The sequence below is a fragment of the Musa acuminata genome, chromosome BXJ3-5 (assembly GCF_036884655.1).
Source record: "Musa acuminata AAA Group cultivar baxijiao chromosome BXJ3-5, Cavendish_Baxijiao_AAA, whole genome shotgun sequence".
NCBI classification, from domain to species: Eukaryota; Viridiplantae; Streptophyta; class Magnoliopsida; order Zingiberales; family Musaceae; genus Musa; species Musa acuminata.
The window spans coordinates 24,937,581-25,009,669 of NC_088353.1; positions in this window are offsets into that span (position 1 = coordinate 24,937,581).

Below are 72,089 nucleotides of genomic sequence, written 5' to 3' on the forward strand. Positions count from 1 at the left end.
ATAATCTAGCTTCATGTACAAAATGTGATGAACTAGAATTACTTTAAAAAGAAAACTTGCTACTTAAGAAAACCTTAGAAAAGTTTGAGGTTGATAGCAAATCCTTGAACATGATCCTTGCCAATAAGGTTCACGTTCATAGAAACGGCGGAATCAGATTTGTGAGTTGCTCTCACCAAAATCCAACCACCTTTGTTAAAGGCCCTACTTTACATATTTCACCTCGAAAGAAATGTAACTTTTATTACAAATTTGGGCATGTAGCTTATCATTGTCCATTTAAGAAATGTAGTCCACACAAATTGATTTAGGTTCCTAAAAGAACCTCAAATGACTCAATGCAACATGATAAGTTATGTAGATCGATTTTTGAGGTACCCAAGGTCAAATGGGTACCTAAAAATCATCTATTTTTGTAGAAAAATATATCATCACAAGCTAGGAGCAAGATGGTACCTTGATAGTGGATACTCAAGGCATATGACCGGAGATCCATCTCATTTCTCTAAGCTCACTAGCCTAGACGAAGGATATATCAACTTCGGAGACAACAACAAGGGTAAAATCATTGATAAAGGAACCATAAGTAACAAATCCAACCTTCTTATTGAAGATGTATTGTTAGTTGATGGTTTAAAGTATAACCTTTTGAGTATTAGTTAATTATGTGATAAAGGATATATCGTTAGATTTGAATCTAATATTTGTATTATTGAAAAACCATACAAAAACATATCTATGATTGCTCTAAAACAAAATAATGTATACACTATCAAGATTAATGATCTTTATAATGAAATGTGTCTTTCAGTTTTGAATGATGATGCTTGGCTTTGGCATAGGAGATTAGGTCATGTTAGCATGAAACTAAGCTCTCAAATTTCATCTAAAGAACTTGTAAGAGGAATTCCTAATATCAAGTTCGTCAAAGATAATGTGTGTGATGCATGTCAACTAGAAAAACAAATAAAAGGTAGCTTCAAACCTAAGAACCAAATAAGCACCTCTAGACCTTTGCAATTGATCCATATGGACTTGTTCGGACCAATTGCTACAACAAGCTTAGGAGGTAGCAAATACACATTTGTTATCATGGATGATTATAGTAGATACACATGGACTTATTTTTTGGCACACAAAAGTGAATGTTTTAGGTATTTCTCTAGGTTCTGTAAACTTGTTTAAAATGAAAAGGGTTTTATGATTTCGTCAATTCGAAGTGATCATAATAGTGAATTTCAAAATCATGATTTTCAAGAATTTTGTGAATCTAATGGATACAACCATAACTTCTCTACTCCAAGAAATCCCCAACAAAATATAGTAGTAGAAAGAAAGAATAAAAACTTATAAGAAATGATAAACTATATTAAACGAACGAACATAGCCTACCCAAATATTTTTGGGCTGAAGCCGTAAATACGACATGCTATGTTATGAATAGGGTTCTAGTAAGACCACTACTTTCTAAGACTCCTTATGAGTTGTGGAACAACAAAAAACCCAATGTTTCATACTTTAAAGTTTTCGGATATAAATATTTTATTTTGAATAAAAAAGATGCCTTAGGTAAATTTGATGCAAAATCCGATGAAGGAATTTTTCTTGGCTATTCCTTTATTTCAAAAGTATTTCATATCTTTAACAAAAGAACTTTGATTATAGAAGAATATATTCATATTATTTTTAATAAAATTTCTAAAGTTAAGAAAATTGAACTTGATGATGATGTTGATTTTGGTGCCTTGAATTTAAATGAAACCCCTTCTCCAAATAGCAATTTGGATGCATATTCTTCCGAACCTTCTTTACCGAAGGAATGAAAGTATGTAGATGATCATCCTAAGGAGCTAATTATAGGAAAAACATCGAAAGGGGTTCAAACTCCCATCTTCTCTTAAATTATTTTGTGCAAACGTTGCTTTTCTCTCCCAAATTGAACCTAAATGTATTGACGAGGCCATGAAAGATGATTCATGGGTCATTGCAATGTAAGAAGAGTTAAATCAATTTGAGAGAAATAATGTGTGGAAGCTTGTTCCTAGACCAAATGACCATTTAGTTATTGGTACTAAATGGGTCTTTAGAAACAAGCAAGATGAATTTGGTATCATGGTTCAAAACAAGGCTAGATTAGTGGCCCACGGTTTCAACTAAGAAGAAGGTATCGATTATGAAGAGACATTCGCTCCTATGGCTCGATTAGAAGCCATAAGGATGCTCCTTGCCTATGCTAGTAGTAATAATTTTAAATTATTTCAAATGGATGTTAAAAGTGCTTTTCTTAATTACTTTATTTTCGAAGAAGTTTATGTTGAACAACCTCCTAGATTTGAGAATGATACTCTCCCTAATCATGTGTTTAAATTGACTAAAGCTCTCTATGGTTTAAAACAAGCCCCAAGAGCTTGGTATGAGAGACTTAGTTCATTTCTTATTGAAAATAATTTCTCTAAAGGCAAGGTCGATACTACATTGTTTATCAAAAATTTTGAAAATAATTTTCTTATTATTTAAATTTATGTTGATGATATTATTTTTGGTTCCACGAATGAATCTCTTTGTGAATCATTTACTAAAAGTATGAGTCTTGAATTTGAAATGAGTTTGATGGGGGAATTAACTTTTTTTTTGGACTTACAAATCAAACAACTAAGTAATGACATTTTTCTTCATCAAACAAAATATGATTTAGATTTTCTAAAAAGGTTTAATATGGATAGCTCAAAGGCTATCAATATTCCCATGAGTACCTCTACTAAGTTAGACATTGATGAAAGTGGAGAAAGCTTTGATAAAAAAACTTATATGGGTATGATAGGAAGTTTACTATACATCACCAACTAGACTGGATATCATATTTAGTGTAGGTCTTTGTGCTAGGTTTTAATCTAATCCTAAGATATCTTATCTTAAAGCAGTTAAGAGAATTCTTAGGTATCTTAACGGTACCACTAATCTAGGATTATGATATCCAAAATCCGAGAACTTTGAACTAATTGCATATGCTGATGCCGATTTTGTTGGATGTAGATTAGATAGAAAAAGCACATCCAGAACATGTCAATTTTTAGGACACACACTTGTTTCTTGGAAGAGCAAGAAACAAAACTCGATTACACTATCTACAATCGAAGCTGAGTATATTGCAGCTAGTGCATGTTGTGCACAAGTTATGTAGATGAAAAATATTTTAGAAGATTATAAGATTCATCTTAAAAACATCCCTATAAAATATGATAACACAAGTGTAATATGTTTAACAAAGAATCTCATTCAACACTCTAGAACAAAACATATTGATATTAGGCATCACTTTATATGAGATCATGTCATGATGTAATCTTAAAGTTATTGATATGAAACATCAATTAGCCGATATCTTTACAAAACTTTTAAGTGAAGAACAATATGATTTTTTTAGAAGAGAATTAGGAATGTTAATTTGTTCGAATGCATGAGTTGTTATATTTCATTTTCAAACTATCTTCTTGAATGGAGCTTTCATGAGCTTATGCCATATCAAGTTCACTTTATACCCTTGCTCCATCACTTAATGATTTTTTATACATGGAATTAATTGACAAATGCATCTCTCACGGGTTTATCTCTTATGATTTTTTAATGAGAAATGGATTTGATATGATGCTCCTCTCATTATGAAGGTTTATTCATGGAATTTCTTTTATCCTTCATACGATGATTCTTTCACATGAATTCTTTCTTAATCAAAGAAGAATTTTTATGAATTTTTTAGTATGAGATGAACACTTGCAAGAGTGAGGATTTGATTTTGTTGAATCTCATATTTTGATGATGAAACCACTTGATATATGTTTATGATTTAATCTACGTTTTAAGTGACACAGGATGCTTCGATCAGGATGAGACAATTAAAGCAGGAAAATCATGTTGGGCCGGAGGAACATGTTAGAAGATTGGACGTCGGGCCGGTGGATCGGTTGATGTGTCGACAGAAGGCTTCAAGCCATGGATTCGAGCATCGAGCAGACATTACGCCAAGGATATCGGAGTTGTGGAGTCAACTAGCCGATCGGGCAATAGGCCATAGGAGAGGGTGATGCGCCGAAGAATCGGACGAAGCGTCGAGAGACCAATGATATGTCGGACAACTTGATTAGATGCTTAGGATTAATTATCTAGATCGAAGTGTATTTTACATGTGCAGGATTAACTATGATAGCACGAAGACATAAAACAAGTTTACCGGAGTCAAGTTCGATGGGTGTTCGAGAGTCCGCCGAAAGTTCGAAGAATCGTCGGAAGTTCTGTCGGAACCAACCGAGAAAGAATCGGGGACTTGCCAAAGTATTCGGAAGTCCGTCGGAAAGATCATTGGAGGTTTGTGGAGATCACCGAGAAGGTTTGGATACTTGCAAAAGACTTGTTGAACTCACCACAAGACCGGGAGCCTGTTGGGAGTCCGCTGTAAGAAATCCGAGGGTGTATCGGAAGTCTACTGGAAATTCACCAGAAAGCTTGTCGGAAGGAAACTCGACATTGCCGGTTAAAATTTGCTTAGGGCTATGTATTAATTTTGTAGTTTGTATATAATTTAGGTTAGGATTAAGGGATAATCCTATAATCCGGTTAGGGGCTAATTGGGCCTGAGTTTTGACTGGTTTGGGCCAAGTTTGGAGCCCAACTAGTAAGTTGGAACAATCCAAGCGGTGGCTGTTGAATCTCATATTTTGATGATGAAACCACTTGATATATGTTTATGATTTAATCTGCATGTTGAGTGATGCAGGATGCTTCGATTAGGATGAGACAATTAAAGTAGGAAAAATCATGTTGGGCCGGAGGAATATGTCAGAAGATTGGACGTCGGGCCGATGGATCGATCGACATATCGACAGAAGGCTTCGGGCCATGGACTCGGGCATCGGGCTAAGAAGAGTGGGTATTGTGCCAAGGATATCGGAGTTGCGGAGTCAACTGGTCGATTGGGCAATAGGCCGCAGGAGAGGACAATGCGCCAAAGAATCGAACGAAGTATCGAGGGACCAATGACATGCCGGACAACTTGGTTAATTACCTAGGATTAATTATCTCGATCAAGGTTTTGTTTTACATATGCAGGATTAACTACGATGGAAGTAAGACATACAGCAGAAGTTGCACCGGAGTCAAGACTATGATCACGTTAGGGGTTCGAGAGTTCAACGGAAGTCCTGATGGTCGTCGGAGGTTATGTGGGAACAAATGTGAGAAGTCTAGGAGCTTGCCAAAGAAGCTCATCGGAACTCGCCAAGTAGATCGTCGCAAGTCCAGGAGTTTGCCGGAAGTCCGCAGGAGCATCACCGAGGGTTCATCGGATGATCGACGAAAGTTCGCCGGAAGCTCGTCGGAAGAAGCGATTGACGCACCGGAGCAAGTTGAAATAAATGTCTAAAGAAATATCGTAGTTAGCATGTAGATTAAAGTTAGGAATGGGAGTTGATCCCATTAACTTAATTTGGGTTCAATTGGGCCCTTGATAGACCCAAATTGGGCCGAATGGATCAATCCATTCGGACCAGAATTCCTGCCAAGAGATGGCACCGCCCAGGAGATGGTCTCCCAGGAAAGTTGGGCGGTGTAACCGCTCCAGTCAGGTGGTGGCACTGCTTGGGCTCAATCTCTGAGAGAGACTGGGCGGTGTAACTGGCCCTATTAGGCGGTGGCACCGCCAGAGCTTAGTCTCCGAGCTCTGTTAGGCGGTTGTACCGCCCCAGTCTAGCGGTAGTACCGCCAGGACCTCGGAATTCTGGGAGATGACAGTTTTGAGCTCCAAATTCAAACTGGTTTGGGGCCTATAAATACCGCTCTAATCCCTAGTTAATTCACATAAGCACGAAGAGCAAAAAAGGAAAGAAACATTGTAGAAATCAGTTGAGAAATCCCTCCTCTAGCTTAAGTGTTAGAATTCTGTTTTAGAGAGGAGAATGAGTGCTTGTAAGGGTTGTCTGCTAAACTCGGTAAAAAGAGAAGAGGGGGGTAAGAAGGAGGTTGATCTTCGCCTAGTAAAGAAAGATCGTTAGTGGATGCCGGTGGCCTCGACGGAAGAGGAATCAGAGGAGTGGATGTAGGTCATGATTGACCGAACCACTATAAACTCTCGTCTTCTCTGGTTTGCATTTTGTTTCCTACTATTACCTTACTGCAAACACCTTCGATAGCTTACTACCTTCAATACATTTACGTATGCTTTCAAGCTAAGTTTCCGAAATCGATTTTACATCGGAAACGGTTTTTATCATATGAGGACGAAGTTGACATTTTTATCCGCTGCACTAATTCACACCCCCCCCCCCCCTCTTAGTCCACCGTTGTTTAACGGATTGTATTACACTTATTGGAAAACATGAATGAGAGTTTTCTTGATTTCTATGAATTTGGATTTATAGAATATTGTTGAAAATGATTTTCAACTTCCCTTTAAACCGATGAATGAAAGGTCGGATTTATAGAAGAAGTATTTTTCTTTAAACGCAAAGGCTATGAATGCCTTATTTTGCGCTTTGGACAAAAATGAGTTCAATCGGATTTCTACGTGCGAAATGACTTTTGATACTTAGCGAACACTAGAAATCACGCACGAGGAACTAGTAGAGTCTAAGACTCGAAAGTTAACATTTTATTACATGATTTTGAGCTTTTTCGAATGCAACCAAGCAAGACTATAAGCGACATGTACACTCATTTCACGGATGTCGTCAATAATCTAAGAGTTCTTGGTAAATCTTTTTCGAATTTTGATCTCGTAAGCAAGATCTTAAGATCCCTTCCAAAAAGGTGGGATCCTAAAATAACCCCAAAACAAGAGATAAAAAATTTAAAAGATTTTCCATTAGAAGAATTAATCGGGTCATTAATGAACTATAAAATGACACTTTTGGAACATTTTGAACCCGATGAGCACCTGAACCACCTTCCAAAGAATAGGAAGGATTAGGAACTCCAGACAAATGAATACCACTTGAGCGATGACTCAAGTGATGAGGACAATGATTAACTTGAACTTCGAATACTAAATCTTAATAAGTTTATTAAACAATAATCTAAAATAAACAATAAACTTGAACGGAAGAAAATGCCACAAAAGAGGAAGAATACAACTTGGGATGAATCGAGCTCCTCCGAAGACAAGGAGAAAATCAAGAAATGTAAGGTGGTAAACTACGCCTTAAGGACATTCAACGATGAGATAATCAAAACCCCCTTACTTTATTTTGAAATTACTTGATATTTTTCATGATGAATTTTTCTTTTCGTTTAGAATTAATTTTCTTGAAAATTACATGTTTTATAATGGAAATGCAAATATTAGGAATCATGCTTATCATTCTAGTAATTTAAAAAATAATCATGAAAATTACAAGTTTATGATAAACAAAATGATTAAAAATGCCTTATGAAATCATGCTATATGTGGTTAAGAAGTAATAATGTGTATCATGTTTGATTAACATTGTTGAATGGTATATTAACTAATTTCTCGATTTTGATTAAATGAAATCATGTTTGATTTGAAGTAATGCATAGTGATGTAATGAAAATATTAAACATTTTGATACCATGATTGACAATTTTATACATGAGATTTTAAGTCATACATGATGATAAGCATGTGTTATTTTCACGAGTGTATTTGAAAAACATATGGCAAAACCATGTCCGAATGCATGAACGTGTTAAATTTTATTTTCGGATTTTTTTGACCATAACAATTCATTTTTGAGAATCTAATGATCTTGATGGTTTTATTATGAAATTCATTTTTCGATCCTAAACATTGATGCATGTTTTTATTTAACATAAATGAAAAAACATGCTAACATGAAATCAATCATTTAAAATAAAATACTTTTGAAAAAAGGAAAAATATATTATCAATGAAATCATGAATCTATCTATGTTATGAATTTTGTTAACCATAAAAGTGATTTTGATGATTTGAATTTGAAATGAGTTTTATCAAAATCATGATATTGATTTCTTGGAATAACATGAGATTACCTTTGATGATCATTTTGACTCATGGAATTTTGGATTCATGACTTGGTCTTATATCTATTTATGAGATGGTTGAAATCTTTGTACCTTTGAATTATTCCCTTCTCCTTTCAATTTTTGAATTTATGCATGTTATATGTCTAAGAAATATTGATTTGACAAATTGAATGAGTTGAAAATGAATGATGATTTTTCTAGAATATAACTTGTAATTATTTTTATATGAATCATCGTTTTGATTTCTCGACATTTGATACATGAGATTTTATTATGAATCAAAATTTCTCATTAATCGATCTCCTATGATTCTACTTGATATTTTCATAACAGGAGATTTTCTAAATGAATCATGATTTTTCCTTGTGAGTTCTTGGATTTATTACTTGATTTTATTTTAAAACAAGATCTCTTCTTTGTACTCCTATGATTTTTCTTGATATTTTATTTAAAGAAGATATTTACTATATGAATCATGTCTTTTGGTATTCAAATGATTTTATCCTTCATGATAAGACTTTTTGTATTTATGGCTTGCATGGCTTGAAATGTTTTGGAATGATGCATGCAACACTATGATTTTTCCCTTAGATAAAAATGCATGCAACACTATGATTTTTCCCTTAGATAAAAAGCCATGCAACACTTTGATTTTTTTTTGACATAATGTGAAAATCAATAATTATCATTTCCTGATTGAATGATGATTTGGAATCATGCATGTAATGATGATGTTATATTTTATATACATGATGATTTGGCATTATGTATGCAATACTTATGCCTTTTATTATGATGTATGTGATGTATTGCATATGATATGAATCATGATTAAAATTGCCTTAATTTGAATTTAAAGTTTATCTCAATTATGGAATTTTGAAATAAGAATGATTACTCACCTTTGTCATAATCTGAAAATTGATATATGGGTCTTCCCTTCTTTTTGACAATGACAAAGGGGGAGCAAGAATTTCTATCGTGGACATCATGGAAAAAGGCAAACTAGCTAGCTTGCACAATTTAAGATGAAACCAAAAATTGCACTTCTCAAAAGAGAATAAATTACTATCTTGAACATCACCGATAATTGCTAGTTTGAAATCTTTGTTGAATCTCGGATTTTGATGATGATGTCAATTATCATTTGTTATCTAATCCATATGTTAAGATAAGTGTGCAGAATTAACTACGATGAAAGTAAGACAAGCAGTAGGAGTTGCGCCGGAGTCAAGACTATGATCACGTTGGAGGTTCGAGAATTCGACGGAAGTTCGGACGGTCGTCGGAGGTTCTGCGGGAACAAATCCGAGAAGTCCAGGAGCTTGCAAAAGAAGCTCGTCGGAACTTTCCAAGTGGATTGTCGCAAGTCCAGGAGTTTGCTGAAAGTCCGCAGGAGCATCACCGAGGGTTCATCGGATGATCGACGGAAGCTCGCCGGAAGAAGTGATTGACGCACCAGAGCAAGTTACAGTAAATGTCTTAAGAAATTCGTAGTTAGCATGATGATTAAGTTAGAAATGGGAGTGATCCCATTAACTTAATCTTGGGGCAATTGGGCCCTTGACACACCCAAATTGGGCTGAATGGATCAGCCCATTCGGACTGAGATTACTTGGCCAGAGGTGGCGCTGCTTAGGGCTTAGTCTCCGAGCTCTAGCTGGGCGGTGCAACCGCCCTAGTCAGGCGATGGCACCACCTAAGCTCGGTCTCCAAGCTATGGCAAGAGGTGCAACCGCCCTTGATAGGAGATGGCACCGCCTAGAGGCTCAATCTTCGAGCTCTGCCAGGCGGTGCAACCGCTAGAGCCCGGAATTCCGGGAATTGACAATTTTGAGCTCGAAATTCAAACTAGGTTGGAGCCAATAATGTTAGGATCGAGAGCACTAAGAGGGGGGGGGTGAATTAGTGCAGCGGAAATCTTATATTAATTTAAAAACCAAAAGCTGCGTTCGTTCAAAAACTATTATGATGCAAAAGCAAATTCGCAGTTTGTATCTAGGTGCAGTTTGCGTCTAAGCGCAGATTGCGTTTAAGCGCAGTTTTGCGTCTAAGCTCAGTTTTGCGTCTAAGCGCAGTTTTGCGTCTAAACTCAGATTTACGTCTAAATGCAGATTTACGTCTAAACGCAGATTTACGTCTAAACGTAGATTTACGTCTAAACGTAGTTTTACGTCTAAACGCAGTTTTACGTCTAAACGCAGATTTACGTCTAAACGCAGTTTTACGTCTAAACGCAGATTTACGTCTAAACTTTGAAACTCGTTTGTATACTCGCAGAAGGCAGTATGCAGTTGAAATCAAGATGTAAACGTGAACTGAAATCTGACGATTGAGCGAGGAAAGCCGATTTACGTCTGAATGCAGTTTTGCGTCTAAATGTTGAAACTCGTTCGTAAAATCACAGAGGACAGATTGCAGTTATTAATAGGATTAAAATGTAAGCGTAAACTGCAAAAAAGGCTCGTTCGTAAAAGCACGAAAAACAGTTCTGCAGAATCAAACGTAAACGTAAACTGTACTGTATGAAAATACGAGTTTACGTCTGAGTGCAGATTTGGAAGAACAGCACTTAGAATTTGTTCGTGAAAGCGCAGAGAGCAGTAGTGATGAGGGAGGTTTGCAGTAATGATAAAGTGCTCGAAAATAAACGCAAACCAGAGATTTAGAGTGGTTCGGTCAGCCTTGACCTACTCCACTTTTGGCTTCCTCCACCGATGAGGTTGCCGACGTCAACTAGGTGCCTTCCTTCAATGGGCGAAGGCCAAACTTCCCTCTTACAATTTCTCTCCTTTTGACAGGCTTAGGAGACAACCTTTACAGACCTTTCTCTCCTCACTTTACAATTGAAAACTTGAAGAACAGAAGGAGGAGACTTAAAGGCTTTACAACACTTTTGAGCTCTTAGAATCACAGAAAAGATCAAGATTTCGGTATTGGTCTGTATCTTTTCAGTGCTGAATGGGTGGGGTATTTATAGGCCCCAACCCAATTCAAAATTCGAGCTCAAAACGATCAAATCGATCAAATCCCAGAATTCTGGGATCAGGCGGTTGCACCTCTCAACTGGAGAGGTGGCACCGCCTGGCAGAGCTCGAAGACTGAGCTCAGCCGATTGCTCTTCTCTGCCAGAGCTCGAAGACTGAGCTCGATGGTTGCATCACCTGGCAGAGCTCGAAGACTGAGCTTGGTGGTTGCATCACCTGGCAGAGCTCGAAATCTGAGCTCGGTGGTTGCATCACCTGGGAGAGCTCCAAACTGAGCTCAGGCTGATGCACCTCTCTGCCAGAGCTCGAAGACTGAGCTTGGTGAATGCATCACCTGGCAGAGCTCGAGACTTAGCTCAGGCTGATGCACCTCTCTGCCAGAGCTCGAAGACTGAGCTCGGTGGTTGCATCGCCTGGCAGAGCTCGAAACTTGAGCTCTGGCGGTGCAACCTCTTGGCTGGGGCGGTTGCACCTCCCAACCCCACAGCCCAGGCGGTTGCACCTCCTGGCTGGGGCGGTTGCACCTCTCAACCCCACAGCCCAAGCGGTTGCACCTCCTGGCTGGGGCGATTGCACCTCTCAACCCCACAGCCCAGGCGGTTGCACCTCCTGGCTGGGGCGGTTGCACCTCCTGGTGCAATCTGGGTCCGAATGGTTCACTCCATTCGGCCCACTTTGAATCTTTTCAGGGGCCCAATTGCCCCAAGATTAAGCTAATGGGATCACCTCCCATTTTCATGCTTAATCATCGTGCTAACTACGATTAACTCTAAGACAACTTCTGCAGCTTTGCTCCAATGCGTCAATCGCTTCTTCCGGCGAGTTTCCGGCCAACTTCCGTCGATCAACCGATAACCCTCGGTGATCCTTCTGCGGACATCCGACATACTCCTGGACTTGCGACGATCCACTTGGCGAGTTCCGACGAGCTTCGCTTGGCAAGCTTCTGGACTTCTCGGATCTGTTCACGCTGAACCTCCGACGACCGTCCGAACTTCCGTCGAACTCTCGAACTCCCAACGTGATCCTGATCTTGACTCCGGCGCAACACCTGCTGCTTGTCTTACTCTCATCGTAGTTAATCCTGCACAACAAAACAAAACTTCGATCGAGACAATTAGTTCTAAGCAATTAACCAAGTTGTCCGGCATGTCATTGGTCTCTCGACGCTTCGTCCGATTCTTCGGCGCATCGTCCTCTTCTGCAGCCTATTGCCCAATCGGCCAGTTGACTCCGCAACTCCGATATCCTTGGCACAATACCCGCTCTTCTTGGCCCGATGCCCGAGTCCACGGCCCGAAGCCTTCTGTCGATACGTCGACCGTTCCACCGGCCCGACGTCCAATCTTCTGACATGTTCCTCCGGCACAACATGATGTTCCTGCTTTAATTGTCTCATCCTGATCGAAGCATCCTGCGTCACTCAAAACGCAGATTAAATCATAAACATATATCAAGTAGTTTCATCATCAAAATACGAGATTCAACAATCTCCCCCTTTTTGATGATGACAACCACTTGATGACGGAGTTAAACTTAACTCCCGGAGTTTAAACAAACTCCCCCTATCAATATGCCATATTGATAGAACCTTGAATTCAAACTGAATTCAAGTCATTGCAATATTCATCATGAATACTTGCAACACGTCAACATGAACATATGCATAAACTTTATGCATCACATGTCATGTCATCAACAAACTTTCATCAACATACTTCTCCCCCTTTGTCATCAACAAAAAGGAGAAGTACTACAATCAAGTGTGTGTGATATTGGTTCAACTCATTGCATGAAAAACATAGTATCAAGTTTTATCATCATGCAATCTTGGAGCTAGAAGATTTAGCAAGTGTTACATCATGCTTAGAACATTCATGCTATCATGTTTTAGATATGCAAGTTTTATAGCATATAAGATAGCACTTTTGGTAATGTTCAAGATAGCAAGTTCTACATCATGCAAGCTAGCAAATTAGAGATGTTCAAGAAGGCAACTCTTGCTTCTTGAAAATTTTGCTCATTTTGCTAGATGCGCAAGTTAGCATTTTTGCCTCGAGATAGGCAAGATAGCACATTTTCTTCTTTTGAGATAGCAACTTTTTGCTTCTCTTTAGACCAACAAGCTAGCAATTTTTATGATATACAAGTTTCACAATATATAAGCTAGCAAAAATTTCGAAAGCAAATGCAAGATAAATTTCTTGTGTAAGCTCATGATTCTTGCTTCCTATTGCAATGTGCAAATTGCAAGTTTTGCTTCTTGAGATATTCAATATAGTGATGTTCAAGAAGACAATTTTTCTTCTTGAAATAAGCAAGTTAGCAATCTTTGCTTCTTAAAATAGGCAAGCTTGCAATCAAGTTTTTGCATCTTCTTGACTTGTACAAGCTAGCTATCTCCCCCTTTGTCATTGTAAAAAAGAAAGAGAGAATACAGTTTTGTAGTTCTCTTTTCCTTTTAGAACGATTTCAAAATCATGACAAATGATGAATAATCAAGTTATGAATGTCAAGACAATTTTTCTTCATGAATATTTTATCAGTGCATGCATCATTATCATAAGTTGAAGTATTAGATGCATGATATCATATCACCATTCATAATTACATTAATGTTTCATATCATGATGGTATCAATTTTGTCAAATTATATCCTACCATGCATGATCAAAACTTCTCCCCATTTTATCATTGAAAACAAGAAGAAAGTAGGGGATAGAGCATAAAAGTGTTAAATATTTCAATCATTTCAAGGCATTTAAGGAATTTTTGAAACATAGGAGAATGATTAATTTAAGCATACAATGTTTCAATCCAATTCAAGTCATGAATATCAATGCTTTCATATTGTGAGTATCAATTCATGAATACCACAAGATATTATTTGTGACTTCAATTTTGCAACATGAAGATTATGATTTAGATAAAACTTATTCAAATCAAATTATTAACTTGAAATTCATAATCAAGTCATTAAAATTAATTTCGAGATTCACAAAATATCATGAAATCATTAATCTCGATCAGATGGGAAAAGCATTTTTTAAGAGATTCTTTTTTTATCTAAGCATGCCTTAGTCTTTATATGCCAAATTAAGATAAGCATTAAAGTTCAAGACATAAGGCAAAGAAATCTTGTATTATGAAATATATGATATCAAGGCTCATGATTCATTCGAAAAGATATAGTACAAAGAGCATCTTGAAACATTCTTATCAAGATCACATTTTAAAATATTCCAAGTTTCAAGATATCAATATGATACTTCATTGAATTGCATTTCATTTGAAGAACTCCTTTTTGATAAATGTAGGGAGCATAATGAACGATCTTGATTTATAAAGAGCTTCATGTTATCAAGATCATGATTTTAATAATTATTCTCTTTAGCAAAGAATCACAAAAGCACTTTATTTTTGCATAAGAAATCACATTGTGTTATGATTTATAAATTCTTTTTCTGCACACGAATCATAGGAAATATGAATGTGAAACAAATCTTTGCAAGCAAAAACACTATCATTCATATTTCAAGATGGAGTTTATAAGCATGAATCATTTCATCAAATTCATTTTAGAAAAATATTTTTCATAAGTGTATGAGAAAATCCGATTGTTAGGATACCAATTGTTAATTGACTCCGAAAATGAAATTAACACTTTCATATATTCAAACATGATTTTTGCTGTAGATCTTGAAATTAAGTCAAGAAGATCAAACAAGCTCATGATCATGGATAACTTAAAATCACATGCATAAAATTGTTAATAACCATTTCATATTACATCTTTATGCATTACTTTAAATCAAACGTGATTTCATTCAACAATGTTAATCAAACATGATACACATTATTACTTCTTAACCATGATCAAAATCATTTTGTTTGTTTATCATAAAATATGCAATATTATTTTCGAAATTATCAGCATGATCATAATTTTCGTATTTTTTTTTTTTTTAAACATGTAATTTTCAAGAAAATTAGTTCTAAACTAAAAAAGAAAATATATCATGAAAGCATCAAGTAATTTCAAAATAAACCAAAGGCATTTTAATTACCTCAATGTCGTAAGCTAGTAAGGCGTAGTTTGCCGCCTCGCTTTTGTTGACTTTCTCGTCTTCAGATGAGCTCGATTCATCCCAATTTTTGTTCTTCTTCTTGCATTTAAAGCAAGTAGTTCCATTCTGTTTGCTTTTTAATTTTCGTTTCATTTGTAGTTTAAGTTCACCATCACTTGAGCTTATGCTCGAGTGGTCTTTAAATGTTCTATGTCCCAAATCCTTCCTGTTCTTTGGAAGGTTGGTTTGTTCATCATTGTCCTCATCACTTGAGTCATCGCTCAAGTGGCATTCATTTGTCCAGAGTTTCAAATCCTTCCTGTTCTTTGGAAGGTGGTTCTCAAGTTCTTCACGTGCATTGCACGTCATTTCATATGTGATCAATGAACCAATTAGTTCTTCAAGTGGAAAATGGTTCAAGTTTTTCGATTCTTGAATAGCAGTTACTTTTGAATCCCAAGCTTTAGAAAGTGAGCGCAAAACTTTGTTAACGAGTTCAAAATCCGAAAAGCTTTTACCAAGTGATTTTAAACCATTGACGACATCCGTAAAACGGGTGTACATGTCAACAACGGTTTCGCTTGGTTTCATATGAAAAAGCTCGAAATCAAGCAGTAGAATATTAACTTTCGAGTCTTTGACTCTACTAGTTCCCTCGTGCGTGATTTCAAGAGTGCGCCAAATATCGAAAGCCGTTTCACACGTAGAAATCCGATTGAACTCATTTTTGTCCAATGCGCAAAATAAGGCATTCATAGCCTTTGCGTTTAAAGAAAAATTTTTCTTCTCCAAAACCGACCATTCGTTCATCGGTTTGGAGGGAAGTTGAAAACCGTTTTCAATGATATTCCATAAATCCAGATTTAGAGAAATTAAGAAAACTCTCATTCGAGTTTTCCAATAAGTGTAGTCCAATCCGTTAAAGAACGGTGGACGAAAGACCGAACAGCCCTCTTGAAAAGTCATTTCTCTCGGGTGTAAATCCAAAATGAGAAATACCCCGCTCTGATACCAATTGTTAGGATCGAGAGCACTAAGAGGGGGGGGGTGAATTAGTGCAGCGGAAATCTTATATTAATTTAAGAACCAAAAGCTGCGTTCGTTCAAAAACTATTATGATGCAAAAGCAAATTCGCAGTTTGTATCTAGGTGCAGTTTGCGTCTAAGCGCAGATTGCGTTTAAGCGCAGTTTTGCGTCTAAGCGCAGTTTTGCGTCTAAACTCAGATTTACGTCTAAATGCAGATTTACGTCTAAACGCAGATTTACGTCTAAACGTAGATTTACGTCTAAACGCAGTTTTACGTCTAAACGCAGTTTTACGTCTAAACGCAGTTTTACGTCTAAACGCAGATTTACGTCTAAACGCAGTTTTACGTCTAAACGCAGATTTACGTCTAAACTTTGAAACTCGTTTGTATACTCGCAGAAGGCAGTATGCAGTTGAAATCAAGATGTAAACGTGAACTGAAATCTGACGATTGAGCGAGGAAAGCCGATTTATGTCTGAATGCAGTTTTGCGTCTAAATGTTGAAACTCGTTCGTAAAATCACAGAGGACAGATTGCAGTTATTAATAGGATTAAAATGTAAGCGTAAACTGCAAAAAAGGCTCGTTCGTAAAAGCACGAAAAACAGTTCTGCAGAATCAAACGTAAACGTAAACTGTACTGTATGAAAATACGAGTTTACGTCTGAGTGCAGATTTGGAAGAACAGCACTTAGAATTTGTTCGTGAAAGCGCAGAGAGCAGTAGTGATGAGGGAGGTTTGCAGTAATGATAAAGTGCTCGAAAATAAACGCAAACCAGAGATTTAGAGTGGTTCGGTCAGCCTGGACCTACTCCACTTTTGGCTTCCTCCACCGATGAGGTTGCCGACGTCAACTAGGTGCCTTCCTTCAATGGGCGAAGGCCAAACTTCCCTCTTACAATTTCTCTCCTTTTGACAGGCTTAGGAGACAACCTTTACAGACCTTTCTCTCCTCACTTTACAATTGAAAACTTGAAGAACAGAAGGAGGAGACTTAAAGGCTTTACAACACTTTTGAGCTCTTAGAATCACAGAAAAGATCAAGATTTCGGTATTGGTCTGTATCTTTTCAGTGCTGAATGGGTGGGGTATTTATAGGCCCCAACCCAATTCAAAATTCGAGCTCAAAACGATCAAATCGATCAAATCCCAGAATTCTGGGATCAGGCGGTTGCACCTCTCAACTGGAGAGGTGGCACCGCCTGGCAGAGCTCGAAGACTGAGCTCAGCCGATTGCTCTTCTCTGACAGAGCTCGAAGACTGAGCTCGATGGTTGCATCACCTGGCAGAGCTCGAAGACTGAGCTTGGTGGTTGCATCACCTGGCAGAGCTCGAAATCTGAGCTCGGTGGTTGCATCACCTGGGAGAGCTCCAAACTGAGCTCAGGCTGATGCACCTCTCTGCCAGAGCTCGAAGACTGAGCTTGGTGAATGCATCACCTGGTAGAGCTCGAGACTTAGCTCAGGCTGATGCACCTCTCTGCCAGAGCTCGAAGACTGAGCTCGGTGGTTGCATCGCCTGGCAGAGCTCGAAACTTGAGCTCTGGCGGTGCAACCTCTTGGCTGGGGCGGTTGCACCTCCCAACCCCACAGCCCAGGCGGTTGCACCTCCTGGCTGGGGCGGTTGCACCTCCCAACCCCACAGCCCAGGCGGTTGCACCTCCTGGCTGGGGCGGTTGCACCTCTCAACCCCACAGCCCAAGCGGTTGCACCTCCTGGCTGGGGCGATTGCACCTCTCAACCCCACAGCCCAGGCGGTTGCACCTCCTGGCTGGGGCGGTTGCACCTCCTGGTGCAATCTGGGTCCGAATGGTTCACTCCATTCGGCCCACTTTGAATCTTTTCAGGGGCCCAATTGCCCCAAGATTAAGCTAATGGGATCACCTCCCATTTTCATGCTTAATCATCGTGCTAACTACGATTAACTCTAAGACAACTTCTGCAGCTTTGCTCCAATGCGTCAATCGCTTCTTCCGGCGAGTTTCCGGCCAACTTCCGTCGATCAACCGATAACCCTCGGTGATCCTTCTGCGGACATCCGGCATACTCCTGGACTTGCGACGATCCACTTGGCGAGTTCCGACGAGCTTCGCTTGGCAAGCTTCTGGACTTCTCGGATCTGTTCACGCTGAACCTCCGACGACCGTCCGAACTTCCGTCGAACTCTCGAACTCCCAACGTGATCCTGATCTTGACTCCGGCGCAACACCTGCTGCTTGTCTTACTCTCATCGTAGTTAATCCTGCACAACAAAACAAAACTTCGATCGAGACAATTAGTTCTAAGCAATTAACCAAGTTGTCCGGCATGTCATTGGTCTCTCGACGCTTCGTCCGATTCTTCGGCGCATCGTCCTCTTCTGCAGCCTATTGCCCAATCGGCCAGTTGACTCCGCAACTCCGATATCCTTGGCACAATACCCGCTCTTCTTGGCCCGATGCCCGAGTCCACGGCCCGAAGCCTTCTGTCGATACGTCGACCGTTCCACCGGCCCGACGTCCAATCTTCTGACATGTTCCTCCGGCACAACATGATGTTCCTGCTTTAATTGTCTCATCCTGATCGAAGCATCCTGCGTCACTCAAAACGCAGATTAAATCATAAACATATATCAAGTAGTTTCATCATCAAAATACGAGATTCAACATATAAATACCCCACCCTTTCAGCAAATATAGTGTAACAAAAAATCACCAAAATCCTGATCTTACTTTGTGATTTTTAGAGCTCAAAAGTGTTGTATGAGTTAAAAGTTCTCCTTCCTATTTTCTTCCAAGCTTTGATCTATCAAGAGAGGAAAGAAAATTCTGTAAGGGTTGTCTCCTAAGCCCATCAAAAGGAGTGAAACTGTAAAAAGGTGGTTGACCTTTGCCTATTGAAGGAAGGCCTCTAGTGGACGTCGGTGACCTCGTCGGTGGAGGAAACCAGAAGTGGATGTAGGTCAAGATTGACCGAACCACTCTAAAATTGCGGTGCTCTCTGGTTTGTATTTACTTTGAGCATATTATCTTTACTGTAAACCTCCTCAATAGCTTACTACCTTCTGTGCATTTACGATCGTGTTTCAAAGTTCAGTATTTTCCGAATCGGTGTTTAGACGTAAATCAGTTTTATCGTACGAACATCATATTTCAATTTGCGCTTACATTCTGATTTCCATCATAACTGCAAACTGCCTTTATAGATTTGCTTTAACTGCATCTCGCTTGATCACAAGTTAAAGTGATTTACGAATCGGGTTTTCTATCGAAATCGCTTTTATCGTACGAACACAGTTTTGATCGTCGAAAGTTTTCCGCTGCACTAATTCACCCCCCCACCCCCCCTCTTAGTGCTCCTAATCCTAACAATTGGTATTAGAGCGGGGTTAACTCTCAAACGGATTAAAACCCAAGAGAGATGGCATATGCCGGAAACCAAGAGGGCCATTCTATTACACGTCCACCCATGTTCAATGGGACGGACTACACCTATTGGAAGACCCGAACGAGGATCTTCCTTTTTTCATTGGATTTTGAACTTTGAAATCTTGTTGAAAATGGATTTTCGAAGTCTTCTCTTCCAATGATCGATTGGAATGAATTGGAGAAGAAGACTTTCGCTCTTAATGCAAAGGCTATGAATGCATTATTTTGTGCGCTTGATAAAAATGAGTTTAATCATGTTTCAGTTTGTGAAACCGCGTTTGATATTTGGCATACACTAGAAGTGACTCACGAAGGCACAAGTAGAGTGAAAGAGTCAAAAATTAATCTTTTGATATACTCTTTCGAACTTTTCCGAATGAAACCGAGTGAGACTATTGGCTACATGTACACCCGTTTCACGGATGTCGTCAATGGTCTAAAAGGATTCTGTAAAAGTTTTTCAGATTTTGAGCTCGTAAATAAGATTCTAAGATCCCTTCCTAAGAGTTGGGACCCTAAAGTCACTGCTATTCAAGAGGCTAAAGACTTAAACAACTTCCCTCTTGAAGAACTAATCGGGTCGAGGACTGTGATGATGACTTGGCACTTCTACCAAGGAAATTCAAAAAAATTATTAAGAGAAACAAGTTTAAAAATGACATAAAAAATAAACTTGAACCCAAAATGGACCAAGTTATTTGCTACAAGTGCAAAAAGCCAGGACACTATAAAAGTGATTGTCCCCAAGCCAAGAAGAGAACATCAAAGAAGAAGGCGCTCAAAGCAACGTGGGATGACTCGAGCGCGTCCGAAGAAGAGGAGTCCAACACCGAGCAAGTTGCTCATTATGCCTTAATGGCCATCGGAGTAGAGGTAACAAATTTAATTGATGTAGATTTATCATTTGATGAGTTATTAAATGCCTTCCATGACTTATTTGATGAATGCAAGATTATTAGTAGAAAATACAAATTATTAAAAATGGAGCATGATAGTCTTACTTGTAATTTCGGTAAGTTAAAAACTGAATATGATGATAATTTAGATTCTTGTATAAAATGTCATGATCTAGAAACTATCCAAAAGGAAAACTTGCTACTTAAGGACACCTTGAAGAAATTTGAGGTTGGTTGCAAATCTTTGAACATGATCCTTACAAACAAGGGTCACGTTCCTAAAAGAAGTGGAATCGGATTTGTTAGAAATCCTCACCAAAATCCAACCACCATCATAAAAGGCCCCATCCTACATGTTCGACACCAAAGCAAATGCAACTTTTGTTGCAAACATGGAGACAAAACGTATTATTGTCCATTCAAGAAAATTAGTCCGAACAAATTAATTTGGGTTCCTAAAGGAACCATGATAAACTTTATGCAACATGATAAACAATGTAGATCAGGTTTTGAGGCACCCAAAAGTAAATGGGTACCTAAAAATTATCCTTTCTTATAGAGACTTACACCATCACAAGCTAGGAGCAAGAGATGGTACCTTGATAGTGGATGCTCAAAGCATATGACCGGAGATCCATCTTAATTCTCTAAGCTCACTAGCATAGACGAAGGCTTTGTCACCTTCGGAGACAACAACAAGGGTAAAATCATTGGCAAAGGAACTATAGGTAACAAATCCAACTTCTTTATTAAAGATGTTTTGTTAGTTGATGGTTTAAAACATAATCTCTTGAGCATTAGTCAATTATGTGATAAAGGATATATTGTCAAATTCGAATCTAATGCTTGCATCATTGAAAAACCACACAAAAACAAATCTATGATTGTATTAAAATAAAATAACGTATACACCATTGACATCAATGATTTGTGTAATGAAATGTGTTTCTCAGTTTTAAATGAGGATGCTTGGCAATGACATAGAAGATTAAGTCACGCTAGCATGAAACTAATCACTCAAATATCATCCAAAGAACTTGTACGAGGAATTCCTCACATCAAGTTCATCAAAGATAATGTGTGTGATGCTTGTCAATTAGGAAAACAAATTAAGAGTAGCTTCAAATCTAAGAATCAAATAAGCACATCTAGGCCCTTACAATTGATCCATATGGACTTGTTCGGACCAATCTCTACATCAAGCCTAGGAGGTAGCAAATACGCCTTCGTCATTGTAGATGACTATAGTAGATAACATGGACTTATTTCTTGAAACATAAAAATGAATGCTTTAGATATTTCACCAAGTTTTGTAAACTTGTTCAAAATGAAAAGCGTTTTATGATTTCATCAATTCAAAGTGATCACAGTGGTGAATTTCAAAACCGTGATTTTCAAAAATTTTGTGAATCTAATGGATACAACCACAACTTCTCTACTCCAAGAAATCCTCAACAAAATGGAGTAGTAGAAAGAAAGAATAGAAATTTACAAGAAATGGCAAGAACCATGTTGAATGAACATAGCCTACCTAAATATTTTTGGGCCGAAGCCATAAACACTGCATACTATATTTTGAATAGAGTTTTAGTAAGACCCATACTCACCAAAACTCCCTATGAGTTGTGGAACAAGAAAAAACCCAATGTTTCATATTTTAAAGTTTTTGGGTGTAAGTGTTTCATCTTGAATGAAAAAGATGCCTTAGGAAAATTTGACGCTAAATCCGATGAAGGAATTTTTCTTGGTTATTCTTCGGTTTCTAAAGCTTTTCATATCTTCAATAAAAGGACTTTAATTATAGAATAATCCATTCATGTTGTTTTCAATGAGATTTTTGAAATCAAGAAAAATGACTTTGATGATGATGTTAATTTTGATTCTTTGAATTTAAATGAAACCCCTTCTCCAACTAGCAACTTGGATGTATCCACTTCCGAAACATCCTTACCCAAGGATTGGAAGTATGTAGATGTTCATCCTAAGGAGCTAATCCTAGGAGACACATCTAAGGGGATTCAATCACGTTCATCTCTTAAAAATTTTTGTGCCAACGTCGCTTTTCTCTCCCAAATTGAACCTAAATGTATTGACGAAGCCATTGAAGATGATTCATGGTCTATTGCAATGCAAGATGAGTTAAATCAATATGAGAGAAATGAGGTGTGGAAGCTTATTCCTAGGCCAAATGACCATTTAGTTATTAGTACTAAATGGGTCTTTAGAAACAAGCAAGATGAATATGGTATCGTGGTTAGAAACAAGGCTAGATTAGTGGCCAAAGGTTTCAACCAAGAAGAATGTATCGATTACGAAGAAACCTTCGCTCTTGTGGCTCGATTAGAAGCCATAAGGATGCTCCTTGCCTATGCTAGTAGTAATAATTTTAAGTTGTTTCAAATGAATGTTAAAAGCGCTTTTTTTATGGCTTTATTTCTGAGGCAGTTTATGTTGAACAACCTCCCAGATTTGAAAATAATAGCCTCCCTAATCATGTATTTAAATTAACCAAAGCTCTCTATGGTTTAAAACAAGCCCCAAGGGCTTGGTATGATAGACTAAGTACTTTTCTTATTGAAAACAATTTCACAAAAGGTAAGGTCGATGCTACATTGTTTATCAAGAATTTTGAAAATAATTTTATAGTACGAGAGATTTGACGAAGTTGACGTTTTTATCCGCTGCACTAATTCACCCACCCCCCCCTCTTAGTGCTCTTGATCCTAACAATTGGTATTAGAGCTTGGTATTTCTCATTTCGGATATACACCCGAGAGAAATGGCTCCTCATGGCTTTCAAGAGGGCTTTTCGGTTGTTCATCCACCGTTGTTTAACGGATTGGACTACACTTATTCGAAAACTCGAATGATAGTTTTCTTGATTTATATGAATTTGGATTTATAGAATATTATTGAAAATGGTTTTCAACTTCCCTCTAAACTGATAAACGAATGGTCAGATTTGGAGAAGAAGTATTTTTCTTTAAACGCAAATGCTATGAATGCCTTATTTGGCGATTTGGACAAAAATGAGTTCAATCGGATTTCTACGTATGAAACAGCTTTTGATATTTGGCGAATACTTGAAATCACGCACGAGGAAACTAGTAGAGTCAAAGACTCGAAAGTTAACATTTTATTGCATGATTTTGAGCTTTTTCGAATGCAACCAAACGAGACTATAGGCGACATGTACACCCATTTCACGGATGTCGTTAATAATCTAAGAGTTGTTGGTAAATCTTTTTCAAATTTTGATCTCGTAAGCAAGATCTTAAAATCTATTCCAAAAACGTGGGATCCTAAAATAGCTGCAATACAAGAGATAAAAAATTTAAATGATTTTCCATTAGAAGAATTAATCGGGTCATTAATGACCTATGAAATGACACATTTGGAACATTTTGAACCCGATGAGCACTTGAACCACCTTCTAAAGAATAGGAAGGATTTGGAACTCTGGACAAATGAATACCACTTGAGCGATGACTTAAGTGATGAGGACAATGATGAACTTGAACTTCGAACACTAAATCATAATAGGTTTATTAAACAAAAATATAAAATAAACAATGAACTTAAACGGAGAAAGAGACCAAAGAAGAGGAAGAATACAACTTGGGATGAATCGAGCTCCTCCGAAGACGAGGAGAAAATCAAGAAAAGCAATGTGGCAAACCTTGAGGACATTCAATGATGAGGTAATCGAAACCCCCTTAATTTATTTTGAAATTACTTGATATTTTTCATGATGAATTTTCCTTTTTCTTTGTTTAGAATTAATTTTCATGAAAATTACATGTTTTATAATGAAAATGCAAAAATTAGGAATCATGCTTATCATTCTAGTAATTTCGAAAATAATCATGAAAATTACATGTTTATGATAAACAAAATGATTAAAAATGCCTTATGAAATCACGCTATATGTGGTTAAGAAGTAATAATGTGTATCATGTTTGATTAACATTGTTGAATAGTATCATGTTTGATTAACTAATTTCTCGATTTTGATTAAATGAAATCATGTTTGATTTGAAGTAATGCATAATGCTGTAATGAAAATATTAATCATTTTGATACCATGATTGATAATTTTATACATGAGATTTTAAGTCATACATGATGATAAGCATGTGTTATTTTCATGAGTGTATTTGAAAAACATATGGTAAAACAATGTCTGAATGCAAGAAAGTGTTAAATTTTATTTTCGGATTTTCTTGACCATAACAATTCTTTTTTGAGTATCTATTGATCTTGATGGTTTTATGATGAAATTCATTTTTCAATCCTAAACGTTGACGTATGTTTTTATTTAACATAAATGAAAAAGCATGCTAACATGAAATCAATCACTTAAAAAAAATACTTTTTAAAAACGAGAATATATTATCAATAAAATCATGAATCTACCTATGTTATGAATTTTCTGAACCATAAAAGTGATTTTGATGATTTGAATTTGAAATGAGTTTTATTAAAATCATGATATTGATTTCTTGGAATAACAAGAGATTACCTTTGGTGATCATTTTGATTCAAGAAATTTTGGATTCATGACTTGGTCTTATATCTATTTATGAGATGGTTGAAATCTTTGTACCTTTAAATTATTCCCTTATCCTTTCAATTTTTGAATTTATGCATGTTATATGTCAAACATTTGAAACCATGTTTTAGTATCATGCATATCTAAGAAATGTTGATTTGATAAATTGAATGAGTTGAAAATGAATGATGATTTTTCTTGAATGTAACTTGTGATATTATTTATATAAATCATCATTTTGATTTCTCGACATTCGATACATGAGATTTTATTATGAATCAAAATTTCTCATTAATCGATCTCCTACGATTCTACTTGATATTTTCATAAGAGGAGATTTTCTAAATGAATCATGATTTTTCTTTATGAGTTCATGGATTTATTACTTGATTTTCTTTTAAAACAATATCTCTTCTTTGTACTCCTATGATTTTTCTTGATATTTTATTTAAAGAAGATATTTACTATATGAATCATGTCTTTTGGTATTCAAATGATTTTATCCTTTATGACAAGATTTCTTTGTATTTATGGCTTGCATGACTTGAAATGTTTTGGAACGATGCATGCAACACTTTGATTTTTCCCTTAGATAAAAATGCATACAACACTATGATTTTTCCCTTAGATAAAAAGGCATGCAACACTTTGATTTTTTTTTGAAATAATATGAAAATCAATAATTATCATTTTATGATAGAATGATGATTTTGAATCATGCATGTATTAATGATGTTATATTTTATATACATGATGATTTCGCATTATGCATGCAATACTTATGCCTTTTATTATGATGTATGTGATGTATTGCATATGATGTGAATCATGATTAAAATTGCCTTAATTTGAATTCAAGGTTTATCTCCATTATGGAATTTTGAAATAAGAATGATTACTCACCTTTGTCATAATCTGAAAATTGATATAAGGGTATTCCCTTCTTTTTGACAATTGCAAAGGGGCGCAAGAATTTCTAGCATGGACATCATGAAAAGAGGCAAACTAGCTAGTTTGCACAATTCAAGACGAAAGCAAAAATTGCACTTCTCAAAAGAGAAAAAATTGCTATCTTGAACATTACCGATAATTGTTAGTTTGAAATCTCAAGAAGAAGCAAAACATGCTAACGTGCACATCTAGCAAACTTGCATATTTCAAGAAGCAAGAGTTGCTTTCTTGAACATCTCTAAATTGCTAGCTTGCATGTTCTAAAATGTTGTAACATTGCTAGCTTGCAAGATGTAGAGCTTGCTATCTTGAACATCTTAAGAAACAAAAATTACAAAAGTGCTATCTTGCCTATCTCAAGAAGCAAAACATGCTAACTTACGCATCTAGCAAAGTTGACAAAATTTACATATTTCAAGAAGCAAGAGTTGACTTCTTGAATATCTCTAATTTGCTAGCTTGCATGATGTAGAAGTTGCTATCTCAAAAGAAGCAAAAATGCTATCTTGTAAAACTTGCATATCTAAAACTTGATAGCTTGAATTTTCTAAGCATGATGTAACACTTGCTAAATTTTCTAGCTTCAAAACTACATAATGATAAAACTTGATATTTATGTTTTTCATGCAATAAGTTGAACCTATATTCCAAACACATTAGAGTTGGAACTTCTCCTTTTTGTTGATGACAAAAGGGTAGAAGTATGATGTTATGCATAAGTTTATGAATAAGTTCATGATGACGTGTTGCAAGTATTCATGATGAATATTGCAATGACTTGAATTTAGTTTGAATTCAAGGTTCTATCAATATGGCATATTGATAGGGGGAGTTTGTTTAAACTCCGGGAGTTAAGGTTAACTCCGTCATCAAGTGGTTGTCATCATAAAAAAGGGAGAGATTATTGAATCTTGTATTTTGATGATGAAACCACTTGATATTTGTTTATGATTTAATCTGCGTGTTGAGTGATGCAGGATGCTTCGATCAGGATGAGACAATTAAAGCAGAAAAAATCATGTTGGGTCAAAGGAACATGTTAGAAGATTGGACGTCGGGCCGGTGGATTGATCGACGTATCGACAGAAGGCTTCGAGCCGTGGACTCAAGCATCGGGCCAAGAAGAGTGGGTATTGTGCCAAGGATATCAGAGTTGTGGAGTCAACTGGCCGATTGGGCAATTGGCCACCGGAAAGGACGACGCACCGAAGAATCGGACGATGCGTCAAGGGACCAATGACATGCCGGACAACTTGGTTAATTGCTTAGGATTAATTATCTCGATCGAAATTTTGTTTTACATATGTAGGATTAACTATGATGGAAGTAAGACATGCAGTAGGAGTTGTACCGGTGTCAAGACTATAATCACATTGGGGTTTCGAGAGTTCGACGGAAGTCCTGACAATCGTCGGAGGTTCTGCGGGAACAAATCTGTGAAGTCTAGGAGCTTGCCAAAGAAGGTCATCGGAACTCGCAAAGTGGATCGTCGCAAGTCCAGGAGTTTGCCAGGAGTCGGTAGGAGAATCTCCGAGGGTTCATCAGATGATCGACAGAAGTTCACCGGAAGCTCGCTAGAAGAAGCGATTGACGCATCGGAGCAAGTTGTAGTAAATTTCTTAAGAAATATCGTAGTTAGCATATAGATTAAAGTTAGGAATGGAAGATGATCCTATTAACTTAATCTGGGGGCAATTGGGCCCTTGATAAATCCAAATTGGGCTGAATGGATCAACCCATTCGGACCATAATTCCTACCAAGCAGTGGCACCGCCCAAGAGATGGTCTCCCAAGAAAGCTGGGAGGTGCAACCGCTCCAGTCAAGCGGTGGCACCATTTGGGCTCAGTCTCTGATCAAGACTGGGCGGTGCAACCGCCCCTGTCAGGCGTTGGCACCGCCAGAGCTCGGTCTCCGAGCTTTGTCAGGCGGTTGTACCGCCCCAATCAGGCGGTCGTCCTGCCAGGACCCCGGAATTCTGGGAGATGATAGTTTTGAGCTCCAAATTCAAGCTAGTTTTGAGCTCCAAATACCCCTCTCATCCCTGGTTAATTCACACAAGCATAGAGAGCAAAAAAGTAAAGAAACGCTGTAGAAATCAGTTGAGAAATCCCTCCTCTAGCTTAAGTGTTACAATTCTGTTTTAGAGATGAGAGTGAGTGCTTGTAAGGGTTGTCTCCTAAACCCGGTAAAAGGAGAAGAAGGGTGTAAGAAGGAGGTTGATCTTTGCCTTGTAAAGGAATATCATTAGTGGATGCCGGTGGCCTCGACGGAAGAGGAATCAGAGGAGTGGATGTAGGTCACAATTCATCGAACCACTATAAACTCCCGTCTTCTCTGGTTTGCATTTTGTTTCCTGCTATTACCTTACTACAAACCCCTTCAATAGCTTACTGCCTTCAATACATTTTTATATGCTTTCAAACTAAGTTTTCGAAATTTATTTTACGTCGGAAACAATTTTTATCGTACGAGAGATTTGACGAAGTTGACGTTTTTATCCGCTGCACTAATTCACCCCCTCCCCCCCCCCCCCCTCTTAGTGCTCTTGATCCTAACAGTGGCATCGCTAGACTGGGCGCTAGCACCACCAGAGTGGGTGGTGGCACCGCCCAGAACCCGAGAGGTCTGGCGGTGGCACCGCCAATACACTGTCAGTGTTAGACACTGACAGGCGGTGGCACCGCCACTAACAGGCGGTGGCACCGCCAGCATCGGGAAACCCAAAAGCAATTCAAATTTGGAGCTTAAATTTGAATCCTCTTGGGGCCTATAAACACCCCTCAATTCTCAGTAGAGACAAAACCTTTTTGACAAGTTAGAAAGTGAGAAAAAGCTCTAGCAAAGTCTTGTTTTCAATAGCTTTAGTGTTCACCTCCCTCTTTCTCTTTAAAAAATCTATAAGAGTGTGAACCACTTGTAAGAAGGTTGTAAGATGGGTATTTGGTCCTTCCCCTTCAAAGTGATTTGCTAGTGGAAGTTGGGAGCCTCATCGAAGATGGCTTCGAAAGTGGATGTTGGTCATTTGATCGAACCACTATACATCGTGGTGTTCCTTGAACGTGTGAGTATTTAATTTTCCGAACCATTTCTTTACTTAGCTGTAAATCATTTAGTTTTCATCTCCCTACTCTTGACTACCTTTACTCAAGCTATTTTAGCTAAGTCATCCTTTATCGAATCGAAATCTCTACACATTTACGAAATTGATTTCAAACTTACGAATTTTAATCCATTGCACTAATTCACCCCCCCACCCTCTTAGTGCCGATCCAATCCTAAAAATTGGTATCAGAGCAAGGCTCACTCACTCTCATATTTGGTTTAGTATCCTAGAGAGTTGGCATACTCCGACATGCAAGAGGGTCACTCTATTACATGTCCGCCTATGTTTATTGGGTCGGATTACACGTATTGGAAGACTCGTATGAGGATCTTCCTTATTTCAATGGATTTTGAGCTTTAGAATATTGTCGAAAATAGATTTCAAAAATCTTCTCTTCCGATGAGTGAATGGGATGAATCGGAGAAGAAGGTTTTTACTTTAAATGCAAAGGCTATGAATGCCTTGTTTTATGCACTTGACAAAAATGAATTTAATCGTGTTTTGATTTCGATTTGGCTTTTGATATTTGGAGAATTCTTGAGGTCACTCATAAAGGCACTAGCCGAGTAAAAGAGTCCAAAATCAACATTCTTGTGTATTCTTATGAACTTTTCCGGATGAAACCAAGTGAGTCGATCGTAGACATGTACACCCATTTCACAGATGTCATCAATGGACTCAAAGCTCTTGGTAAAGATTTTTCTAACTTTGAACTAGTAACTAAAATTTTAAGATCCCTCCCAAAGAGTTGGGATCCAAAATTTACAACCATTCAAGAGGACAAGGACCTTAAAACATTTCCTCTCGAAAAACTTATTGGGTCTCTAATGACCTATAAAATGAACAATGTGGCACAAAGAGAACTCGAGAATAACCTTCTGAAGAACAGGAAGGATTTGGGATATAGAACATTTGAAGACCACTCGAGCATAAGCTCAAATGATGGTGAACTTAAACTAGAAAGGAAACAAAAATTAAAAAGCAAAAAGAATGAAACTACTTGCTTTGAATGCAAGAAGAAGAACAAAAATTGGGATGAATCGAGCTCCTCCAAAGACGAGTAGAAAATCAAAAAAGACGAGGTGGCAAACTACGCCTTAATCGCTTTCAATGATGAGGTAATCGAAACCCCCTTAATTTATTTTGAAATTACTTATTTTTTTTCACGATGCATTTTCTTTTTTTTAGAGTAATTATTTTTCTTAAAAATTGCATGTTTAAAATTTTGAAAATACAAAAATATGATCATGATCGTAATTTTGAAAACAATAATGAAAATTACATGTTTTATGTTAATGGAATAAAATGTTAGATTTAAATCTAATGATCATATGTTTGTTTTTCTAAAGAAGAAAAAATGTGTATCTTGATGATTTCCGATTTTGATTAAAACCATGCTTGATGTCTTAATGAAAGTATTAAGAAGTTTAATATCATGCTTAATGATGATGCATGACTTTTGTATGAAAAACTAAGCATGGAAAGATAGATTCACCTAAAAAGAAAAATGCATGACTAGAACAAATAACAAAATGATTTTGGTTGAAAATACCTTATGCTCAATAAAACCATGATTGATGAATATGCTTTATGTTTAATGATTTCTTTACCTTTAATGTCCTATCATGATGAATATTTTGAAAATAAATGAAATCATGTTTGATTTCAAATAATGCATAATGATTTTTGTGATTTATGGATTATCGATTTTCACGATAATAAAAGTAGCTTTTTTGGTTTAAAAAATGATGCATGTTTTGATTTGACATAAATGAAATAGGCATGTTTATATGAAATAGTGTAATGTCTTGCTTGACGATTGTATACTTAATGATGCATAAAGTTGTAATGAAAATATTGAAATTTTGATACCATGATTTGACAATTTTATGCATGAGATTTTAAAGTTATACATGATGATTTTTGTGGTTTATTGATTTTGATAGTTTTCATGACGAAATTTATTTTGATGCATAGTTTTAACATAAGAACAAATATTTTAGCATGCTAATATAAAATCAATCACATAAATTGAAACAACTAAAAAGAGAAAAGTATTTTTCTTAAAAATTCTTTTTCTGTCTTATTGACTTTAATGAATCTATTTGATCATCTTAAAAGTGATTTTGATGATTTTGATGATTTGAATGAGTTTCATCTAACCACGATTTTTATCTTGATTTCTGAAAATTATAACTTGAAAATTTATTTTGTAAATCAAGATTATCTATTATGATTCTTTCTTTTCACTATTTGAGTTATTCAAAATGAATCATAATATGTCTCTTGATATTCAAAATTTATGTTTACTATTTATGCATCTCATCACCAAAATTCTTTTTGATATTCTTCATGTGATGATATGAATGCATGAAACACTCATGATATGATTTTTATACAATTCCGTATATTCATGAAATATTTATCTCATCACCCAATTAATTCTTCTTGATGTTCCTAATGTGATGAAATGAAATTATGCATGAAATACAAATGAGAAGTTAATGATCATGCATGATAGGATGTAATGAACTTTGACATTTAGATACCATCAATTGAAAAGCTATGATCATATTGCCAAAATGATGTATCATGAATGCTTGAATATCATGTATGATATGCTCATAATGATGATTGATTTATTTGTATCATGCATGAAAAATGAAATGTATGGTTTTGAAATTATGCATGTTCGAATTTGAAAATATGATGATGCATAATGATGAAATTATGTAATGAAAATATTAAACATTTTGAAACCATGTTTTAATGTTATGCATAATGATCATTCTTAATAAATTTTGAAATTATGCATGGTGATTTTTAAGTAATTTATCGATTATCGATTTTTATCATGATGAAATGTTACATTTTCAGTTTTAAGTATGATGTATGTTTTCATACAAAAAACTTAAGCATAATGATTTGAAATTATGTTTAATGGTTTTATAATTCGAAATTATACATGATGAATCTTGCGATTTATAAATTATTGATTTTTACCATAATGAAAGTGCCTTATTGATCTTTGTTATAATAAATCTTACACTTTCGATTTTAAACATGATACATGTTTTTATTTGGTATAAATAAAATAAAATCATATGAATTGAAACAACTAAAAAGAGAAATTTTTTTTAAAAAAAATATTTTTCTCTATCTTATTGTTCTTGATGATTATTATGATAAATCTACGTATACCATTTTGAATATCTTAAAAGTAATGTTGAGATTTTGATGAATTTGACGATTTGAATTTGAATGAGTTTGCATTCAAATCATGATATTGATTTCTTGGATTTACTACTTGAGATTTTTTTTAATCACGATATCTTCTTTGTACACCTAAATTTTTGTTATTTATAAAAAGAAGAGATTTGATAAAATGAATCAAGTCTTATGTAATTCAAGATGTCTTATCTTTCATGACATGATGTCGTTGGATTTATGACTTGTATGCTTTGAAATAATTGAAATATTTTACACTATTTTGTTCTTCCCTTATTCTTTCTTATTTACAATGATAAAATGAGAAAAGTTATGATCATGCTTGGCAGGATGCAATTTGATAGATTAATACCATAATGATTTGAAATATTTATGATTTAGAATGATGCATATGCTATTTATTATGATGATGTATGTGATGTATTGCATATGATGTGTATCATGAATGCTTTAAATGATAAATGTTTGGTACCAACAATCCTGAAGTGATAAATACTTAAAAATGTTGATTTAATGTACGGTATCATTAATCCTTTATTATCATACATGAAAATAGTGATGAATATTTTGAAAATAAATGTTTCTATCATGTTAGATGATTTTACATTTTGTGCATGATAAGTTATAGTGATGATTGAAACAATAATTGAAATAATATGAATGATGATTTGGAATCATGCATATAATGATGAGTTTATATGTTTTGAAAATATATAAGATGATTTGGTATTATGCATGCAATACTTTAACATATGATAATGATGCACGCAATGATGAAATATTCATGATAAAATAATTATTTTGATAATCAAGACTTGAATTTTTATCTATGCTATTTACCTTTGTCATAATTTAGAAATTGATGTAAAGGGTCTTCCCTTCATTTTGACAATGTCAAAAGGGGAGCAAAACATACTAGAAAGCTAATTTGCTAGCTCTCACAATTCAAGAAAAAAGCAAAAATTGCACTTCTCAAAAGAGAAAAAATTGCTATATTGAACATCACCAAGGAGTGCTATCTTGCCTATCTCAAGAAGCAAATAGTAAACTTGCACATCTAGCAAAACTTATATTTCAAGAAGCAAGAGTTGCTTTCTTGAACATCTCAAAATTGCTAGCTTACGTGTCTTAAAATGTTGAAAAATTTTTGCTAGCTTGTATATTATAAACTTGCTATCGTACTACCATGTATATCTATGATGATAGCAAACTTGCATGATGATAAAAATGGATATTATGTTTTTCATGCAATGAATTGAACTTGTATTTCCAAACACATTATAGTGGAACTTCTCCTTTTTGTTGATAACAAAGGGGGAGAAGTATGATCATGTTATGCATGATGACGTGTTACAAATATTCATGATGAATAATTGCAATGACTTGAATTCAGTTCGAATTTAAGGTTCTATCAATATGGCATATTGATAGGGAGAGTTTGTTTAAACTCCGGGGGTTAAGGTTAACTCCATCATCAAGTGGTTGTCATTATAAAAAAGGGGGAGTTTGTTGAATCTCGTATTTTGATGATGAAACCACTTGATATGTGTTCATGATTTAATCTGCGTTTTAAGTGAAGTAGGATGCTTCGATTAGGATGAGATAATTAAAGCAGAAAAATCATGTTGAGCCGGAGGAACATGTTAGACGATTGGACGTCGGGCCGGTGGATCGGTCAATGTATCGATAGAAGGCTTCAAGCCATGGATTCGGGCATCGGGCTAAAAAGAGCCGACATTGCGCCGACGATATCAGAGTTGCGGAGTCAACTGGCCAATTGGGCAATAGGCCGCAGGAAAGGACGATGCGTCGAAGAATCGGACGAAGCGTCGAGGGACCAATTACATGCCGAACAACTTGACTAGATGCTTAATATCTATTGTTATCATAATGCAAGTTTGCTATCATCAAATGGTAAGATATCAACATGTAAAATTGCGATTCAAGTTCTTGATATCTTAACATGATATGACATTCATAGCACCTATTCATATGAATGCTGCTTTTGATATCTCATCATAATATGGCATTCATAACATCTATTCATATTCTTCAAATATGACACTCATAGTATCAATTATATATTTCTCTCCCTTTGTCATCAACAACAAGGAGAACGATATAAGCAACTTTTAAGTATAAGTGCAATGCCATAAGTTGGTTCATTTCATTTTCCAACAGTGAGTGATAGGATACCAATTATGCAAACATCTCGAGGAAAACATGACATGGAGATAGCTTTTATTGCTTCTTCCTTTTTATTTGTTATCTTTTTACATGAAGGAGGAAAGCCATATGTGAAGTTCAAATCGATAAGATATTAAAGCACACTTCATTTTTGCAAGGATTAAGATATGTAAGTGAGTCAAATCCTTGTATGTAAAAATATCTTCCTTTTATAAGAGGGAATCATCAAATATGTTTTTCTAAAAATATTTTTCATATGATAAGTGCATTTGCTAGATAATTCCATATGTCAAAAATCAATGATGTGAATTAAACTTGATATGACATATGCTTGTTAAGTTCGGAAGAGGATAATGTATCAAGAAAATCCAATTGTTAGGATAAAGAAAATCCGAAAATGAAATTTGACACTTTCATACATTCGGACAGGGTTTTACTAGAGATATTCAATTACAATCATGAAGGTAAAACATGCTTATTATCATGAAAATTTTTGTATTCAAGCACATAATTTCCAACATGTAATCATGGCAAGTAATTATGTAAAATTATTATGGCAATCAAGTGATTTGATCATTCAATCAAAAAAGTCCGAAAAATAATTTTAACACGTTTAATCATTCGGACATATTTTTGCCATAGTTTTTCAAATATAATCATGAAGATAAGGCATGCTCATCATCATGGTAGTATGATAGCAAGTTTACCATATACAAGCTAGCAAAAAATTTCTACATTTTAAGGCCCTCAAGCTAGCAATTTTGAGATGTTCAAGAAAGTAACTTTTGCTTCTTGAAATATTAGTTTTGCTAGATGTGCAAGTTAACTTTTTGCTTCTTGAGATAGGCATGATAGCATTCCTTGGTGATGTTCAATATAGCTAAGTTCTACATCATGCAAGCTAGTGAATTTTATAATATTTTAGAACATGCATAATCACCAAAGCATCATAAATTTTAATGATGTGCAAAATTACAAATTTTGCATGATTGCAATTGTGTGTCTTGAGATTTACAAGATAGCACTTCTTAGTGATGTTCAAGATAGCAATTTCTTCTCTTTTGAGAAGTGCAATTTTTGCTTTCTTCTTGTAATGTGCACGCTAGCTATCTCCCCTTTTGTCATTGTCAAAAAGAAGGGAAAAACCCTTTACATCAATTTTTAAATCATGACAAAGGTTAGTATCAATCTCATTTGTGCATCATTATATTTTCAAATTAAAACATGCACATTTTCAAAACATATAAACTCATTATTATATGCATGATTCTAAATCATCATTCATATTATTTCAATCATTGTTTCAATCACCACTTATAGCTTATCATGCACAATATATAAAATCATCTAACATGATACAATAATTTATTTTCAAAATATTTATCACTATTTTGATGTATGATAATGAAGTATTCATGATCCCGAACATTAAATCAATATTTTTTAAGTATTTATCACTTCATTTTAATCATGATTCCAAACATTTATCATTTAAAGCATTCATGATACACATCATAAAAAAAAAGCATATGCATCATTCCAAATCATAAATATTTTAAATCATCATGGTATTAATTTGTCACATTGCATCCTACCATGCATGATCGAAGCTTCTCATTTGCATACATCAAAATAAATTCATGAATATCTCATGCATTCATATCATCACTTGAGGATTATTGAAAAAGAAATAATTGGGTGATGAGATAAATATTTCATAAATACAAAGAATTGCATAAAAATCATATCAAGGAATACAAGTCACAATCATTCAAGAGAAAAATCAAGATCATGATTTTAATAAAACTCATTTCAAATTTGAATCATCAAAATCATTTTTATGGCGCACAAAATTTATAACATAAATAGATTCATGATTTCATTGATAATATATTTTTCCCCTTTTTAAGTGTTTCATTTTAAGTGGTCGATTTCATGTTAGCATGCCTTTTCATTTATGAAAACATGCATCAATTTTTTTAAAAGCCACTGTTATTATCATGAAAATCGATAATCAAGAATCATCATACATAATTTCAAATATATACTCATTAATCATAACTTCAAATTAAACATGATTTCATATACTCAAAATCGAGAAATTACAATGGAAATCAACTTGATACACATTATTACTTCTCAACCACATATAGCATGATTTCATAAGATATTTTTAATCACAATCATTTTGTTTATCATAAACATGCAATTTTCATGATTATTTTCAAAATTACTAGAATGATAAGCATGATTCCTAATTGTTTGTATTTTCATTATAAAATTATTAAACATGTAATTTTCAAGAAAATTAAAAAAGAAAAATGCTTTATGAAAAGCATCATGTAATTTCAAAGTAAATTAAAGGCATTTTGATTACCTCAGCGTCGAAATGCGTAAAGGCGTAGTTTGCCACCTCGCCTTTGTTGATTTTCTCCTCGTCTTCGGAGGAGCTCGATTCATCCCAATTTTTGTTCTTCTTCTTGCGTTCAAAGCAAGTAGTTCCGTTCTTTTTACTTTTTAATTTTTGTTTCATTTGTAGTTTAAGTTCACCATCACTTGAGCTTATGCTCGAGTGGTCTTCAAATGTTCTATGTCCCGAATCCTTCCTGTTCTTTGGAAGGTGGTTCTCAAGTTCTTCACGTGCATTGCACGTCATTTCATATGTGATCAATGAACCAATTAGTTCTTCAAGTGGAAATTGGTTCAAGTTTTTCGATTCTTGAATAGCAGTTACTTTTGAATCCCAAGTTTTAGAAAGTGAGCGCAAAACTTTGTTAACGAGTTCAAAATCCGAAAAGCTTTTACCAAGTGATTTTAAACCATTGACGACATCCGTAAAACGGGTGTACATGTCAACAACGGTTTCGCTTGGTTTCATATGAAAAAGCTTGAAATCATGCAGTAAAATATTAACTTTTGAGTCTTTGACTCTACTAGTTCCTTCGTGCTTGATTTCAAGAGTGCGCCAAATAGCGAAAGCCGTTTCGCACAAAGAAACCCGATTGAACTCATTTTTGTCCAAAGCGCAAAATAAGGCATTCATAGCCTTTGCGTTTAAAGAAAAATACTTCTTCTCTAAATCCGACCATTCGTTCATCGGTTTAGAGGGAAGTTGAAAACCGTTTTCAACGATATTCCATAAATCCAGATTTAGAGAAATCAAGAAAACTCTCATTCGAGTTTTCCAATAAGTGTAGTCCAATCCGTTAAAGAACGGTGGATGAAAGACCGAAAAGCCCTCTTGAAGAGCCATTTCTCTCGGGTGTAAATCCGAAATGAGAAATACCCCGCTCTGATACCAATTGTTAGGATCGAGAGCACTAAGAGGGGGGGGGGGGGGGAATTAGTGCTGCGAAAAACTTTCTGCGATTAAAACCGAAAGCTGCGTTTGAACGATAAAGACAACTCTGTATGAGAGTTGATACTAAGCAAGGTTACAGTCAATCTATGCATGCAGTTTGCAGCAATGATGAAAACCAGAATATCGGCGCAAACTGAAATCCGACATTCGTACGAAGAAACAGATTTCCGTCTAAGTGCCGATTCGTAAATCACTTGTTTAGATAAAATGCAGTTTAAGCAGAATTATAAAGACAGTGTGCTACTATTGTACAGCTCAAAAAGTAATCTGCAAAAAGCAAATTTACGTCTAAACGCAGATTTACGTCTAAACGTAGATTTATGTCTAAACGCAGATTTACGTATGAACTTTGAAACTCGTTTGTAAAATCGCAGAAGGCAGTATGCAGTTGAAATCAAGACGTAAACGTAAACTGAAATCTGATGATTGTACGAGGAAAGCCGATTTACGTCTAAATGTAGTTTTACGTCTAAATGCAGATTTTCGTCTAAACCTTGAAACTCGTTCGTAAAATTACAGAGGGCAGTAAGCTATTAAGAAGTTTGCAGTGAAGGTAAAATACTCAAAGGAAATGCAAACCGAGATTTAAGTGGTTCGGTCAATCTTGACCTACTCCACTTTTGGCTTCCTCCACCGACGAGGTCACCGACGTCAACTAAAAGCCTTCCTTCAATAGGCGAAGGCCAACCACCCTCTTACAGATTCACTCCTTTTTACGGGCTTAGGAGACAACCCTTACAGATGTTTTCTCTCCTCTCTTTACAATTCAAACTTTGAAGAACAGAAAGAGGAGAACTTTTGGACTTTACACAAATTTGAGCTCTTAGAATCACAGAAAAGATCAAGAATTCGGTGTAGGTCTGTATCTTTTCAGTGCTTAATGGGTGGGGTATTTATAGGCCCTAACCCAGTTCAAATTTGGAGCTCAAAACGATCAAATCCCTGAATTCCGGGATCAGGCGGTTGCACCTCCTGACTGGGGCAGTTGCACCGCCTGGCAGAGCTTGAAGACTGAGCCTCTAGGCGGTGCTACCTCTGTCAGGGGCAGTTGCACCTCTCTGCCAGAGCTCAAAGACCGAGCTCAGGCGGTTGCACTGCCTGACTGGAGAGGTTGCACCCCATGGCAGAGCCCGAAACTTGAGCTCTGGCGGTGCTACCTCTTGACAGAAGAGGTTGCACCGCCCAGTCTCGCTCGGAGACTGAGCCCGGGGCGGTGCCACCTCTTGGCTGGAGCGGTTGCACCTCCCAGTCTCGCTGGGAGACATAGCCTGGGCGGTGCTACCTCCCTGCCTGGGCGGTTGCACCTCCCACGGCAACCTGGGTCCGAATGGGTTGAACCATTCGACCCAATTTGAGTTCTTCAGGGGCCCAATTGCCCTAGGATTAAGCTAATGGGATCACCTCCCATTTCTAACTTAATCAATGTGCTAACTACGATTATTTCCTAAGACATATTCTGCAGCTTGCTCCGGTGCGTCAATCGCTTCTTCCGGCGAGTTTCCGGCGAACTTCCGTCGATCATCCGACAAACCCTCGGTGATCCTCCTGCGGACTTCCGGCAAACTCCTGGACTTGCGACGATCCACTTGTCAAGTTCCAACAAGCTCCTTTGGCAAGCTTCTGGACTTCTCGGATTTGTTCCCGTAGAACCTCCAACGATTGTCCGAACTTCCGTCGAGCTCTTGAACTCCCAACGTGATCATTGTCATGACTCCGGCGCAACTCCTGCTGCATGTCTTACTTTCATCGTACTTAATCCTGCACACTCAAAACCAAAACTTCGATCAAGACAATTAATCCTAAGCAATTAACCAAGTTGTCCGGCATGTCATTGGTCCCTCGACGCTTCGTCCGATTCTTCGGCGCATCATCCTTTCCTGCAGCCTATTGCCCAATCGGCTTGTTGACTCCGCAACTCCGATATCCTTGGCACAATACCCGCTATTCTTGGCCCGATGCCCGAGTCCACGGCCCGAAGCCTTCTGTCGATACGTCGACCGATCCACCGGCCTGACGTCCAATCTTCTGACATGTTCCTCCGGCACAACATGATTTTCCTACTTTAATTGTCTCATCCTGATCGAGGCATCCTGCGTCACTCAAAATGCAGATTAATTCATAAACATATATCAAGTAGTTTCATCATCAAAATACGAGATTCAACAAGAGGTTGAACTGCTTGTAAAAGGTTGTAAGAGGGGTACTTACCCTTCCATTTCAAGAGATTTGCTAGTGGAAGGTGGGAGCCTCATCGAAGATGGGTCTCGCAAGTGGATGTAGGTCATTTGACCGAACCACTCTAAAATCAGGCGTAATCTCTGGTTTGCATTTCATTATCGCTATTTACATTACTGCAAACCTTCTTACATGCATTAGTTCCTTATTACCTTTGCTGCGCAACTCTAAGAATACATTTTCAAGTTAAGCTTTTCAAGTTTCGTTCTTATCGTACGAAAGATTTTTCTAAAACCGAAGTTTTAATCCACTGCACTAATTCACCCCCCCCCTCTTAGTGCCGCTCCGATCCTAACAAAAGGAAGGTGTGATGGTGGACCTCTCCAAAATAGAAGTAATGCAGAACTGACCAACCTTGAGGAACATAAAATTGCTACATGGCTTTCTCAATTTAACAGGCTACAACCGCAAGTTCATGAAAAACTATGGAAAGATCAGTGCACCACTCACTTCTCTACTGAAAAATGATACCTTCCAATAATCAGACAAAGCCTCCGCTGCCTTTAACAAACTTAAGGTAGCCATGACGACGATGCCGGTGCTAGCGCTACTAGATTTCAACCGACCCTTCATCATTGAGGCCGATGCATCTGGAGTCAGAATTGGAGACGTTCTCATGCAAGATGGTCGACCAGTCACATACACTAGCAAGGCATTATCTACCTCCCATCAAAGCATGTCAACATATGATAAGGAGATGCTCGCCATTGTGCATGCAGCAACGAGGTGGAGATCGTACTTGATCGGGCGATGCTTTCAAATCAAAACCGACCATAAAAGCCTAAAATATTTCTTGGAGCAGAAGTTATCTTCCTCCGAGCAGCAAAAATGGGTAACCAAACTTCTTGAATATGATTATGAAATAACTTACAAAAAGGAGAAAGATAATGTTGTTGCAGATATGCTTTCACGACTACCTAAGCAAGCTGAATTTTTGTCAATTTACTTTCGACTAGTGACTTCCTTAAGGATATTAAGAGGAAATGGCAGGAAGATCAAGAGACCAGTAAGATCATAAAAATATTAGAGGAAGCACCAAGCTCCGTGGCTCATTACAATTAGGACTGAAAAGAATTACGCTATAAGAGACGCATTGTGCTTGTGACAAATTCTACTTGCATCTTCACGAGCAGATTTTGGACAAAGTTATTCCATATGCAGGGTACTAAATTAAAAAGGAGTATGGCATATCACCCACAAACCGACGGCTAGACGAAAGTTGTAAATAGGTGCTTGGAGACAGCCCAAAGCCATCCACCAAATATGACTACCCAAGGAGAACTCAAGATCCAGCCAAGTACCATTATTGATCGACGGATCATGACTCGATGATGATGACCCACTACTGAAGTGCTAATACAGTAGGTAGACCTATCAACAGAAGATGCCACTTGGGAGAACTATAACAACTTGAACATCAAATTCTTAGAATTCATGAATCGTCAACATTGAGGATAAGGCTGATTTGAAGAGGGCGGATCTATTATGACTCTAACTAGGAGAGTCCTAACTGAGAGAGACATTCATGTAAAATCTACCTAAGCTGACCCCTATTAAAGAGGTGAAGTGGTCGGCTAGGGTTAGGAGGTTGTTTCTTAGAGAAGAATTAGGAGTTGTAAAGGAATAGAAGTCTTGAGTAGGAGTCCTATTAGGAGTTAGTTAGAAGTAGGAGTCCTATTAGGAGTTAGGGTTTAGAAGACCTATAAATGGTTATGTATTCCTCCTCTTTTCATAAGCAATAGATGAATCTTTTTTGCAGCCTTTGAGTAGCAACTTGGAGAGAGAAACCCCTATAAAGTTCCAATGAGGACGATCCCCTAAAGAGATCAACCCCAAGTTTAGAATCTATAAGGGTTCTAACAAATCTATCTGAATTCTATTGGCTATTGCAACACACTTTGATTATGAGATTTGACAAATAGACGTGAAAACTGCATTCTTCAATGGCAACCTCAAGGAGGAGGTGTATATGATATAGCCTAAGGGATCTGTATCTAAGGAATGTCCAGATAAAGTGTGTAGGTTGCTTAGGTCCATTTATGGACTGAAGCAAGCTTTCCGAAGTTAGAACATAAGATTTTATGAGGTAATCAAATCTTATGACTTCGTTAAGAATGAAGATGAGCCTTGTGTATATAGGAAGGTAAGTGGGATTGCTATCACCTTCTTGGTGTTATATGTAGATGACATCCTGATCATTGGGAATAATGTAGGAATGTTATCTACAGTAAAGCCTTAGTTATCTAGACACTTCTCTATGAAGGACATAGTGGAAGCATATTGAATCTCATATTTTGATGATGAAGGCAATTGATAATGTTTATGATTTAATCTACGTTTTGAGTGACGTAGAAAGCTTCAATCAAGGAGAGACGTTTAAAAGCAGGAAGAATCATATTGGGCTAGGGTGGAACATGTCAAAAGATTGGACATCAAGCTAGAGGATTAATCGATATATTAATAGAAGGCTTCGGGCCATGAGTTCGGGCATCAGGCCAAGAAGAGCAGAAATTGCGCCAAGGATATCGAAGTTGCCGAGGTCAATTGGCCAATGAACCAATGACATGCTGGACAACATTTGATTAGCCTTATAATAATTATCTAGATCAAAGTAGGTTTTAATTGTGTAGGATTAACTATAATAGCGATCAAGACTAAAACAAAATGAAGTCCCAAAGTTAAGAAAGAAATTTCGTTGGGAGTTCGAGAGTTCATCAGAATTACGGACGTCCATCAGAAGTTCTGCTGGAATTGACTACGAAGTCCAAGAGCTTGCCAAAGAAGCTCGTTGGAACTCACCAAGAAGATCATTGTGAAGACCAGGAGCTTACCGGGAGTCCGTTGGAACATCGCCGAGAGATTATCGGAAGTTTGCCGAAAGCTCGCTGGAAGAAACCTAGGCTTACCAGACTTATTTAGCTTAGTGTATGCCTTAAAATTCATAGTTAGCACATAATTGGGTTGGAATTAGGCCTACTCAATTAGAAGCCAATTGGGCCCAAGTTTAGGTTGTGTTGGGCTAAGTGAAAAGGCCCAAACAGTGACCCAACCGGTGAAACCATCATGGCACAGTTTCTGAGATTATGTTAGGCAGTGATACTACTAATTTGGGTCATGGTATCGCCTAGACTCAGTCTCTGAGACTATCAGGCGGTGGTACGCTAGTCTGAGAGGTGGTACCACCTAGACACACTCTCCTAGGCAATGATACTGCTAGACTGGGCGGTGGTATCACCCAATGTCAGGCTGTAGGTGGTGGTACCACCTAATGCAAGCGGTCTATAAATACCCTAAAATCTCAGGGATTTGAATTTTAGCTCCAAATTTTAAAGCCATTTGGGGTCTATAAATACCCCTGCTATTCCTGTATGGAGGAGGAAGAAAGTTGAGCAAAACTCTATGATTCTAACGGTGTAAACCTATTAGAACCCTAGTAGATTCTAAGCTTGGGGTTGATCTCTTTAGGAGATCGGCCTCCTTGGAACTCTATAGGGGTTCCTTCCTCTAATTTACTGCTCAAAGACTAGTAAGAAGATTCATCTATTATCTCTCAAAAGAGGATGAATATATGACTATCAATAGGGCTTCTAAACCCTATCTCCTAATAGGACTCCTACTCAAGACTCATACTTCTAACCACATCCTAATAAGACTCCTACTCTAAGAAGCAACCTCCCAACTAATCCTAACCCTAGCCGACCTCTTCACCTCTTTAATAGGGGTCGGCTAGGTAGGTTTTACATGAATGCTCCTTTCAATAAAATTCAATTAGGACTCTCCTAGCAAGAGTCCTAACAGACCTGACCTCTTCAAATCAGCCTTGTCCTCAAAGTTGATGATCCATGAATTCTGGGAATTTACTTTTCAAGTCGTCATAGTTCTCCCAAGTGGCATCTTCTACTGGTAGGTTCATCCACTATATTAGCATTTCAATAGTGAGTCCTCGTCATCGAGTCATGATCCATTAATCAATAATGGCACTCGGTTGGGTCTGGAGTTATCCTTGGGTAGTCATATTTGGTAGACGGCTTTGGGTTGTCTCGTTTTCTCCCAGCTTGAGCTTTAAACACGACACATGGAAGACTGGATAGATTTGGGAGCCAAGGGGTAAGTCTAATATGTATGCTACTGCTCCGATGTGCTCCAAAATTTGTTAGGGTCCATAGAACCAAGGTGAAAGCTTCATAGATGCTCTAGTCTGGATTGATGTTTGCTTTTATAGCTGGAGTCGTATAAAGATCCAATCTCCTATTGAAAATTCTCTTTGGCCTTTGTGTTGATCATATATTGTTTCATCCTTGCTTGACCTCTTCCTTGTGATGAGGGAAGCCCTTCGATGAAGTCCATTGATATATCAGTCCATATTAAGTCCAGGACGGGTAAGGGTTGCAGCTTTTCGGGACTTGCCACTATCTCGCCTTTATGTCGTTGACATACATCACACATTGTGCCATAAATTTAGCAATAATATTTTTCATCCCTACCTAATAAAAATTTTTCTTAATTCTCTTATAGGTTCTAAGTGTTAGGAATGAGTCGGCACTAAGAGGGGGGGTTGAATTAGTGCAGTGGAAAGATTACATCGGTTTAAATAATCTTCGTTCGATTAAAACTAATTTTGACAAAAATCATTTTGGAGAGATGTTAACTTTGAAATCGTATTCGTAATTATAATGGAAGTAAAGTAAGTAAGTAGTTTCCAGTGAAGGTAAATAGCAATAATAAAAATACAAACCAAGTTTTTATAGTGGTTCGATAGCCGTGACCTATATCCACTCCGTAGATTCCCCTTCCGTCGAGGCCATCGGCATCCACTAATGATCTTTCTTTAATAGGTAAAGATCAACCTCCTTCTTACAACTCTATTATCCTTTTGTAGGCTCAGGAAAGAACCTTTACACCCCCTTTTTACAAAGCTTCCCTCACACTCTTCTTTAGAATGGTCTTTAAAGTTTAGGAGGAGGGACTCTATACTTTACAAGGGTTTTCAACTCTAAAAACATAGAGTTTTTGTTCACTTTCCTTGCTTCTCCATGCAGGAATAGCTAGGGTATTTATAGACCCCAAATGGCTTAAAAAATAGAGCCAAAATTTAAATTCTCAAAATTTTAGAGTACGGGTAGTACCACCGTCTGCATTGGGTGGTACCACCGCTTGCAGTCTGACACTGGGTGGTACCACTACCTAGAAGACTTTGTCTGGGTGGTACCACTATCTAGATTGGCGGTACCAACACCTGACACAATCTTGGAGATTATGCCACGATGGTTTTACTTGTTTAGTCACTATTTGGGCCTTTCTCTTAGCCCAACACATCCCAAACTTGGCCCAACTGTCCCCTAATTAGGTTGGCCCAATTATAATCTCAATTATGTGTTAACTATGAATTTTAAGACATTTACTAAGTTAAACAAAGTCCGTATGTCTAGGTTTTTTCCGACGAGCTTCTAGCGATCTTTTGGCGAACTTCCGACATCTCTTGGCAATGTTCCAATGGACTCTCGGCAAGCTCCTAGACTTCACGATGATCTTTTTATCAAGTTCCGATGACCTTCTTTGGCAAGCTCTTGGAATTCTCGATCAATTCCGACAGAACTTCTAACGAACGTCCGAACATCCAACGAACTCTTGAACTCCCAACGAGATCTCGATCTTGACTCCGAGAGTTCATTTTGCTTTATGTCTTGCTATCATAGTTAATCCTGCACATATAAAATACACTTCAATCTAGACAATTATTACTAAACATTAATCATGTTATTCGACATGTCATTGGTCCATCGACGCATCGTCCGATTCTTCAGCCCATCGTCCTCTCTTGCGGCCTATTGCCCAATCGGCCAGTTGCCTCCGTAACTCTGATATCCTTAGCGCAATATTCACTCTTCTTGGCCCGATACCCGAATCCATGGCCTGAAGCCTTCTGTCGATACGTCGACCGATCCTACGGCTCGATGTCCAATCTTTTAATATATTTTCCTCCGGCCCAACATAATTCTTCCTGCTTTAATTATCTCATCTTAAACCAAGCATCCTACGTTACTCAAAACGTAGATCAAATCATAAACACTTATTAATTGGTTTAATCATCAAAATCCGAGATTCACCAATCTCCCTCTTTTTGATGATGACAACCAATTGATGATGGAGTTAACCTTAACTCCCGGAGTTTAAACAAACTCCCCCTATCAATATGTCATATTGATAGAACTCTTGGATTCAAAAATCCAAGCAAGATGTTATCATAAAGCTTATGCATAACATCATACTTCTCTACCTTTGTCATTAACAAAAATGAGAAGTTCAACTATCAAGTGTTTGAGATATAAGTTCAAATCATTGCATACTAAACATAATCTCAAGTTTTATCATCATGCAAGCTAGCAATAATTTTGAGTTTTGCAAGTTTGTAAAATTTGCTAGATGTGTAAGTTAGTATGTTTTATTTCTTAAGATAGGTAAGATAACACTTCTTGGTGATGTTCAGATAGCAAGTTCTACATCATGCAAGCTAGTGAATCTTACAACATTTTAGAACATGCAAGCTAGCAAATTTTTTGTATTATTTTTGAAAAAAAATGTAAGCTAGTAATATTTGAGATGTTCAAGATAGACTATTTTTTGCATCTTCTTGAAATGTGTAACTTAGCAAACATTGCTTCTCTTGAGATTTGCAAGATAGCACTTCTTGCTTTTCTTTTGAGATGAGCAAGCTAGTAATTCTTGCTTCACTTAAGCAATTTTTGGATATGCAAGCTAGTAAGATAGCAAGTTTTACATTAAGCAGGCTAACACATTTTGCACCATGCAAGCTAGCTAATTTTACATAATTTTAGAATAAGTATAGTTAGTTCTTTCTCCCCCTTTGTCATTGTCAAAAAGAAGGGAAGAAATTAATTTTGTAATTCTTTTTCCCTTTATAACAATTTTCAAATCATGACAAAGATTAAATAACAAAGATGAAAAATCAAGTCATGAATGTCAAAACAATTTTTCATCATAAATATTTCATCATTGCATAAATCATTATCATAAGTTGAAGTATTGCATGCATAATATCAAATCATCATTCATAATTACATCAATATTTCAATCATTATTTCAATCATCAAAAATGAAAGATCAAGTCTAAAATTCGAGAAATCAAGAGAAACCATTATTCATTTTAACAAATCTCCTCTTAAATAATTAACGAAAAGAATTCATAGGAGATCATGATATAGATAAAATTCATTTAATCTTGTAGGAGAACAAGATATCAATTTATGCATATAAAATCTCTCAATTCAATATTAATCATAAAAATTATAATTTCAAAAAATCATGATTCATTTAGATAAAAAGATTGTTGATTCATACATTTGAATAAATATTTTTAAACTAACATCACTTCAACTAATCATGCATTATTTCAAAATGTAAAATCATCAAATATGATACAAACATTTGTGTTTAAAACCTTTATCATTACTCCCATGCATGATAATAAAGCATTCATGATACCAAACATTAAATCAACATTTTAAGCATTTATCACTTCATGATTATTGGTACCTAACATTCATCATTAAATCAACATTTTGATCATTTATTTTCTCTTTAGCAATTGGCAAAAAGAAACTTAGATAGATTCATTAATCTCTCCTTTTTAAAAAATGGTAAGAAGAAACATAGGAGTTCAAAAACAAGATCTTGATTCATAGAGAAATCTCATATATCAAATTTCGAGAAATCAAGATGATGTTTCATATAAAAAAAATCACAAGTTATAATTAAGAGAAAAATCATCTTTTATCTTCAAATCATTCAACTTGTTAAATCAACAATATCACTTTTAAGATATTCATAAAAATGATGCAAATAGATTCATCAAAATCAATAAAATAGAGAAAAAGAATTTTTTTAAAAAAAAATATATTCCTCATTTTAGTTGTTTCATTTGAAGTTGTTTGTTTCATATAAGTATGCTTAAGTTTTTTTGTATAAAAACTATACATCATGGTTTAGAATCGAAAGAGCAAATCTCATCATAGAAATTATCAAGTTTAATAAACCATAAATTACCCAAAAATCATCATTACTTCAAATCATCATGCATAATTAAATATAAAATTGTCAAGCATGATATTTACATTATTTCATATAAGCATGCCCTTTTCATTTATGACAAATAAAAAAATGTATCATTTTTAAAACCGAAAAAGTAACTTTCATTATGATACAAACTGATAAGCCATAAATCACAAAAATCATCAGGCATAATTTCGAAATATAAATAAGCATGATCATTATGCATAAAATAAAATAATCAATTATGGTATCAAAACATTTAATATTTTCATTACATCATTAAACATGCAATGTTTATAATCATTTTCAAAATTAGCTAGAAAAAAGAAAAGCATGATCCCATTTTTTTGTATTTTCATTACATTATTAAACATGTAATTTTCAAGAAAAATAATTTTTCTAACCTAATTTAAAAATAACTCATGAAAAGCATTATGTAATTTTGAAATAAATTAAATAAATTTTGGTTACCTCGTTGTCGAAAGCCATTAAGGCGTAGTTTGACAACCTCGCCTTTGTTGATTTTCTTCTCATCTTCGGAGGAGCTCAATTCATCCCAAAGTGCTTCCTTCTTCTTGCATTCATACCAAGTAGTTGCGTTTTTTTTGTTCTTCAACTTTTGTTTCATGAACTTTTTAAATTTTATAGTGAGTACAAGTTCACCATCACTTGAGCTTATTCTCGAGTGATCTTCGATTGTTCTAAGTCTGAAATCATTCCTGTTCTTTGGAAGGTGGTTCTCAAGTTCTTTATATGCATTGCACGTCATTTCATAGGTCATTAGAGACCCGATAAGTTCTTCGATAAAAAAAGTAATCAAAATTTTTTATTCTTGTATAGCCGTTATTTTCAAATCTCAATTCTTAGAAAGTGATCGTAAAATCTTGTTAACGTGTTTAAAATTAGAAAAGCATTTACCAAGAGCTTTTAAACCATTGACGACATCCGTAAAATTGGTGTACATATCAATAACGGTTTAGCTCGGCTTCATTCAAAAAAGTTCAAAATCATGCATTAAAATATTTATTTTAGAATCTTTTACTCTATTAGTGCCTTCATGTGTGATTTCGAGAATGTGCCATATATTGAAAGTCGTTTCGCAAGTAGAAACTCAATTAAACTCGTTTTTGTCTAAGGTACAAAATAGAGCGTTCATAGCTCTAGCATTAAAGGAAATATCTTCTTCTCCAAATCATTCAAATGGTTCATTGGAAGAGAAGACCTTCAAAAATCATTTTCAACAAGGTTCCATAAGTTCAAATTTAAAGAAAGCAAGAAAACTCTCATTCGAGTTTTCCAATATATGTAGTCCATCCCATTGAAAAAGGTTTAACACCTAAGAGAAATGGTTCTTGAAAGCCAAAAAGAACCATTTCTCTTAGGTGTTAAACCAAATGAGAAAAACGAGGCTCTGATACCAACTGTTAGGAACGAGTCGGCACTAAGAGGGGGGGGGGGTGAATTAGTGCAGCGGAAAGATTACGTCGGTTTAAAAAATCTTTGTTCGATTCAAACTGATTTCGACATATATTATTTCAGAGTGATGTTAAGTTTGAAATCGTATTCATAAGTGTAATGGAAGTAAAGCAAGTAAGTAGTTTCTAGTAAAGGTAAATAGCAAGAATAGAAATGCAAACCAAGTTTTTATCATAGTTCGGTAGTCGTGACCTACATCCACTCCACTGATTCCCCTTGCGTTGAGACCACCGGCATCAACTAATGATCTTCCTTTAATAGGCAAAGATTAACCTCCTTCTTACAACTCTATTCTCCTTTTGCAGGCTTAGGAGAGAACCTTTACACCCCCTTTTTACAAAGCTTCCCTCACACTCTTCCGTAGAATGGACTCTATACTTTATAAGGGTTTTCAACTCTAGAAACATAGAGTTTTTGTTCACTTTTCTTTCTTCTCTATGCAGGAATATCTAGGGTATTTATTATAGACCCCAAATGGCTTAAAAAATGGAGCCAAAATTCAAATCCTCGAAATTTCAGGGTACGGGTGGTACCACCGCTTGCAATGGGCGGTACCACCGCCAGCAGTCTAACACTGGACGGTACCACCATCTAGTCTGGCAGTACCATCACCTAGAAGATTATGTCTAGGTGACACCACCACCCAGACTGGCGGTACCACCGCTTGACATAGTCTTAGAGATTGTGTCACGACGATTTCACCTGTTTGGTCACTGTTTGGGCCTTTCTCTTAGCCCAACACAGCCTAAACATGGTCCAACTATCCCCTAATTGGGTTGACCCAATTATAATCTCAATTATGTGCTAACTATAAATTTTAAGATATTTATTAAGTTAAACAAAGTCCGTAAGTCTAGGATTCTTTCGACGAGCTTCCGGTGATCTTCCGGCAAACTTCCGACGATCTCTCGGCAATGTTCCAACGGACTCCCGGCAGGCTCCTGGATTTCACAATGATCTTCTTATTGAGTTTCGATGAGCTTCTTTGGTAAGCTCCTAGACTTCTCAGTCAATTCCGGTAGAACTTTCGACAAACGTCCGGACTTCCAATGAACTCTTGAACTCCCAACGTGATCTCAATCTTAACTCCGGGATTTCATTTTCCTTTATGCCTTGCTATCATAGTTAATCCTGTACACATAAAACATACTTCGATCTAGACAATTATTACTAAGCATGAATCATGTTGTCTGGTATGTCATTGGTCCATCGACGCTTCGTCCGATTCTTCGACGCATCATCCTCTCTTGCAGCCTATTGGCCAATTGGCCAGTTGACCTCTGCAACTCCAATATTCTTGATGCAATATCCACTCTTCATGGCCCAATGCCCGAATCCATGGCCCAAAACCTTCTATTGATATGTCAATCGATCCTCTAGCTCAACCTCCAATCTTCTAACATGTTTTCCTCCAACCCAACATGATTCTTCCTACTTTAATTGTCTCATCCTGATTGAAGCATCCTACATCACTCAAAACATAGATCAAATCATAAACACTAATCAATTGGTTTCATCATCAAAATCTGCGATTCAACACTAAGGAACCTGGAGTTCCTGGCCGCAGGTGTGGAATGCATCTCTTGAAGGATGGTCTTTATACAAGTAGCACTTGACACAAGCACAATGTGTCCCTTATAGCGTAATTCTTTTGAGTCCCAACTGTAATGAGCCACGAAGCTTGGTGCTTCCTCCAATTTTTTTATAATCTTACTAGTCTCCAGATCTTCCTACCATTCCCTCTTAATATCCTCAAGGAAGTCGCTAATCAGAAGTGAAACGGCAAAAAATTTAGCTTGCTGGAGTAGCCGCGAAAGCATATCTACAACAACATTCTCTTTCCCCTTTTATAAGTTATTTCATAATCATATCCAAGAAGCTTTGTTACCCATTTTTGCTGCTCGGGGGAAGATATCTTCTACTCCAAGAAATATTTTAGGCTTTTATGGTCAATCTTGATTTAAAAGCATTGCCCGATCAAGTATAGTCTACATTTGGTCACCGCATACACAATCATGAGCATCCACTTATCGTAAATAGTTATCTTAAGATGGGAAGGATATAATGCCTTACTGGTATAAGCGAGAGGGCAGCCATCTTGCATTAGTACAGCACCAATTTCGACTTCGGAGGCATCGGCTTCAAAAACAAAAGTCTTGCTGAAGTCAGGTAGCGCTAGTACGGGCATTATCGTCATTATAGTTTTAAGTTCATCGAAGGCAGAGGTGGCTTTGTCCGACCATTGGAAAGCATCTTTTTCAGCAAGGAAGTAAGGAGTGCATTGATCTTTCCATAGTTTTTCATGAACTTACGGCAGTAGCCTATTAAATGGAGAAAGTCACGTAGCGATTTTGTGTTCCTCGAGGTCAATCAGTTCTACATTGCTTCAATTTTGGAGGGGTCCACCGCCATACCTTCCTCTTATATGATATGCCTAAGATTTTCAAACTTCTATTGAAGAAAGCTGTGTTGAATCTCAGATTTTGATGATGAAACCAATCAATATGTGTTTAGATACATCAATTTTATCCTTAGGAGGTAATCTACAATGCTGATACATGATATCTATTTTTTCATTCATTTGTCGTAGTGTCTTCAAAATTTCAACTTGTTGATTTTGAATTTGTTCTTGCTGTGATTTGATCTGAGACAGTTCCGCCATAATGAGATCTTCAGAGGAGGAAACAGGAGCTGAAGGTGCTGTGCCAAAGGGACTAGGAGGAGGAGATTCATTTCCCATAAGAATTGGTGTTTCGGGGAGTTCTATTGGTGGAGGAATTGGATCCGTCCTTCTAGGCTGCCTAACCCATATGTCATTGCTAAAAGTGCACCTAAGTCTTTTCAGTAGGTTTTTATTTATTATGTTATATCGATCATTTTGAATAGATTCTTCATTGGGTGGGATGCAAATGTCATAGGCATGAAGAAATCTAGTGATTAACTTCCCATATGACAACATAGTATCTTTAGCCATAATATCCTACATGTGTTGCCGAATTGAGTACCCAAAACAATTATGCTGACTGGTCATAATCCAATACATGGTACTTATCTCTATTTGACTTATTTCGTGAAGATGAAATTGTTTGGGGAATATGATGCATGTGATAATGTGATGAAGAATTTTAGAGTTGAAAGGCAGTAAGTGTTCACAGCTCTTGGGTAGGAAGTCAAGGTTTGGATTTGCAAAAATTGTTTCTACGGCTTCGGTATAGGTTGCTCCTATTGTATTGACGTCCCATTTACCTTTAAAATAGCATCCCCTATCTTTTTCAGTTATGCCAATTAGCTCACAAATAGTGCTGTCAAATATTCTAATGGGTGTTCCTAGAAGGTAAGTGCTTAGGCTATCGTTGTCCTCATATAGATTGGCATAGAACAATCTAACTAATCGCGGATAGATTGGTTCATCTATTTGTAGTAGAGGTAGAGCTTCTAGGTGTGCAAACCACCTAATGGGTTCTAAGTCCTCTAGTTCATCCAGATCAACGTATTTTCCCTTATGGATACATCGTGTTTCAAATTTTGAAAAGCTAAGGGCTACCTCTTTTGATCTAAAAAGATCATGGTCAAATGAATCTCCTTCAATCTTTTTTCCTTTTGATCTCTTAGGAGCCATTATCTAGACAAGGTGATGATGAAATTGTGAAAAATAAGTAAGGGAAAGAGAAAAGAAAAGAGGGAATGGGATACCAAAAAGAGGGATTTCAAGTGTTACCTTATGGAGATTATGTTGAGAGATGGAAAGCTTGGACCACCAAGAATCCTTCTCCAATACTTCTAAGAGTTAGAATGAGGGTTAGAGGGAATGGGAGAGGGTTTTGAGAGCTCTTTTCTTCGGGTTGGGGGCGGTGTCACCGCCGGCCCTAACCCCTCGGGTTAATAAGGGTCGCTCGGTCGGTGCCACCGCCAAACCGAGCGGTGTCACCGCCTGGTGCCTAAGCGCTCAGGCGGTGCAACCGTCGAATCTAGCGGTGCCACCGCTAGCATCCCACGGAGGAAAGAAGAAAAAAATTTTTTCTTCCTCCCTTTTGTTTAGCTTCTTCCCTGAAGATAATAAGTTATACTTTAATGGATCATTTTGAATTGAAGAAGAAGGAAGAAATCAAATCCACAAAAGAAAGGAAAATGACGAGTCATTTTTCGTGAAGCTCATTTTAGGGACAATTTAACATGCCTAATTCCCTTCTAATGAATTCAAATTGATTTTCGTTCAAAGCTTTTGTAAATATATCTGCTAATTGATGCTTTGTGTCAATGAATTCTAGAACAACATCATTATTAAGGACATGATCGCGTATGAAATGATGCCTAATGTCGATGTGCTTAGTTCTAGAGTGCAGAATTGGATTTTTAGTAAGACATATGGCACTAGTATTATCACATTTTATGGGAATGTTTTTAAAGTGAATTCCATAGTCTTCTAATGTATTTTTCATCCAAATGACTTGTGCACAACATGCACTTGCAGCAATGTATTCGGCTTCCGCCGTAGATAGTGCAACTGAATTTTGTTTCTTGGAAGTCCAAGAAACAAGTGCATGTCCTAAAAATTGGCATGTTCCGGATGTACTTTTTCTATCTATCTTGCATCCGCCAAAATCCGCATCTGCATAAGCTATTAGATCGAATTTTTTAGATTTTGGATACCACAATCCTAAATTTGGAGTTCCTTTAAGATACCTAAATATTCTTTTAACACTCTTCAGATGAGATAATTTAGGATTAGATTGAAACCTAGCGCAAAGTCCTACACTAAACATAATATCTGGTCTAGTCACGGTGAGGTAGAGTAGACTACCTATCATTCCCCTATATGTTTTTTGATCGAAATTTTTACTATTTTCATCCATATCTAACTTAGTCGCAGTACTCATAGGGGTGTTTATTGCTTTTGAATTTTCAATGTTAAATCGTTTTAACAATTCTAATGTATATTTGGATTGGTTAAGAAATATACCATCACTAAGTTGTTTGATTTGTAATCCTAAAAAGAAAGTTAATTCACCCATTAAACTCATTTCAAATTCATGACTCATACATTTGGCAAATGATTCACATAGTGATTCATCCGAAGAGCCAAAAATAATATCGTTAACATAAATTTGCACAATAAGAAAATTATTTTTAAAATGTTTGATAAACAATGTAGTATCAACCTTGCCTTTGGTAAAATTATTTAAAATAAGAAAGGAACTAAGCCTTTCATACCAAGCTCTAGGAGCTTGTTTCATGCCATAGAGAGCTTTGGTCAATTTGAATATATGATTAGGAAGAAGAGAATTTTCAAATCCGGGAGGTTGTTCGACATATACTTCTTCGGAAATAAAACCATTCAAGAAAGTACTTTTGACATCCATTTGAAATAGTTTAAAATTATTATTACTAGCATAGGCAAGGAGCATCCTTATGGCTTCTAATCGAGCCACGGGAGCGAAGGTTTCTTCGTAATCGATACCTTCTTCTTGGTTGAAATCTTTGGCCACTAATCTAGCCTTGTTTCTAACCACGATACCATTTTCGTCTTGCTTGTTTCTAAAGACCCACTTAGTACCTATGACTAAGTGGTCACTTGGTCTAGGAACAAGCTTCCATACCTCATTCCTCTCAAATTGGTTCAATTCTTTTTGCATTGCAATGACCCAAAAATCATCTTTTAAGGCTTCGTCAATGTATTTAGGTTCAATTTGAGAAAGGAAAGCGACGTTAGCACAAAAATTCTTGAAAGAAGAACGAGTTTGAACCCCTTTTGTTGTATCTCCTATAATTAGCTCCTTTGGATGAGCATCTACATACTTCCATTCTTTGGGTAAAGAAATTTCGGAAGAAGATGCATTCAAATGGCTATTTTGAGGAGGGGGTTCGTTTAAATTCAAATTATCAAAACCAAGATCATCATCAAAATCATTTTTCTTTAAATTAGAAATTTCATTAAAAACTATATGAATAGACTCTTCTATTACTAAGGTCATTTTGTTAAAGACACGAAAGGCCTTAGAAACGGAGGAGTAACCAAGAAAAATGCCTTCATCGGATTTAGCATCAAATTTACCTAGGGCATCCTTTTCATTTAAAATGAAGCATTTACAACCAAAAACTTTAAAATAAGAAATATTTGGTTTTTTGTTATTCCATAATTCATAGGGAGTTTTTGATAGAGATGGTCTTATTAGGACCCTATTCATGATGTAACAAGCCGTATTTACGGCTTCGGCCCAAAAATATTTAGGTAAACTATGTTCATTTAACATAGTTCTTGCCATTTCTTGTAGATTTCTATTTTTCCTTTCAACTACTCCATTTTGTTGAGGAATTTTTGGAGTTGAGAAGTTGTGATTGTACCCATTAACTTCGCAAAAATTTTGAAAGTCACGGTTTTGGAATTCACCACCGTGATCACTCCGAATTGATGAAATCATGAAGCCTTTTTCGTTTTGAGTGAGTTTACAAAATTTAGAGAAACACTTGAAGCAATCAATTTTGTGAGCTAAGAAATAGGTCCAAGTGTATCTAGAGCAGTCATCCACAATCACAAAAGCATATTTGTTTCCACCTAGACTTGTTGTATCAATTGGTCCAAATAAGTCCAAATGGATCAATTATAATGGTCTAGTGGTGCTAATTTGATTTTTTGGTTTGAAGCTTGTTTTTATTTGTTTGCCTAGTTGACATGCATCGCATACCTTATCCTTAATAAACTTCATATTCGGAATCCCCCGTACTAATTCTTGAGATGAGATTTTAGATATTGTTTTCATACTTGCATGACCTAATCTCCTATGCCAAAGCCAAGCATCATCGTTTACGGCGGAGAAACACATTTCATTACTTAGTTCCTCAAGATTGATGGTATAGACATTATTTTCTTTTAAAGCAATCATAGTTATGTTATGATTTGGTTTTTCAATAATGCACATATTTGATTCAAATCTAACGATATAACCTTTATCGCATAGTTGACTAATACTCAAGAGATTGTGTTTCAATCCATCAACTAGTAAAACATCATCAATGGAAAAACTAAATTTGTTACCAATAGTTCCCTTGCCAATGATTTTGCCTTTGTTGTTGTCTCCGAAGGTGACGTACCCTTCTTCTTTGCTAGTGAGCATAGAGAAATGAGATGGATCTCCAGTCATATGTCTTGAGCATCCACTATCGAGATACAATCTCTTGCTCCTAGCTTATGGGTTTGTCTACAAAGGAGGATGATTTTTAGGTACCCATTTGATTTTGGGTGCCTCAAAAATTGACCCACTAACTTTGTTATTTATTATTGAATCCTTTATAGTTCCTTTAGGAACCATATTAATTTTTGTGAACTCATTTTCCTAAATGGACATTTGTAGGCAATATGTCCGGATTTGCAACAGAAGTTGCATTTCATATAAGAGGAAACATGTAATGTAGGTCCTTTTATGAAAGTGGTAGGATTTTGATGTAATCCTTTTACAAATCCAATTCCATTTCTATTTACGATGTGACCCTTGTGTGCAAGGATCATATCTAATCCTTTGCTACAAACCTTAAACTTGTTTAAGGTTTCTTTAAGAAGCAAATTTTCATTTTTTATTACTTCTAAATGCTCACACTTAGAGCATGGAGGAGTTTGAAGATTATCAAACTTATCTTGTAGCAAAGCATGCTCTTTCTTTAAGATACGTAACTTCTTGCTAACAGTTCTACATTCATCAAATAATTCATGAAAAGCGATAGAGAGTTCTTCAAATGATAAATCTTCATTAAATAAATCACATACCTCTTCTCCTAAAGCCATTAGCGCATAATGAGCAACTTGCTCGGTGTTGGACTCCTCTTCTTCGGACGCGCTTGAATCATCCCACGTTGCCTTGAGCGCCTTCTTCTTTGATGTTCTCTCTTTGGCTTGAGGACAATCGTTCTTGTAGTGTCCCGATTTTTTGCATTCATAGCAAATCACTTGGTCCTTCTTTTGTTCAAATTTATTTTTTATATTATTTTTAAATTTGTTCTTTCTTAAATATTTTTAAAATTTTTGAGTCAAAAGTGCAATGTCATTATCACTGTCCTCATCACTTGATGTTCCTTTCAAGAGGTCTTCTTGTGATTTGAGTGTCATATCCTTCCTGTTCTTTGGAAGGGGGTTCTCGAGCTCGTCATGAGCTTGACATGTCATTTCGTAGGTCATTAGAGACCCAATGAGTTCTTCAAGAGGGAATGCTTTAAGGTCTTTGGCCTCTTGAATGACCGTAACTTTTGGATCCCAACTTTTAGGGAGGGATCTTAAGATTTTAGTTACTAGTTCAAATTTAGTAAAATCTTTACCAAGAGCTTTGAGTCCATTGATGACATCCGTAAACCGGGTGTACATGTCTCCGATTGACTCACTTGGTTTCATTCGGAAAAGTTCGTAAGAGTGCACAAGGATGTTGATTTTGGACTCTTTCACTCGGCTAGTGCCTTCATGAGTGACCTCAAGAGTTCTCCAAATATCAAAAGCTGAATCACAAATTGAAACACGATTCAATTCGTTTTTGTCTAGTGCACAAAACAAGGCATTCATAGCCTTTGCATTTAAAGCAAAAACCTTCTTCTCCGATTCATTCCATTCGCTCATCGGAAGAGAAGATTTTTGAAATCCATTCTCGACAATAGACCAAAGCTCAAAGTCCATAGAAATGAGGAAGATCCTCATGCGACTCTTCCAATATGTGTAATCCGACCCATTAAACAAAGGTGGTCGTGCAATAGAATGGCCCTCTTGCATGCCGGAGTAAGCCATCTCTCTTGGGTATTAAACCAAATATGAGAGATAACCTCGCTCTGATACCACTTGTTAAGATCGGAGCGACACTAAGAGGGGGGGGTGAATTAGTGCAGCGGATTAAAACTTCGGTTTTAGAAAAATCTTTCGTACGATAAGAACGGAACTTGAAAAGCTTAACTTGAAAGCGTATTCTTAAAGTTGCGCAGCAAAGGTAATAAGGAACTAAAGTATGTAAGAAGGTTTGCAGTAATGTAAATAGCAATAATGAAATGCAAGCCAGAGATTACGCCGATTTTAGAGTGGTTCGGTCAAATGACCTACATCCACTTGCAAGGCCCCTCTTCGATGAGGCTTCCACCTTTCACTAGCAAATCTCTTGAAATGGAAGGGTAAATACCCATCTTACAACCTTTTACAAGTAGTTCAACCTCTTACAAATTTTCAATAAGAAAGAAGGAGGAGAACTCTCTAGAAAATTGAAAACAAGACTTGCTAAGACTTTCTAAGACTTTTCTCTCAATCAAATGCTTCTCAAAAGTTGTAATCTCAGCTGAGATTTGAGGGGTATTTATAGGCCTCAAGAGGATTCAAATTTGGGCTCCAAAATTTAAATTCTCTTTGGGTTCCCGATGCTGGCGGTGCCACCGCCCAGCGCTCGGGTGCTTGATGGTGCAACCGCCCAGCCCAGGAGGTGTCACCGCCCAGCTCTCGGGTGCTGGGCGGTGCCACCGCCTGGCTCTCCGGTTCATTGGTTTGGCTTAATTTTAGCCCAAACCAAATCTGACTTTGGGCCCAGTTGGCCCCTAACCAGGATATAGGATTTTCTCTTAATCCTAATCCTAATTACAAGTGAACTACATAACAAAACACATCCTAAGCAAGTTTTCAACCGCGAACGTCGAGTCTTGTTCCGACGAGCTTTCCGATGAACTTTCTTCCGACGGACTCCCATCAAGCTCCCGAACTTGTGATGACTTTAACGAGTAGCCGATCCTTCTCGGTGATCTCCATGAACCTCCGACAATCTCTTCGGCGAACTTCTGAAAATTCCGACAGGTTCCCGATTTCTTCTCGGTTGGTTCCGGTAGCATCTCCGACGATTCTTCGGACTCTTAAACGTCTATCGAACTTGACTCTGGTATCCTTGCTTTATGTTTTCTGGTTATCGTAGTTAATCCTGTACACTTAACTCAATAATATGGATTAGATCAATTAACCCACCAATTGATTATATCATCAAAATTCGAGATTCAACAGGAAAATCTAGGGGAACAACATCACATGCGCAGTGGAAGAACAGAAAACAAAATCCCCAATTCCCAAATATATGTTCATTATTGTGCAAAGATTGGTGTGCAAAATCCAGGAAACTTAAAACTGTGTAAATGAAAGATTATGTTACCTAAGGAGATCGTATATCCCCGAATCTCTACAGATCTTTGGGAGAGGGTGAAGGAGGTTAAGCGCCCTCCTCTCTAGTGGTAATCCACACAGTAGGGCTGCGATGATGCTTCTCAAAACTCCAGGCCAACTTTGAGGTGGAGAGGGGGAGGAGAATAGGAGAGGCAACAAAAAAGCTCTAGCCTTTGAACCACTGATTCCCTCTTATTTATAGAGGTCCCTTGTCAACATAACCCTAATAGATTATACTCTATTGGGTATTAGATTTTCATCCAACTACACAAACCTGTTAGATTAGTGGATCTCTATCCAATAATCTCTCATTGGCTCGTATTGGATCTCATCCATAGGATCCAATAATTCAAGAGCTTATTTGATATCCAATAAGATAGGGGCTCCGGTGGATTTCTCATATCCGAACCTCTACTCATCGCAATGCCTACCATATATGTGTGACCCTCTAGGCCTAATATCGAGCTAGCCATAAGTCATACCTATCAGAACTCCTTTTGACTCAGTGAATTATTTTCTACATAATAAGTCACTCGACTCATCGACTACGGACGTACTAGGCCACTACGTTGTAGTCCCCAAATGATACAGGGGAATCTAATCCATTGGACCTATTTGTCCTCAGTTTCCATGTATCTATAGTCACTCATCCATCTAGTATCCCAGAGACCGTATCCCGGGCATGGTGCTGTCAAACCCATACGGTTTCTAATCGAGTCTTGCTCTAATCAGATTTTCCCGAAGAACTCTTTCTCTCTCAATCTGAATGACCTTGGCTAGGGATTTTTCTGAGCAAGAACACATAGGATAGTCCCTCTCATGACACCGAGAGTGGATGATCCTCTATCGACATTTAATAGTCCTCGTAAGATTGGCTGCCACTCTCAATGACCGATTATGCTAGATCTAAAACCTCTAGACATATAAGTCTGGTATCAAAGAATAGAGTACTCATACAGGACATTCTTGGTGTCTCAAGTCTAAGGACCAAATACACCACTAGGACTAAGAAATCACTGTCTGAAAATTAGGCATCATCAACCATTCAACATTTCATAAGCGGATCAATCAGTGAACTTATTCTCTAATGGGCACTTGTATTGTATCCCTAGTGTCCCCAAATGAGCAGCTATGAGACCAGCTGCATCCATCATATGAATGGGTATATAGCACATCGGTCTATCTGGTTATCTCGATATCCCTCTCGAGTAACCTATGATTGGGATTATTTAGGATTTATGCTTAAAGGCTACTCGGTCTCAGTATCATAATCTCATCATGATCTGATTTCCATTACGTAGGTTCATGGACATCATAATATATTCAAGCAATAGACAATATAAAGTGATAAAATATCAAAATATAATAAGAAAAAAGATTGTAGGTCAAGTCACACATGCCATCACTCACATGATTGGCTTACAAAGTACCTATGACTAGTAGTGGTACTACCCTATCAAGTAGTGGTACCGCCAGAGCCCAGTCTCCGAGGCTCTGTCAAGTGGTAGTACCGCCAGACTAGGAGGTGGTACCGCCCAATGTCAAAGTGTTAGGCTGTGGTACTACCCAATAATTGTGGTGGTAATGCGAGTACCCCGTAAACCCGAGATAAGACACTTTTTGGCTCCATTTTTTAAGCCATTGGGGCCTATAAATACCTCACTCTTTCCTGCATGAAAGAGTAACAAAGTGTAAATAAAAATCTTAAAGTGTTGGGGTGCGAATGTGTTATAAAAGCGTTAAGTGTCATCCTCCTTTTTCTTTAGATTTGTAATCATTATAAGATAGGTGTGAGGTTTGTAAGGGTTGTTTGCTAAACCTAAACAAATAGAAAGTATTGTAAGAAGGTGGTTGGTCTTCGCCTATTGAAAAAAGACTATTAGTGGACATTGGTGGCCTCAACAAGGAGGAATCGGGAGTGGATGTAGGTCACGATAACCGAACCACTATAAATCTGGTATGATCTCTACTATATAATTTCTATTCTGCTTTTCATTATCATTGACATTACTTTCTGAGTTAGTTACTTAATTCACTTACTCTTAGCCAAGCACTATTTTTTTATGTGAGCTTTTATCAAAAGAATTTTTTAATTCGACATAATATTTTCATTAGCACTAATTCCCCCCTCCCCCTCTTAGTGCAAACTTGATCCTAACAATTCAGAATACGTATTCATCCTGAATGAAGAAGTAGTATGCTGAAAGAGTTTCGAGCAAGATACTATTGCTCACTCGACCATAGAGGTGCAACAGAGATAGGAAAGGGGGTAGTCTAGATAAAGAAGTTCATCACAGATCTGAGAGTCTTGCCGAGCAACAAGGAGTCGATTCACTTATATTATGATAACTATAGGCGATTGCTTAAATGAGGAAACCCGAGTCTCATCAAAATATTATTAGAAGGCTCTAGCTTATTAGAGATATTATGACCCGAGGAGATGTAGTAGTGGAAAGAGCTCTATCCAAAGATAACATTGCAGATCCATTGACAAACTCATTGTCTTAGATTGTCTTTGAGCGTCACAAAGGTTTGATGGGGATCAGACATATAGGTGATTGGATTTAGATTAAGTGAGAGATTGTTAGTTATAGGTGCCCTATAATCTAATCATGTGAGTGATGACATGTATGATATAGTATATACTCTTTTAGCTTATTATTATTATGGTATTTTCTCATTTTATATTACATGTTAGATATATATATATATATATATATATATATATATATATATATATATATATATATATATATTGTGATGTCCATGGATCTATTCAATGAGAATCAAATCATGATGAGATCATGATAATAAGATTGATTTGTCTTTCAACACAAACCTAAAAAATCGTAGTCATAGGTTATACGATATAGACATCAAGATAACTAAACAGACTACTGTATTATATACCCATCCATATAATGGAGGTGACTAGTCTCATAGCTGCTTGTGTGGGGACACAAGGGATACAGTGCAGGTGATCATTGGAGAATGAGTTCACTGATTGATCCGCTTAGAGAATGCTAGATGGTTAATGATACATCATTGTCAGACAATAATTCCGTCAGCACAATGGTATATCTGGTCCTTAGACTTGAGACGATCAATCATAGGTGCCTTGCAAGCCAATCACGTGAGTAATGACACGTGTAATATGATACGCATTCTTTTTCCTTATTATATTATTTGATATTTTATCACTTTATATTCTTTTTTGCACACACACACACATATATATATATATATATATATATATATATATATATATATATATATATATATATATATGTAATGGGAATCATATCATGATGAAATTACGATAATGAAAGTGATTCATCTTTAAACATAGATCCTAAATAATCCTGGTCATATATTACATCGACATAACCGAACAAACTAGTGTGTTGTATACTCGTCCATATGATGGAGGTAGCTAGTCTCATAGTTGCTCGTGTGGGGACACTAGAGATATAGTGCAGGTACTCATTGGAGAATGAGTTCACTAATTGATCCGCTCACGGAATGCTGGATGGTTGATGATGCCTTATTATCAAACAACAATTCCATCATCCTAGTGGTGTATCTGGTCCTTAGTCTTAAGACACTAATGATGTCCTGTATGAGTAGTCCACTCTTTGATACTAGACATATGGATTTGGAAGTTCTAGATCTAGTACAATCGATCATCGGGAGTGGTAACCAACCTTACACGGACTATTGAGTGTCGATCGAGAAACACCCACTCTTGATGTTATAAGAGGAATATCTCATGTATTCTTACTCAAACAAATTCCTAGCTAGGGTTATCCGGGAGAATCCGATCAGAACGAGACTCGAGTAGAAACCATATGGGTCTAATAGCACCATGCTCGGAATACAATCTCTGGGATATTAGATGGATTAGGTGTTGAATCTCAAATTTTAAGGAAAATAATTAGTGGATGCTGGTGACCTCGATAGAGGAGGAATCAGACATAGATGTAGGTTACAATGACCGAACCACTATAAATCTTGTGTGCTTATTTCCATTCTACTTTTATTACTATTATAAGTCAAGCACTTTCCAAAATTGGTTTTCAACGCATGAATATCTTATAAAATCGATAATTTTTCCACTATACTAATTCACCCCTTCATAGTGTTGCTCATGATCCTAACAATTGGTATTAGAGCAAGGTCACTCTTTGTTTGGTTTCAAACCCAAGAGAGATGCCATTTGTCGAATACCAAGAGGGTCACTCAATCACATATCCACCCATGTTCAATAGGATGAATTACACCTATTAGAATACTAGAATGTGGATTTTTCTATTTCTATGGATTTATAGTGATGGAACATTATGGAAAATGGCTTTAAAAAATCTTCTCTTCCAATGAATGGAATGAGTTGTAGAAGAAGACTTTCGCTTTAAATGCCAAGGCTATGAATTCCTTGTTTTGCGCTTTAGATAAAAACGAGTTCAATCGAGTGTCTATTTGTGAAACGACTTTTGATATTTGGCACACACTCGAAATTACTCACGAAGGCACTAGTAGAGTGAAGGAGTCAAAAATAAATCTTTTAGTTCAAACTTATGAATTGTTTCGGATGAAGCCAAGCAAAACTATTGCTGACATGTACACCTGTTTTACGGATGTCTTCAATAGTTTAAAAGCTCTTAACAAATATTTTTTGAACTTTGAATTTGTTAATAAAATCTTGAGATCCCTTCCAAAGAGTTGGGACCCTAAAGTAATGGTCATTCAAGAGGCCAAGGATTTGAATAACTTTCTTCTTGAAGAACTTATCAGGTCACTAATGACCTATGAGATGACTTGCAATGCTCATGAAGAGCTTAATAACAACCTTCCAAAGGATAGGAAGGATATGACACTAAGAACTCATGAAGAACACTTGAAAGAAAATTCAAGTGATGATGACTACAATGATGACTTGGCACTCTTAACAAGAAAGTTCAAAAAATTTATAAAAAAAATAAATCTAAAAATGACACTAAAAATAACGTTGAACCCAAGAAAGAATAAGTCATATGCGACGAATGCAAGAAGCCAAGACACTTCAAAAGTGAATGTCCCCAAGTGAAGCAGAAGTAACCAAAGAAAAAGAAAGCGCTTAAAGTAATTTAGGACGACTCAAGTGCATCCGAAAAAGAGGAGCCAACCAACAAAGAGCAAGTTGCCCAATAAAGAGCAAGTTGCTCACAATGCATTGATGGCATATGGCGATGAGGTAAGTAACTCGATCGAAGCTCATTTATCTTTTGATTAATTATTAAGTGCTTTTCATGATTTATTTTATGAATGTAAATTAGTTAGTAAAAAGTATAAACTGTTAAAAAAATATCATGCTTCTCTTGTTAGTGATTTTGATATATTAAAAATTGAGCATGATGATGGTTTAGCTCCTTGCACAAAATGTGATAAATTAGAAACACTTAAAAAGGAGAATTTTAAACTACAAGAAACCTTAGAAAAATTTGAAATATGTAGTAAATCTTTAAACATGATTCTTGCCAATAAAAATCATATTCATAGAAGAGATAGAATCAGCTTTGTGAGTAACACACATAAAAATCCAACCATCTTTGTTAAAGGCCAAACTTTGCATGTTTCACCCAGAAACAAATGCAACTTTTGTTACAAATTTGGACATGTTACTTATAAATATCCATTTAAGAGATCTAATCTACACAAATTGATTTGGGTTCCAATAAAAATCTCCATGTAAAATGATAAGTTAAATCGATCGATTTTTGAGGCACCCAAGGTTAAATGGGTACCTAAAAATCATCCTTTTTTGTAGAAATGTTTACCATCACAAGTAAAAGCAAGAGATGGTACATTGATAGTCAATGCTCAAGGCACATGACCGGAGACCCATCTCAATTCTCTAAACTCACTAGCCAAGACGAAGGGTATGCCACTTTCGGAGATAACAACAAGGGTAAAATCATTGGCAAAGAAACCATAGGTAATAAATCTAACTTTTTTATTAAAGATGTGTTATTGGTTGATGGCTTAAAGCATAATCTTTTGAGCATTAGTGAATTATGTGATAAAGAATATGTGAGTAGATTAGAATCCAATGCTTGCATTATTGAACAACCACACAAAAATACCTCTATGGTTGCCCTAAAACAAAATAATGTATACACTATCGATATTGATGATCTTTGTAATGAAATATGTTTTTCGTTTTTGAATGACAATGCTTGGCTTTGGCATAGGAGATTAAGTCATGCTAACATGAAACTAATCTCTCAAATCTAATCTAAAGAACTTATAAGAGGTATTCCTAACATTAAGTTTGTTAAAGACAATGTGTGTGATGCATGTCAACTAGGAAAACAAATAAAAGGTAGTTTAAAACCAAAGAATCAAATAAGCACCTCTAGACCATTGCAATTGATCCATATAGATTTGTTTCGACCAATTGATACATCAAGCCTAGGAAGTAGCAAATACACCTTTATAATTGTGGATTATTATAGTAGATGTTAGGATCAAGAGCACTAAGAGGGGGGAGGTGAATTAGTGCAGCAGAAAACTTTCTATGATTAAAACGAAACTACGTTCGAACGATAAAAATGATTTCTGTGTGAAAGCCGATTCTAAGCAAGATGATGTTAAAGTCAATCTATGAAGGCAGTTTGCAGCTATGATGAAAACCAGAATATAGGCGCAAACTGAAATACGACGTTCGTACGAAGAAACTAATTTACGTCTAAATGCTGATTTGTAAATCACTTGATTAGGCAAGATGCAGTTTAAGCAAGAGTATAAAGGCAGTTTGCAGTTATGGTCGAGCTCAAAACGTAAACGCAATCTGAAATATGATGATCGTACGAAAAAGCAGATTTATGTCTAAACGCTGATTCGGAAAGTGAAAGGCTTGAAACCCGATCGTATATGCGCAGAAAACAGTAAGCTTCAGAGGAGGTTTGCAGTAAAGATAATATGCTCAAAGTAAATGCAAACCAAGATTTAGAGTGGTTCGGTCAATCTTGACCTACTCCACTTTTGGCTTCTTCCACCGACAAGGTCACCGACGTCAACTAGAGGCCTTCCTTCAATATGCGAAGGCCAACCACCCTTTTACAGTTTCACTCCTTTTGACGGGCTTAGGAGACAACCCTTACAGTAATTTTCTCTCCTCTCTTTACAACTCAGAACTTGGAAGAACAGAGGGAGAAGAACTTTTGGCCTTTACAACAATTTTGAGCTCTAAGAATCACAAAAAGGATCAAGATTTCGGTGTTAAATTACTGCCTTTAAATGCTGAATGGGTGGGGTATTTATAGGCCCCAACCCAGTTCAAATTTGGAGCTCAAAACTGTCAATTCCCGGAATTTCGGGATCAGGCGGTTGCACCTCCTGACTGGAGCGGTTGCACCGCTTGGCAGAGCTCGAAGACTGAGCTTCTGGGCGGTGCTACCTCCTGTCAGGGGTGGTTGCACCTCCTGACAGAGCTCGAAGACCGAGCTCAGGCGGTTGCACCTCCTGACTGAGGCAGTTGCACCGCCTGGCAGAGCTCGAAGACTGAGCTCAAGCGGTGCCACCTCTTGTCAGGGGAGGTTGCACTGCCTAGTCTCGCTCGGAGACTGAGCCCCAGGCGGTGCCACCGCCTGGCTGGGGCAGTTGCACCTCCCAGTCTCGCTCGGAGACTGAGCCCAAGCGGTGCAACCTCTCGCCTTGGGCGGTTCAACCGCCTGGCAGAAATCAGGGTCCGAATGGGTTGATCCATTCGGCCCGATTTGGGTTTTTAAGGGGCCCAATTGCCCCAAGATTAAGTTAATGGGATCACCACCCATTTACAACTTAATCAATGTGTTAACTACAATTTTTCCTAAGACATTTACTGCAGCTTGCTCCGGTGCGTCAATCGCTTCTTCTTGCGAGCTTCCGACGAACTTCCGTCGATCATCCGATGAACCCTAGGTGATGCTCCTACGGACTTCCGGCAAACTCCTGGACTTGCGACGATTCACTTGGCGAGTTCCGACAAGCTTCTTTGGCAAGCTTATGGACTTCTCGGATTTGTTCCCGCAGAACCTCCGACGACTGTCCGAACTTTCGTCGAACTCTCGAACTCCCAATGTGATCAATGTCTTGACTCCGGCGCAACTCCTGCTGCATGTCTCACTTTCATCGTAGTTAATCCTGCACACTTATCTCAACATATAGATTAGATAACAAATGACAATTGACTTCATCATCAAAATCCGAGATTCAACATTAGATACACTTAGACATACTTCTTGGCACACAATAGTGATTGCTTTATGTATTTTTCAAAGTTTTGTAAACTTATTCAAAATAAAAAAGGCTTTATGATTTCATCAATTCGGAGTGATCACGGTGGCTTATGGATGATTATAGTAGATATATTTGAACATATTTCTTGGCATACAAAAGTGATTGCTTTAGGTATTTTTCAAAGTTTTGTAAACTTGTTCAAAATGAAAAAGGCTTTATGATTTCATCAATTCGAAGTGATCATAGTAGCGAATTTCAAAACTATAATTTCTAAAATTTTTGTGAATCTAATGGATACAATCATAATTTCTCTACTCTGAGAAATCCTCAACAAAATATTGTAGAAAGAAAAAATAGAAATTGAAAAGAAATGACAAGAACTATGTTGAACGAACATAGCCTACCCAAATATTTTTGGGCCGAAGACATTGATACGATATGCTATATCATGAATAGGGTTCTAGTAAGACCATTACTATCCAAAACTCATTATGAATTGTGGAATAACAAAAAAACCCAATGTTTCAAATTTTAAAGTTTTCAGTTTTAATGTTTTATCTTGAATGAAAAAGATGCCTTAGGAAAATTTGATTCAAAATTCGATAAAGGTATTTTATTGGTTATTCTTCTTTCTCTAAAGTCTTTCGTATCTTTAACAAAAGAACTTTGGTTATGGAAGAGCCTATTCATATTGTCTTTAATAAGGTCTCTGAATTTTAAAACAATAAGTTTGATGATGATCTTAATTTTGATGCTTTGAATTTAAATGAACCCTCTCCTCCTACTAGCAACTTGGATACATGTTCTTCCAAAACATCCTTCCCCAAGGAATGGAAGTATGTAGATGCTCCTCCTAAGGAGCTAAATATTTTTGTGCCAACGGTGCTTTTCTTTCTTAAATTGAACCTAAATGCATTGACGAAGCCTTGAAAGATGATTCATGGGTTATCGCAATTCAAAAAAAGTTGAACCAATTTGAGAGAAATTAGGTGTGGGAGCTTGTTTTGAGACCTAGCAACCATTTAGTTATCGGTACTAAATGGGTCTTTAGAAACAAGCAAGATGAATTTGGTATCGTGGTTAGAAACAAGGCTAGATTAGTGGCCAAGGGTTTCAACTAAGAATAATATATTAATTATGAAAAAACCTTCGCTCTTGTGGCAAGATTAGAATCCAAAACGATGCCCATTGCCTATGCTAGTTGTAATAATTTTAAGTTATTCCAAATGGATGTCAAAGGTGCTTTTCTTAATGGCTTTATTTTCGAAGAAGTTTATGTTGAAAAAAATCTCTCGGATTTGAGAATGATAATTTTTCGAATCATGTGTTTAAGTAAACTAAAGCTCTCTATGGATAAAACAAGCCCCAAGGGCTTAGTATGAGACACATAGCTCCTTTCTTATCTAAAATATTTTCTCTAAATGCAAGGTCAATACTACATTATTTATTAGAAATTTTAAAAATAATTTTCTTGTTATTTAAATTTATGTTGATGATATTATTTTTAGTTCTACAAATGAATCCTTATGTGAATCGTTTGCCAAGAATACAAGCCAAGAGTTTGAAATGAGTTTAATGGGTGAACTAACTTTCTTTTTAGGCTTACAAATCAAATAACTTAATGATGGTATTTTTCTTAGTCAAATAAAATATACATTAGATTTCCTAAAATGGTTCAATATGGATAGTTCAAAGGCTATCAATACTCCTATAAGTACCTCCACTAAGTTAGACATTGATGAAAGTGGAGAAAGCTTTAATCAAAATGCTTATAGGGGTATGGTAGGTAGTTTACTATACCTCACTGCAACTAGACCGGACATCATGTTTAGTGTAGGACTTTACGCTAGGTTTCAATCTAATCCTAACCTATCTCATCTTAAAGTAGTTAAAAGAATTCTCAGATATATTAAAGGAATCACTAATCTAGGATTATGGTGTCCAAAATCTAAAAACTTTGAATTAATTGCTTATGTTGATGTGGATTTTGGTGGATGTAGAATAAATAGAAAAAGCACATCCGGAGCAAGTCAATTCTTAGGTCATACAATTGTCTCTTGGTCTTTCAAGAAACAATACTCGGTTGCACTATCTACGAACGAAGCCAAATATATAGCAGCTAGTGCATGTTGTGCACAAGTTGTATAAATGAAAAATATGTTAGAAGATTATAAGATTCACCTCAAGAATATTATCATAAAATCATATTCATCACTTTAGAACTAAACATATTGACATTAGGCATCATTTCATAAGAGATCATGTTAATAACTATGACATATCTTTAGAATTTCTTGATAAAAAATATCAATTAGCCGATATCTTTACAAAACCTTTATAAGAAGAACAATTTGATTTTATTAGAAGAGAGTTAGGAATGTTAAATTATTTGAATGCATGAATTTGTTGTGTGTCTTTTCCGGAATTTCTCGATTTTTATATAAAGCTTTCATGAAATTATTTCATTTCGTAAATAAGGCTTTCTTGAAATTCGAAACATCAATCTACTTGATATCAAATTTATTTCATACAAACTTAAAGATGTTTGATACACTTAGTCCCTTCACTCATGGAACTCATTGATAAATGCATCTCTCACGGATTTCACTCTTATGAATTTTTTAATGGATCTGATTCGTGGATTTCTTTTTTATATAATGCTTCTTTCCCATGAATCCTTCCTTACTCTTCTCATGAAAGAAGAATTTTTATGAATTTTTGGTATGTGATGATCACTTGCAAGAATGGGGATTTGATTTCGTATGGATATCTTGATCCTTTTATGAATCCCTTCTCTTTTTCTTTTATTGAAGTATGATATAATGAAAATCATTTATTGTTTTAAATTTAACTTGGTTCAAATCCTTTCTTATTTTTATGAGAAAGGAAGAAAGAAACTTGCACATCTAAAGAAGAACCAAAAAACCCTTGAGTAAAAATATTAGCTTATCCAAAAGAAGTTATCATGCAAAGTTTTTGCATACCTTCCTTTTCGGCTTGCACAAATTGGTGTGGAACTTGCTTTAATTTTTTTTACCACACTTACATTGTTGAATGGTTCTCCTTTTTGTTGACGACAAAAGGGGGAGAAATGTGACAAATTGATGACAAATTGGCATTATGAATGTTTTAGATAAACATATAAAATGTATCTTATCGTAAATACTTGAATGTTTTGCAAATGCTAAATGTTTGAAGTTTTGCGAATGCTTGAAATATAATTGGAATCGTCAAACACATCGTAACACATCGCAAATGCTTGAAACATATCAAAATGTATTTCATATGTATTGTAGATACTTGAAATGTTTCATGAATACTTGATAATTATCTATCATTATGATAAGGCATCATGAGCTTAACTTACTATTTACAATTGATATCATGCCTCAGAATGATGAATTGTTATCTTTTATCAAGAATTATCATCTTGCTAAATTTTATATTTGAAATTCGTATCATACTTGAAAATGATGATTGTCTATCATCATTGGACTTGAAAATGGATGTCATGCCTTGACATCAGTTTTTCTTGATAAATAAATACATGATATCGTATTTTGAATTGGTAGATCTTGATAAGTATCATGATGTGCATGTTGATAAGTTTAAATAAATATAACTTATCGGTTTGATGCTTGAATTCAAAGGCCTTCAACTCAAGAGTGTCTTTTCACAAGTATAGCATATAGATAGGGGGAATTAAGGTTAACTCCGTTATCAATTGATTATCATCATCAAAAAGGGGAAGATTGTTGAATCTCAGATTTTGATGATGAAATCAATTGGTAAATTTTTTGATCTAATCTATATGTTAAGATAAGTGTGCAGGATTAACTACGATAGGGGTAAGACATAAAGCAGATGTTGGGCCAGAGTCAAAGATCGAATGATACATCAAAGATTCGGACAATGTGCTAGAAGTTTGTCGGAAACACAACAAGAGTTTATCGGGAGCTCGCCAAGAGTTCATCAAAAGTTCACCGAGAGTTCGTCAGGAGTTCACTGAGAGTTCGTCAGGAGTTCATCAGAAGTTCGCCGAGAAGTTCACCGAAAAAGCTGTTAGGATCGGAGCGGCACTAAGAGGGGGGGGTGAATTAGTGTAGCGG